Consider the following 72089-nt stretch of genomic DNA (forward strand, 5'->3'; position numbering starts at 1 on the left):
GCTGTGGCACTGGGCCCCCACCTCCATTCTGCATTGCTGCCTTCTGGTTGGCGGAGAGTTTCTCCTTGGTCTTCCACTTGATGTCATTCCATCGCCTCTTGACCTTGTCCATTGCCAATGACACAGTGGAGGTGACGAAGAGTTGCTGATGGTGTTCCATCACCTCTGTGACTATGATAATGTTTGCCTGCGGACTGTACTTCATCTTCCTTGTCTTCTTGTCCTTGCCCTTCCCTGTCCCCGATGTCCCAGGCTGGTCGTCTGGGGTGCTTGTGGGTTTGCGCTCGTCCTCTGTGCCTGCTCTGGCTGCCTCCATGGTGCTTGGGTGTAGATCAGTTTGGGTGTGGGTGTTTTTTCTACTTTCATGGTGATTTTTTTGGCCTGTCAGGTGTGTGTTGCAGTCCTGGTGCTGCTTATCGCTGATTTGCTCTTCTTGCTTTGGCCCATCATGTGTTTTTTGGTGTTGTGGTTTGTGTTTTTATCTCTGTCGTGGTGGTTGTATCGTGGACGTTGTCCGCGGTGTCGACGGATTACCACATGGAACCGCCTTGTTGTGAATTCCACGTTGACACAGGGTTATTTTCCCGCGATGGGCTGCAATATTGGAAGTTGCGTTACGCTATTCTTGCGGTAGTTATCACACGTTCTTGTGAATATCCCTCCTTGTTTTCCAAGGGGCTCATCTGGGTTTTTGCCCCGGGCTCGGTGGTCATCTAGGGGAACCTACCAAATCCATAAATTTATGAAAACTAGACACCCTGGGGAGTCCAGGGAGGTTTGACTTCTGTAGATCCCCAAAGGTTTACCTACCCAGAATCCCCTGCAATCCTCAAATTTATCTGAAAACATTTTTCTCAAATTTCTGTTTGGGAAAGTTGTTGAATCACCACAAATTTCCTACCACCCAGCGTTCCGCCAGGTCTCCTGATAAAAATGGTATTTCACTCGTGTGGTGGTCCATGTACCCACCACAGGCATGGGCCCAAATCTTATTGTGGAGGCATCAAAATTACTGATCACCAAGTGACCTGGATTTGCAAGTGGGGGGCACCTGTTTTTTTTCCCTGGGTTCAGTGGCCATTTAGGGTAATCTACCAAACATACTAATTTCTGAAAACTAGACTCCCTGGGGAGTACAGTGAGGTATGGCATGCATGGATCCTTAAAGTTTCCTACCCAGAAGACCCAGCAAGCCTCAAATTTAGCTGAAAATATCAAATTGGTCTCAAATTTCTGTGTGGAAAAGTTGTGGGACCACCAGCAGACACAAACTTGCTACCACCCAGCATTTCCCCTGGTCTCCCCAAAAAATGGTACCTTACTCCTGTGGCTGGGCAAAGTACCCGTGACAGGCAAGAACCAAAAACTCATTGCGGGGACACAAAATTACCTCTCACAAAATCACCTGGTTTTGCAAGGGGGTCACCAGGGTTTTGCTCAGGGCTTGGCAGCCATATAGGGAAACCTGCCAAACCCTTTTATTTCCCAAAACTAGACAACCTGGGGAGTCCAGGAAAGTATGGATTTCTTGGATCCCCAATGGTTTTCCTACCCAGAATTCCATGCAAACCTCACATTTAGCTGAAAAAATCAAATTTTTCTCAAATTTCTGTGTGGGAAGGTTGTGGGATCACCGAACTGACATAAATTTCCTACCACCCAGCATTCCCCCATGTCTTCTGACAAAAATGATTCCTCACTCTCCGTGTGGCCCAAGTACCCAAGACAGGCAAGGGCCAAAAACATATTGTTGAGACATCAGTATTACCTAGCACAAAATGACCTGGTTTTGCAAAGGGGACATCTTGGTTTTTGGCCCTGGGCTCGGCGGCCCTCTAGGGAAACCTACAAACCCAAATATTTCCTAAAGCTAGACACCGTGGGGTGTCCAGAGAGGTATAGCTTGCATTGATCTGCAAACATTTTTCTACCCAGAATCACCTGCAAACCTCAAGTTTAGCAGAAAGAATCATTTTGTTTTCAAACTTCTGTGTGGAAAAGTTGTGGGATCACCGGGCTCACACAAATTTCCTACCATCCTGCATTACCCCAGGTCTTCGGAAAAATGGTTCCTCACTTGTGTGGGTGGCCCAAGTACCCTCGACAGGCTAGGGCCCAAAACATTTTATGAAGACATCAAAATTACCTATAACAATACAAACTGATTTTGCAAGGGGCGCTCCTGAATTTTTGGCCCCCAGCTTGGTGGCTATATAGGGAAACCTACCAAACCCACACATTCCTGAAAACTAGACACCATGGGGAGTCTGGGGAGTTATGGCTTGCTTGGATCCTCAAAATGTGTCCTACCTAGAATCCACTGCAAACCTCAAATTTAGCTGAACATTTTTTTATCAAATTTCAGTGTGGCAAATTTGTGGCATCACTAGGCTGACACAAACTTCTTATCACTCAGCGATCCACCTGGTCTCCCAATAAGAATGGTACCTCACTCGTGTGGGTGGGCCAAGCACCTGAGACAGGCAAGGGCCCAAAACGTATTGTCGAGACATCAAAATTACCTATCACAAAATGACCTGGTTTTGCAAGTGGGGGCACCTGGGTTTTTGTCCCCTGGCTCAGCAGCAATCTAGGCAAACCTACCAAACCATACATTTTTGGGGTGTCCAGTAAGGAATGCTTGTGTTGGTCCCCAAAGGTTTCCTACCCAGAATCCCTGCAAACCTCAAAGTTAGCTAAAAATATCACTTTTTGTCAAATTTCTGTGAGGTGAAAGTTGTGGGATCACCTGACTGACAAAAATGTCCTACCACCCATCATTTCCCCCAGTCTCCTAATACAAATGGTACCTCCCTTGGGTGGGTGGGCCAAATACCTGCTACAGACAAGGGCCCAAAATATATTTTGGAGACATCAAAATTACCTATCACAAAGCAACCTTGTTTTGCATTGGGGGGCACCTGGGTTTTTGTACGGGGCTCAGCGGCCATCTAGGAAAACATACCAAACCTGCATATTTCTGAAAACTAGCTACCCTGGGGAGTCCATGGTGGTATGACTTGCATGGAGCCCCAAAGGTTTTCCTACCCAGAATACCTTGCAAACCTCAAATGTAGCTGAAAAAATCTAATTTTTCCACATTTATGTGTGTGAAAGTTGTGCAATCACCGGGCTGACACAAATTTCCTATGTCCCAATATTCCCCCAGGCCTCCTGATAAAGATGGTACCTCCCTTGTGTGGTGGGCCAAGTACCCATGACAGGCAAGGGTCCAAAACGTAATGCGGAGACATCAAAATGACCTATCACAAAACGACCTGGGTTTGCAAGGGTCCGCACCTGCGTTTTTTGCCCCGGGATCAGCGTCCATTAAGGGAAAAGTATAAAACCTACACATTTTGGAAAACTAAACACCCTGGGGAGTACAGAGAGGTATGGCATGCGTGAATCCCAAAAATGTTTTCCTACCCAAAATCCCCTGCAAACCTCAAATTTGTCTGAAACTGTAATATTTTTCTCAAATATCTGTGTGGAAAAGTTGTGGGATCACTGTGCTGACAAAAATTTCCTACAACCCAGCATTCCCCCCAGTCTTGTGATAATAATGGTACCTTACTCATGTGGGTGGGCCAAGTACCCGCGACAGGCAAGAACCGAAAACTCATTGTGGACACATCAAAATTACCTTTCACAAAACGACCTCGTTTTGCAAGGTTGTCACCTGGGTTTTTGGCCCCGGGCTCGGCGGCCATCTTGGGAAACTACCAATCCCACACATTTCTGTAAACTTAATACCGTGCAGAGCTCAGGGAAGTATGGCTTTCTTGGATTCCCAAATGTTTTCCTACCCAGAATCCTCCGCAAACCTCAAATTTAGCTCAAAAACTCAAATTTTTATCAAACTTCTGTTTAGGAAAGTTGTAGTATTACCAAGCGGACACAAATTTCTTACCAATCAGTGTTCCCTCAGGTCTCCTGATAAAAATGGAACATCACTTGTATGGGTGAGCCAAGTACCCGTGACAGGTAAGGGTCGAAAAGATCAAAATTACTGATCACAGAATGACCTGGCTTTGCAATGGGGCACCCAAATTTTTGGCCCCGGGCTCAACGGCAATCCAGGGAAAACTACCAAAACCCACACATTTCTAAAAACAACCTGGGGAGTCCAGTGAGGTATGGATTGTGTTGATCCCCTAAGGGGTTTCAACCCAGGATCCCCTGCAAAACTCAAATTTAGCTGAAACGATCACATTTTTCTCAAATTTCTGTGTGGGAAAACTTTTTGGTCACCGGGCTGACACAAATTTCCTACCACCCAGCATTCCCCAGGTCTCCCAATGAAAATGGTACTGCACTTGTGTGGGTGGGCTAAGTACCCATGACAGGCAAGGGCCCAAAACGTATTGTGGAGACATCAAAATTACCAATCACAACAACCTGGTTTTGCAAGGGGGGTACCAGGGTTTTTGATCCCGGGCTCAGTGGCCATCTAGGGTAATCTACCAAACATACACATTTCTGAAATCTAGAAAACATGGGGAGTCTAATGAGGTATGGCTTGTGTGGATCCCCAAAGGTTTTCCTACCCATAATCACCTGCAATCATCAAATTTAGCTGGAAAAAACAAAATTTATCATTTTTGTGAGGGAAAGTTGTTGGATCACCGGGCTGACACAAATTTCCTATGACTCAACATTCCCCCAGGTCTCCCAATAAAAATGGTACCTTCCTCATGTGGTGCGCCAAGTACACTTGACAGGCAAGGGCACAAAACCTATTGTGGTGACTTCAAAATTACCAATCACAAAACAACCTAGTTTTGCAAGTGGGCACCTGAATTGTTGGCCCCGGGCTCTGCGGCAATCTAGGGAAACCTACCAAACCCACACATTTCTGAAAACTAGACACCCTGTGGTGTGCAGGGTAGTATGGCTTGCTTGGATCCACAAAGGCCTTCCTTCCAAAAAATCCCCAGCAAACTTCGAATTTGGCTAAAAATTCGAATTTTTCCAACATTTCTGTGATGGAAAGTTGTGGGATCACCAGGCTGACAGATTTTCTACCTCCCAGTGATCACCAGGTCTTCCAATAAAAATGGTACCTGCCATGTGTGGTTAGGCCAAGTCCCCATGACAGGCAAGGTCCCAAAACGTATTGTGGAGACCTCAAAATATCCATCTAGAGAAGCCTACCAAACATGCACATTTGTGAAAACTAGACATCCTGGGGAGTCTAGTGAGGTATGGCTTGTGTAAATACCCAAAGGTTTCCTACCCAGAATCCCCTGCAAACCTCAAATTTAGCAGACAAAATGTAACTTTTCTCAAGTTTCTTTGTTGGAAAAATGTGGGATCCCAGGCCTGACACACATTTCTTACCACCCAGCATTCCCCCCAGGTCTCCAGATAAAAATGGTACCTCACTTGTGTGGATGGGCCAAGCACCCTTGACAGGCAAGGACCCAAAACTTTTTGTGTAAACATCAAAATTACCTATCACAAAAAAAAACAGGTTTTGCAAGTGGCTCACCTGGGATTTTGCCCCAGGTTCCGGCAGTCATCAAGAAAACCCTACTAAACCCACACATTTCTGAAAACTAGACAAACTGGGGGGTCTAGTGAGGTATGGCTTGTGTGGATTTTCCTATCCAGAATCGCTTGCAAACCTCAAATTTAACTGAAAAAAATCTAATGTTTCTCACATTTCTATGTGGGAAAGTTGTGGGATCACCGGGCTGAAGGAAATTTCCTACCACTCAGCATTTCCCCAGGTCTCCTGAAAAAATGGTACTTTACTTGTGTGGGTGGGCAAAGTACCCAGAACAGGCCAGAGCCTGAGACATCAAAAATTACCTATCACATAACAACCTTGTTTTACAAGGTGGCGCATGGGTTTTTGCCATTGGTTCGGTGGCCATCTAGGGAAATCTGACAAACCCACACATATATAAAAACTAGACTCCCAGGGGAGTCCAAGGAGTTATGGCTTGTGTGGATCCTCAAAGGACTTGCTACCCAGAATCCCCTGCAAACCTCAAATTTAGCTAAAAAATAAAAAGAATCTCAAAATTCTGAGTGGGAAAGTTGTGGGATCACTGGGCTAACACAAAAGTCCAACCACCAAGCATTCCCCCAGGTCTCCTGATGTATTTTGTACATCACTTGTGTGGGAGGGCGAAGTTCCAGTGACATGCGAGGTCACAAAATATATTGGGGAGACATCAAAATAACCAATCACAAAACAACCTAGTTTTCCAAGGGGTGGGCACCTGGGTTTTTGGTCCTAAGCTCAGGGGCTATCTAGGGTAACCTACCGTACCCACACTTTTCTGAAAAATAGATAACCTGGGGAGTCTAGTAAGATATGGCTTGTGTGGATCCTCAAAAGTTTTCCTACACATAACCCCCTGCAATCCTCAAATTTAGCTGAAAAAAAATCTCATTTTTGTGTGGGAACGTTGTGGGATCCCCGGGCTGACACATATTTCCTACCACACAGCGTTACCACAGGGCTCCCAGGAAAAATGGTACCTCCCTTCTGTGGTGGCCAAGAACCCATGACAGGCAAGGGCACAAAATGTATTGTGGAGACATCAAAATTACCAGTCACAAAACAACCTGGTTTTCTAAGGCGGGGCACCAGAATCTTTGGCCCCTGACTCGTTGGCAATCTAGGGAAACCTACCAAACCCACACATTTCTAAAGACTAGACACCCTGCGGTATCCAGGGTAGTGTGACTTACTTAGATCCCCAAAGTTATTCCTACCCAGATTCCCCAGAAACCCTCAAATTTGGCTGAAAAAATTTCTCTGTGGGAAAGTTGTGGGATCACCAGGCTGGCATGGATCTGCAAAAGTTTTCCTACCCGGCATCCCCTGAAAACCCGAAATTTAACTGCAAAAAATCAAATTTTTCTCAAATTTCTGTGGGTAAGTTGCAAGATCACCACGTAGGAACACATTTCTACCACCAGCATTCCCCTTGGTCTCCCAAGAAAATGTATACCTCACTTGTGTGTGTACTCAAAGTATAGTCAGCCTAAATACGTGCAAACAAACTACCCTTGTAGACCAGCTTTTGGCCCTCCTTAATCTCTATATGTTTTTGGCCCTACCATGTCATGGGCACTTGGCCAATTCACACAAGTGAAGTATAATTTTTTTTGGGAGACTGAGGGGAACGCTGGGTGGTAGATAATTTGTGCCTTGCAGTGATCCCACAACTTTCCCACACAGATATTAGAGGAAAATGAGACATTTTAGCTTAATTTTAGGTTTGCAGAGGATTCTTGGAAGGAAAATGGTGGGAGATCAACACAAGCCACACCTCCCTGGACTACCACGGGTGTGTATAGTTTTCAGAAATGGCTAGGTTTTTACATTCCCCTAGATGTCTACAAACTCGGGACCAAAAACTTAGGTGTCCACCTATCCATCAAAAAACGACCTGGTTTTTCAAGAGGGTCACCAGCGTTTTTGGTCCTGGGCTCAGCGAGCATCATGGGAAACCTACAAAAAGTAGACATTTCTGAAAACTAGACACCAAGGGAAGTGCAGGGCGCTGTGGCTTGTGTGGATCTCCAAACAACTTCCTACCCAGAATCCCCTGCAAACCGTAAATTTAGTGAAAAAAAGTTACATTTGCCTCACATTTATGTGTGGGAAAGTTGTTGGATCACCAGGCTGCCATGAATTTTCTACCACTAAGCGTTCCCACAGACCTGGCGATAACAATGGCTACTCACTTGTGTGGGTAGACATAGTACCTGCAACAGGAAATGGCCCGAATCATACTGTGGAGTCTTCAAAATTATCTTTTATAAACTGAACTGGTTATCCAAAGGGGGTCACCTGGGTATTTGGCCCCGGGCTCGGCAGCCATCTAGGGAAACCTACCAAACCCACACATTTCTGAAAACTAGACACCTGAGGGATTCCAGGGAGGTATGGCTTGCATGAACCCCCCAATGTTTTCCTACCCAAAATCCCCTCCGAAGTTCAAATTAAAGTGAAAACAAAAATTCTTAAATTACTGTGTGGGAAAGTAGTGGGATCACCGGGCTGACACAAATTTCCTACCACCCAGCGTTCCCCAAGGTCTCCCGACAACAAATGGTACTTTGTAAGTACATTTATGTTTTGCAGGGGATTCTGTGTAAGAAAACCCTCGGGGATCCATGCAAGTCACACTGCCAGCCAAGAGTCAGTACACGCACACCCCCATACACACACCCCATCAACGAAGCACCATCCACCCACACCACTAACCAAGCACCACCCACATATACCGCCAGCCAAGTGCCATCCATACACACCGCCAGCCAAGTGCCATCCATGTACATTGCCAGCCATATGCTATCAATGCACAAGAGTGAGACAAGCAATATCTATGCACACTGCCAGCCAAGTCCCACCCACACACTCCACCAGCCATGCACCATCCCCGCACACCGCCAGCCAAATTGGGACAGACTGGGAATAGCAACTAGCCCTGGCGGATTGCTGCTCATCTGGCCCTGGGAGGGGGGCGTGCTAATAAAAAACACTGCTCCTGCTTTTGTTAATGGAGCCCGATATTGCAGCACTGCTGCAAAACCAGCCCCAGTGACAAAAAAGCCCCTCACCACCATAAAAGTGACTCCCACTCCTCCAACCCACTGGGGAAATGCCTGGTGCCCATTAAAGCCAGTCCGGCCCTGCACCCAAGCATCAGCCATGCACTCAGCCAGCCAAGCACCAGTCCACGTATACTGCCAGCCAAGCACCACTCTACACATACCACCAGGCAAGTGCTAATCTACACACACCTTAATTAAGCGCGAGTCCTACCACACCATTAGCCAAGTGTAGGTCCACAATACCATCAGCAAAATGCCAGCCAAAGGTCAGTACACGGAGACCATCAGCCAAACTCCAGTTTACCCACACACAAACACTCCCTGGTTTCTAGTGGTTTCCTGCCCCCGCTTGGGTGCAGATGTGAATAAAAATATCACTGAAAAAGCCAAAATGTGTGCCTAAAAAAAAGGAAGCAACCATTGCCTATGAGGCTTCTCACTAGCATGCCCATAAACATAACCCCGGTGCCTAGTAGGCTTTTTGCCCCTGTGCAGATGAAGGGCTATTGCCCGATCTGCCTTCCGGGGGGGGCAGACAGCCTTTTTTGGTGCTGGGGGCATTAGCATGCCCATTCTCGGCAGCCCCTACACATACGTATAAACAAAACAACATAATCCCTGGTGCCTAGTGGGCTATCTGCCCCCCGGGTTGCAGATCAGGCACTATTGTCCCTATATGCTTCCTAGGGAGGCAGAAAGGCTGTGGATTTCCTTTTGGGGGGTGCCTATTTTGGACAGCCCCCACCTATACGAATATAAAAAAAAAATCCATGGTGCCTAGTGTGCTGTCTGGCCCCTCAGAGGGGCAGATCAGAGGCTATTGATCCCACCTGCCTCCCAAGGGAGGCAGAGAGGCAGTGGAATTTTGGGGAGGGTTGGGACATTGGCATGCCCATTCTGGCCATCCCCCACCCCTATGTATAAAAATGAAGCATTACCTGGTGCCTAGTGGGCTTTTTGTCCCCCTAAGGGGGAAGATCAGGGGCTGTTGCCCCATCTGTCTCCGGGGGGGCAAAAAGACTGTGGAATTTTTTTTGGGGGTAGGGAATTGGCATGCCCATTTTGGTAAGCCCCCACCCCTATATACATACAACAAAAACTGGTGCCTAGTGTGCTTTCTTCCCCCTTAGGGGCAGATCAGGGTTTATTGCCCCCATCTGCCTCCCATGGGGGCAGAAAGACTGTTGAATGTTGTGAGGGTCATTGGCATGCCCATCTCAGGCAGCCCCTACCCCTAAATACAATAACAATATAATTCCTGGTGTTAGACCTGTCAGCCCTAGGGTGGTCTTACCCCGGTTTTTTTTTTGCCCTTGTCACCTCATTTTTGCCACCGTCTTTTGTTGGACCTAGGTCTCTGGGCGCCTTACCACTGCCAAACAGTGCTGAGGTGCAGGTGCTTTCTCCCAATTACATGGCTGCCACAGGCCCCTGCTACTGCGGAGTGGCCATTGAATACACGCACTAGTAGTTAGGAGGAGGCTGGGACAGCCTGATACTGTATCTTTGCCGTCCCGCCTTTTTGTCCCATAGACAGACATGTGGAAGCTCCTGGAACCTTCCAGCCCAGGGAGGAGTTATGTTTTACCGCCTTCACAGGAGGGTCACCTGACCTAGGGGTATAAGAGGAAAGGAGGGAAACTAAACTAGTTACTTAGGGCACCACTGGACCTGGGGGAACCTCTGCCATAGTATAGGTGGTTGGGCCTAGGGGAGGAACCTACACTACTGGGACTGACTGAGCTTAGTCCCTGCTGTACCCAAGTTAGATGAGGGACTCTGCCAGCCTGCGGATCTTGCCTAGTGAGGGGGAAACCCAGGGGACCAACTCCAGTGTGCTGTAGGGAACCATCCTGCCTCTGATGCCTGCCAACTCAACCCCCTTCTTCCCCTCAAAAACCTGCAACTAAGACCTGCCAACCAACTCCCCCCCCCAGATAAGCGCTTTACTGATGACGTAGACTGCCTGCTGTGAGCACTACTGGGGGATCAACAGGTAAAGCGCTTTGCCCACTTAGCGCTATATTACCTGAACTGTGCCCACTTAGCGCTCTACTGCCAGAACGGTGCCCACCTAGCGCTATTTTGCTGGAACTGTGCATCCCCCACGCTATGGAGGAATAATCCGCCTATGCTGCCCAGCGCTGAGCCCTTTGAGCGCTAATCGCCCCAGATCGCCGCCGCAGCCCAGGTACCTGGAATCTAGCGCGGTGTCAGGACGCGCGCTATCTGCCGAAATCACCGCTGTGGCCCAGGCGCCGTGAAGTCCAGAGTGCGGCCCGCGCCTCAAGCCTGGGTGTGCCGTCCCCTGAGGCGCTGTCTCCGAACGCGTCTTGGGCCCAGGAATCACCGCCGCGGTGCCGGAGTAGGCCGCGCTGGGCCGGAGGAGGGCGAAGAGAGCATCATCACATGATGGGGCGCCGGCCACATCATCGGCCGCGCCCCCTTCATGTCGAGCACCCATTGGCCGGTGCGGCCGTGCCCCCAGGAAGCAGCAAACCAATTGGTTCTCGGGCTCCGAGACGTGGAGGGAGCCCGGAGCCCGCACCGACATCAGGGAGGAAGGCCTGGGAGTCCCCCAGGCCCCTGAACATAAGTGGAGTGAGCCCCCCCCAGCCAAGCCCTGAGGAAGAGAGTAGCAGCGGGCTGATTGCAAAGACCGGCACGGAGGCAGCCTTGGAGACTTCCCGCCTCCTGGACTCTGCAGTGATTGGAGAGGTCTGGGGCCTACGCTTGGGGAGGAGGCCCCTGTTACCGCCAGCCGGGACACCCCCAAAGTGAATCAGGGGCCTGGACCGGGCAGTGCAGTACTCTGAGGCGCCGGCCGACCCATTCTGAGGCTGGTTCTTTTCCACCTGCTGCCGGGCCCCCCGGGACCTGCTGGGAGCTGGGGCCTAAATTGGGTAGGGAACTGCCCTTAACAAGGCTGAGTACTGGTATGCACAATAAGCCACAAGAGATAGGTTGTTGACGTTATATGCATGCCCCGGAAGTGTTACCTCGAGGACCATGCTTACAGAAAATCCTACCTTTATGAGATGAGAACCACATAAATGTTGTGCATGTTCCCCTATCTAGGAAATGTTTTGATGTTATATTCACGCCCTGATGCCCCTAAATTAATTTGCTCCTGTTTTGGACTTGAATGAATTCATTGTTGCCCTGAGATTATCTGCTCTATTTACTTGAATGAATTTACTGTTGCCCTGAGATTATCTGCTCTATTACTGAAATGAATTTATCTGCCATGACCTAAATGAGATAAAGGGTCTTATTTTACAAATCAGCCTGGTGTGGTGTCTCTTCATTGTGTGCGCGTTATTGAGTATGGGTAAGTGAGTGCTGCACAACTATTTCACACATTGCCTTCGGGTGCGTTCCTGCCTCGCGCCAAGCTACCGTGTCGGAATTGGTGACCTCAGTTCTAACACCTGGCATCTATTGGGCTTTCTTCCCCCCAAACGGTTGATCGGGGGCTTCTGCCTCCATCTGACTCCCGGGGGGGCAGAAAGACTGTGGAATTTATGGGGGGCATTGTCATAACCATCACAGTCAGCCCCCACCCTTAAATAAAATAAGAAAAATAATCTCTGGCATCTAGTGGGCTCTCTGGCCCTGGGGTAGCAGATCAGAGCTGTTGTGCCCATTGGCCTCCCGGGGGGGGAAAGACTGTGGAATATTGTGGGGGGTAGGGGCATTGACATGCCCATCTTGGGCAACCCTCATCCCTAAATACAATATAAAAAATAATCCCTGGCATCTAGTGGGCTTTCTGCCTACCTGGGGGGGCAGATTAGGGGGAAAGGGCCCCCATCTGCCCCCAGGGGAGGGCAGAAAGACTGATTTCCCCAAAATATTTTGGGGAGCAAAGGCCTTTGCTCAAGGGGCCGCTCCCCCCTCCCTGGTGTCCAGTGGGTGGATCCCTGCTTAGTGATCGCCATCCTAGAGCAAGCCCAAATCAGGGATCCTCTAGGGAGGGGTATCGTTTTTTTACAGAGTTTTATATAGTGTGAACTTGACGTGAATCGGGTATCAGAGCACTTTACATAGCACCAGTTGCATTACATGAGGAGACATTAATTTTTGTTAGGCACGGGGAGATTAAGTGATTTCCCCAAAATCACAGGATGTTCAGTATCATTGACGAGTCACAAATCCAGTTCCCAGATTCGAGGTCAACTGCCCTAGCCATTATGCCAACTCTTCACCCCCCATTACAGTGATACCTCTCCTGTCTTTCTATGTGCTCGGGGGGCTGAGATAGCCCCCTGAGCAGATAGAAAGTGAAACTGAAATGAGCCAATATCTGCACTGATTGTCATTGCAGAGAAACCAAAGATACAGCCTTGGCAGCTAGGGAAGCTCTTGCTGAGCTCCTGGGGCTGTTGGGGGGGGGGAAAGAAATCCCTCTGGTCCCTGCACCAGAGGGATTTCCAGTGCCATGTGCGCGGACGACCAAGAGCCACCTGACGCACATGAGCACTGGTGCGTCAGACGGCTCCCGGCCGTCCCACGCACTGAAGGGGTCAAAGAACACTAAATCACATATCGATAACAACCCTCAAACCTGCCACCTCTTCTATCACTCATTGACTTTATGCTTGTCTATAGCCTTATAGTACAGTGTTCCACTGTCTTTTGGCTAGGTTTGCACCAAAGAAATGCCACATACATACAAACATACATGAATGCATATAGACATACATACATACATACATGCATACATGAGTGTCTGTCAAAAGGAGTATGTTAGATAAAAAAGGATCTGTATGACTGTTTTTGAGAAGCAGAACTAAAATCGCTAGTACAGGGCTCCCCCATAGTGTACCATTGTTGAAATTCAATCCACGTGCTTTTATGGTGAAAGGAAAGTAATAGTTGCTGACAAGATTTACAGATCACTAACTCCCTAGTAAGATTCACAAGTAGGAAAAATAATAAGTTGACTGGTATGTTTTATTTTAATCACAGGTTGGTGTGAAACTTTGACATCTTCAACTTCACCTTACGTCCTTCTCTTTCAATTGTTTGCTCTTTAAGCCACACTTCTTGATTTTGGCCTCACACTGGGGAGTCACATTCTGAATTGGGTAGCCATCGGACATCTGTGGTGACCATCCTTTAATCTGTTTCCCCTCATTTCTGGGCTAGTATGCAAAGTTGCTCTAGAGTAGGGGAGGGTGGAATTTGCGAAATTCACTTTCGCAAATTATCGCGAAAATGTTAAAAATCTCAGCAAACACGCGGAAATATCGCGAAGACGCGGACGTTTTTTCCCCGCCCGTTCGCGGTATTTTCTGCGTGGTCGCGGCTCGCCAAGTTACCCATGTGGTTGCTCACGGGGCGGCCATCTTGTTTTCACTTGTCTCGAGGAGCATGATCGCGAGAAGAAAGACGTGATCGCGCGATGAATGACATTACTGCGGGCGCGAACTGTCGCAAGACAGCGCAAATAGCTACCAACAATCCAACATCTCGTGGAGAACGCGACCGGATCGGGAAAACTTGTCGGCGAACGCGGGAATTCAGGTAAGGCGATCGCGCGCACACGAGAATGTATTTTTTTACAGTGCGAGCAAGCAAAAAATTTCCGGAAAGATGCGGATTGCGGAAATTTTGACATTTTCGCGCTCTCCGCGGAACGCGAAAATGTCAAATTATCGCAATTTTCGCAAGCGGAACGGAATTTTAGCCCAGGCCTACTCTAGAGACTATGTTGATCTCACAGCGAAATAATTTTCCCAGCCAGAACATTTACAACTTTGGAAGCCATTGGGTCTACATGGACATATTGTGAGCAGGGGCTGATGGAATAGAAGTCATGGGAAGCACTTCTATTACTTTGGCACACTGCCCATGCAGGACTGTATGGTCCCTTCATGGCTCTGGATAGAAGTCAACTCCTTTGAGTATTATCACTCAACTCTATTCTGAATGCAAAACTGAGTTGGTTTTATTCAACTCATGGGCTCATTTGTAGACAAGTTGAGTGTAACAAATCAAGTGAGCATGTGAGTCAGTTAATGGAAAGTGAATGTGTGAGCAAATGATTGAGCGTATGAGAGGGTGAGTGAGTCATGAGGTAGGCTGGAGTGAAGTAATTGAGATGTCAGGTAAGTGATTTAGCAAGTTGATAAGTATATGTGTGACGAGGGGGTTCATTTAGAGTTTGGCGTGGCAAATGAACAGCCATATATTGGTGATTCACCCATCGCCAAACTCGCCATTTCAATTTAATGAAGTTCTTAGATCCTCCCGGCTGATCTTCCTGAAATGGAATGAGTCACCTTTCTCATCCCAGTATATCCTGTCAACAAAGCCAAAGCTTTTGTTCGCACCCTGGGAGCTGTCACAGACGTCATTAAGGGGAGGCACTGGAAGGCCATCTGTCAGTAGGATAATGCTAATTTGCCTACTAAAGACTTAGGCAGGCTAAGGTATTTTTTATTTTCCGGGACTTTTATCTAGCACAAACTAGACGCGATAAATTGGGTATCAGAGCGCTTTACATAGCACCAGTTTCATTACATAAGGAAACATTCATTTTTCTCAGGCACAGGGAGATTAAGTGATTTGGCTAGAATCACAGGATGTTGACTGTCGTAGCCGAGACTCATACCCGGTTCCCGAGCTTCGACATCGACCGCTCTAGCCGTAAGGCTACATCCTCTCCCCAAGGTACCTTTTCAAAAGTCACTTTTATTAAATATGTACTCTAAATTCATCTTCACCGATGAATTCTATTTTAATTCAATATTAAAAATAGTGGTTAATCAGCTCTGTAGCTTCTCCTAATTCAAACTTAGCAGCACTATACATTTATCGTAGCTTTGGTATTTTCTTATAGGACAGCTACAGCCTTAATAGTAAAAATAGGTTTTGGGGGCTAATCACTGTAGGAAAATGCAAATATTAAACCTTTAAATGCTCCACTTTTGAATACCAGGCTCTTTGCCTTGTGGGCTCAATGGCCTAATTAGGGGCGACATTTATTTTTTTAAAGCAGTGTTTCCACTAGTCAACAAGGGTTATTTTGACACGTTTACCAGCAGGTTTAAATGGTGCAACCTAGTGTATGGAGCAAACTGTGCTGCAGCCCACTTGCAACATTTTACCTTTCCCATGCCATTGTTGTATTTTCTTACACCATGTACTATGACCTTACTGGGAAGCTAAATATGAAAGAAATCTACCAGCCAGAACTTTGATAACTTTGGGTACACATGGGCTTATCGTGAGCAGGTTCCAATGACAGTAAAAACACTGGAAGCCCTGCACCGTATTGCATAATCCCTTCTTAGCCCTAGTTAGAAGTCAACTCCTAAAAGCCTCATCACAGGACTCTGCCTTTCCTAAAAACTGAGTTATTTTGATCCCAACGAGGGGTTACTTTTTAGGTATATTTTGGGTCGACCTGGGTGGAAAACTCTGCTCCGCTTGTGGAGTTTGCGGAATTGGGGCAATCCGTGTTCTGCGAAGGAACCTGGAGTTGCTGAATTCAGCCTTCCAAGGCGCAAAGCGGAGGCTTTTTTTCAGTTTGTGTGCTCAATATTTGTTTTGGTGCTCGCGAGCACTAACAGAATATTGGGCCGCTAGCGGCTTATGTGATACTTCGCATTTGCTTTGATAGATTTCGGCCGTGATGGTGCTATTATAGCGCAGATTGGGAACATGGACCATCTGTGTTTTATGGGTGTTGAACTGAAACAATATTCTGGCCATGGATGGCATTGAATTGAATTACATAATGTGTTTTTTGGGGTATTTCACAATTTTTTGTGCAAATAGTATATAGGTGGTGCCTTTGAGGGGTGTGTGTTGTTAATTTGTTTTAGCCCTGTTAATTTTCAGTTTGGGCATTGCTGACCTAATGCTATCTTCTCTTCTGTTACCAATGCCTCCTTTGTCTGGCCAGTGTGTGTGTGTGTTTGCCATAGGCCATCATGTATCTTTGTTACCCATTTCATGTGGGCAGGGGACATTTTGCATATTCAGTGCACATAGGCCTGCCTGTCTTCTTTGTTTTCCATGCCTCTGCTTGTTGCAACCATTTGAATGGCTGCCATTTTGTGTAGGCAGCCAGTGTGCTTTTTGCCATAGGCCTGCATGTATTCTTTGTGGTGGCCATTCCTCCTACTTGTTGTGACCTTTTGGCTGTGGGCCATTTTGAGTAGCCAGACAGGGTGTTTTTTCCATAGGTCTGTATGAGTTCTTTTTGGCGGCCATGCCTCCTTCTTGTTGTTGTGACTATGTGGCTGGTGGCAATGTTGTCTAGTCAGCCAGTGTGCTTTTGCCGTAGAACTGCATGTGTTCTTAATAGTGGCCATGCCTACTCCTTATTGTTGTGACCATGTTGCTGGTGAATATTTTGTGTAGCCAGACAGTGTGCTTTTGCCATAGGCCTGTATGTGTTCTTTGGAGTCAACGTGCCTCCTTCTTGTTGTTTTGACAATGTAGCTGGTGGACTCTTTGTGTAGCCAGACAGTGTGCTTTTGCCATAGGCATGCATGTATTCTGTGTAGTGGCCATGTCTCCTTGCTGCTTGTTGTTGTACACAATGTGGCTGGTGGCCATTTTGTGTAGCCAGCCATTCTGCGTTTGCCATATAATTGTGTGGATGGATATTAGTTTAATAATGTGCTTGAGGATCATTGTAGTGTGTTTAAGAATATTTAATGTTTATATTTTAATTTCAAATTTTTTCAATTTAATTTGTGTAACTTATTTTTTAATTGTCATTCTTTTTTTTTTTTGTCCTCATTTTGCAATACTTGTGTCAGGTTTTGATATAGGAGACCAGTGCAGCCATTACGATTTTCCTAGGCCAACAACTCAGGGTTTTTCCGACAGAGAGTTTTTCCTTGCAACTGGAAACCTGTTTATCGCCTAGGCACAATGGGGGAAACCGATAGCCCTTAGTCGTTTGGTGTATTGCCAGGAGTAAAATCATTGGACTTAATTTTGGTCACGAGAATTATGAAAATGTTCCCATATTTCCTAAAAGTTATATTTTTTTCTAGGTCTTCCACTTCTATCTAATTTATTCACTCTACCAATTGATTTCCACCAGTCTAAATGGTTGGGTGGTGTGGCGCAAACCCAATTTATACATATTTCTCTACGTGCCAAAAGGATTAATAAAAAAAGTAAATTCTCTTGTTTTAAGCCTAAGATGCTTGAAATTTACCTCTGTTTTATGAATACCAAAAAACACCAGTTCCATACTTACAAGAAATTGTTGGCCGAGGAGATCCGTCAGTGTCTTACCAACTTTTATCCAGAAGTCTTCGAGCTGGGGGCACTGCCAGAACATATGGATGTCGTCCGCCTTGTCTTCACCGCATTTTGGACATTTTTTCACTTGTTGTTGGCTTTTGAACTTTGAGAGTTTCTTTGGAGTCCAATAGGCTCTCTGAATGGTGAAAATGTGATTTCTCCTTAATGCGGCGGACTGGATAATACCCCAACATTTCCCCATTGATACTTGCCATATGTTCAGAAGATCTGTAGATGGCAGTGAGGTTCCCCAGGTCGAATCTGGAGTCATGAAGTTTTCTTTTCCCGCTGCTATTAGAGACCAGTACCACAATGAAACTTCTTTTTTCTGGGGACCAACTCCGAGCATTTTGAGCTCCAGTTGCTGGTTACCCTTAAGTGGTTCTGTTATTGAGTTTATCCAGCTTGATAGTTGATAATATTTGAACTTTGATAGGTGAGCTTCTGTAATTTCCGTCAACAAGTCCCAGCCGATTAGTGTGCCATTTAGGATTAGTTCCCCCCAGTTCAGGATCCCTGCTCTCCTTAACGGTAAGGCCAGTTGATCTTTGAGGCAATCCGGAGTCCCGGGGGAGTCCCAAAGTGGGGCATATTGACTATAATAGGGGATTTTTATGGTTTTCCTGATTTGCAGCCATAGCTTAGCTGCCGACAGGAGGATTTTCAGTTTGATCTTTTTGAAGAATTTTTGGTGTCCAAATTTATATAGAAAATGTCCCCCTGTATCTACCATTGCTTGTAGATGTGGAGGATATACCTCATAATTTTGTAAAAGTATCCTAGTATGCTTAAATTGGAAGGCCTTACAATATTCTAGTTTGTCTGGACTTGCTATGCCACCTTGGATTTTTGTTCTTCTAAGTTTTTTCCAAGCTATTCTCGGGCATTTGGAGTTCCATATAAAGCCGTTTAATTCTCCCTGTAGTTTAAGTATGGAACATTTGTTAAATTCTAGGGGAATTGCACTAAATATAAAGGTGAGTTTTGGCAGGATAGCCATCTTGATTATGTTAGATCTACCTAGAAATGTTAAGGGAAGTCCACTCCATGTTCTCAAGAGTTTCCTTACTTCTGTTGCAACTCGATTAAAATTTGTTTGTGGAAGTACATCTAAATCCTTGACTATATCCAGCCCAAGATATCTGATCTTTAATTTCACCAACTGTGAGTTACTCCTAGTATTCCACTCCATGATTTCTGATTTAGTTTGGTTTATTTGATAGCCTGAAATATTTCCGAAGTCTTTTATCAATTGTTCGATTTCAGGGCTTGCTTTAGCGAAGTTGTCGGTAAAAATCATTAGATCGTCGGCGTACAGTGCAACTTTTTTTGTCCAGTTTTTGTAGCAAAATGGTTTTATCATTGGGTTATTTCTAATGGATAAAGCGAGGGGTTCTATGTATAAGTTGAAGAGGAGGGGAGAGAGCGGACAACCTTCAAGTGCCTCTTTTAATAGAAATTTTTTCCGACAGGCTATCATTTACTAAGATTTTGGTTGAAGGGGAGCTATAGATGTTTCTTATAGCCTCCAGGAAGTTGACCCCTAATTTAAATTTCTCTAGGACAGCATGTAGAAAAACCCAGTTGACTCTGTCAAAGGCTTTAGCCGCATCTAGTGTTATAATGGACTGAGATATCTATTGCTCCAATGAGATGGTGAGTGAGATCTTGTAGCTGTCTACCTTTTATGAAACCTTTTTGGTCTTCGTGAATGATACTCTCTGCGCATTTACTCAACCTCTTCGTGAGAATCTGAGTATAGATTTTATAATCACAGTTTAAAAGTGATATGGGTCTGTAAGATTCGCATTTACTAGAGATTTTATCTGGTTTTAAGATTAATGTTATTGTTGCTTCATTCCAAGAGGCTGGTTGTTTTTTTTTGTCCACAAAGATATCATTAAAGAGGGATGCTAGGTGGGGTAATAGAGATTCCTGGAGAGCTATGTAAAATTCATTTGGGATGGAATCTGGGCCTGCAGCTTTTGCTTTTTTAAGATCTTTTAATACTTGAGTGACTTCCTCTTCAGAGATTTCTTCGTTTAGCTCTATATTCTGGGCTAAAGTAATACTCGGGAGGCTCAGATTATCTAGGTAACTGTCAATCTGTGCTTTTGTAGGAAAGCAGTCTTCTGAATAGAGGGCCCCAAACAATTGCCCAAATTCCTCCTTAATGATTGTTTCATCTAAGGTTTTTTTTGGGGGGTTCCCTACTAATAGTTCTTTAATTTTATTTCTGGATTGATCCGATTTTATTTTCCACGCGAGAAGCTTGCCACATCCTTCACCATATTCATAGTGGGCGAGTTTACTCGTCTCCCATTTTTCTTTTTCCCTCGCCTCCAAAGAATCTCTTAACGATGTTTCTTTCTCCTTCCTCTCCTGGTTAAGGGACCTAGCTATTGGATCAGGGTTGGTCCTATGGAGCTGTATGTCAATCGCTCTTATTTCTCCTTCTAATTTATTTAGCGAATGTCTCGCAGTTTTGTTTTTATAAGCAGCAAAACTCTTAATGATACCCCTCATCACAGCCTTGTATGTATCCCATACTACCTGACTGCTCACTCCTTCGCTATTCTGATCAAAGAAATGGGTAGTTTCTAGCTTTAGATGGTTTATAAAGGCTTGAACTAAAAAAAGGGATCTATCAATCGTCCATCTCTTGTGGGTGGGTAATTGTTCTAACTTCAAATCCATTTTAACTGCTGAATGATCCGAGAGATGTGCCGGTAAATGTTCCACTTTTTCTACCTTTGCGGCTAGAGTGCTATCAAGGAGGAAAAACTCAATTCTAGAGGAGTGGCCCAATCTTTTATTTTGAAAAGTGAACCTTATTGATTGATCCCCTTTAAGGCTCCAAATATCCCTGAGCCCTAGGTCTTTCATTGATATTCTCAACCAATCTCTCATTTTCGGGAGGGAAATGCCTTTTCTAACTGGGGTTCTGTCCATTTTCGGATCAATAATGATGTTGAAATCTCCCCCCCCAGATTATGGGTGATGTAAAATCAAGTAACTGTGTGTATAGACTCTGGAGAGGTTCAGGGTCATCTAAGTTGGGGCCATAGTATCCCACTATAGTGAATGGTTTTTGGTGTAGGATTACTTCTACTATTGCCCATCTTCCCTTGTGATCTACCTTCGAGGAAATTATTCTAGTGTTCAAGGATTTTTTTTAAATAATTGCCACGCCTTTAATGTTGCATGCCTGATTTGTGCAAATTGAGGTATGTATCCATCTTAAATTTTTAGTGAAAGCTTCCCATTCTTGCTTTAACAGGTGAGTTTCTTGCAAAATTAAAATTTCGCATGCCGAGTTTTTAAGATACTCGAATATAGTTTTTCTCCGCTTTTGTGTTCTTAAGCCATTGACGTTCCAAGATAGAATACTAGTCTTTACATAATTGGGCATTTTTTTTTTTTCTCGACCTTGGTTATTGTCACAAACTGAATGCAGCACTGGTTTTCTCCGATCTTTCTAAACCCTGCAACTTGGGGACCAATTTTATTTGATTTTTTCCCTACTTTGCACCCCACTGTAGTGTAATTATTTTTTATATTTTGTTTTTTGTGTTTCTTCACTTGTGCCCACCCATGTCATTCTTTATAGAGAAATGTATTAAGGGTACATTGCATGGATACTCAAAATCCTTCAAACAGGTACAGCAACTTCATACAATGATAATAAGGATAAGAATGTACATCATGTTTATCAGTCGGAATTGAGGAGGGGGTGTGGTTATACGGATGAGAAAGAGGCAGGAAGGGGAATATGAGCTAGGGTGCTCCAAGGGGAGCTCACATACAGTTCTAGATAACACCAATAAACGTGAAGTCTGGGTGGCTGTCTGCGGGTGGTGAGGTGTCAGGTATCCAGTCTCCATATCGCTGATATCTGTGATGCCCATACTGTCACAGGTTTTAGGGTTGGGGATGGAAGAGAAGTATCCCGGAGAAGAAAGACTTGCTTGGCAGGTAGCGAAGGAATTGGAGCATCGGTAGTGCGACTGGAGCCATGCACCTTAGGATATGTGTGGAGTATGAGAATGGGGTAGGTAATAGAGCGTGAAGGAGATATGGAAAGGAAATTAGTGGGGGTTAGCAGCAGTTTCCTCCAGTCCTGCTTTCATTGGTGTGGACATAGGTCGCTGCTGAGAAGTGTATGGGCTATTACAGGGAATGTGTGACTCTATCTGGTCTGGTGGTGTCGGTGGTCTTATCCACTGTCCTTAGGGCAGAGAGGGAAGGGGTTTATTTGCTAAGGGTCTGTGCATCTGCATGTCGGGGGAGAGCGGGAGGAGTTGTGGGAATGAGGGTGATGTCCACTAGAAACAGGGGTACCCCAATTAGGATAATAAGGTAGAGCGAAGGGGAAAATAAGCTCATCAACAACTCAAGAAAAATATGCTCTACCTAAACATATATCAATGGATCAGGAAGATCTCTCTGATTAAATAAACAAATTTGCCACCATAAAGAGAGGAACACACACTCATAGAAGGCATCAGGCAGTTGATAAAGAAGATTTATGATATTTTTATTATTGTTTTTTTTATATAAATCATATAAGATAACGAATTCAATCAGTGAGTTAACACATAGCTCCTAAACAGAAAATGAATGCACATATGATAATTGATAATACACAATACACATAGTAATCAAAAAGTGGGCCCCCTTCGGGGGTAGAAAAGAGTGAATGTATAATTAAATAACAATCAAATGATCAGGCATACAATACATTCATACACAATCAACCTTAAATGGTAAAAACATACATTGACTCTTAATTAAAAGTAGAGGGACAAAAACAGTGAGCAGAGGGGAAATCTCCTCGTGGTGAAAGGGTGTCTAGGATCAGGCACCGCTAGCTCATAGGGGGGGGGATGCGTCAGGACAAATGCAGTGGGACACGCCGACGCGCGTTTCGGTGCAATCACCCATAAAAATGGGGTGCCACCTTCTTCAGGGCGTTTTCTTTGATGTCAGGGGGCCTGCAGATATATAACATATAAAAGATTTAAGAAAAAAGAAATAGAAGAGAGATAATGAATAACAACACATAATAGGAGCTTTACACATACTAATAGATAGTGCAGTAAATCTAAAGTAAATCAAAAATAATGATGCAACAACTTAATTCTCATGTCACAGATAGACCAGACTTTAGGTGGCAAATAAATATTCATATTCGGTACAAAAAAAGTGAATTAAAAATTAAAAATTTTGACCAATGTTCAAAGAGCAATCCAAATCTGGAGAAACAATATTGCTGCACCTCGTTGGTCATCTAGCATGGGATGGACCACCCATGGATGAACCAAAAACAGATCAGAAAAACTACGCATCAACAGGATAAGAAAATCAAACAATGAAACTATGTTCACTTCTGAGAGAGAGAAATTAATAAGTAAAAAATGATTATAGATATAAATAATATAATGGGGCCTCACCCAACTCAGGTAAATGGGAAGCTTCAAGGATGGTAGTGGTAGATGGCAATAAGGGAAAAGGATAGTACCACTTGCGTTGGGGTTCTAGAAAGTAGAAACAATTAGAAAATAGAATCAGATAAGTCAACAATAGAGCTTACTAGTAACCCAATCTAGAAATAAGGATAGAGAAGCAAAGGGGGGGATGGGGCTTGCCTTTAGATATGAGCGACTGAGGCGGTCATAGGATAAGTCTTCTAAGTTCATGTAGGTTCCATATGATATAAAGAAAACGGTAGTTGACTGGAACGTTCCTATAGGGTTAAGAGAACAGGCTGAATGATACTGACGAAAATAGAACACGGGTGAAGCATCAGTTTCAGTAAATAAATGGACGGCATCAGCTCGGTAAACAAGCATAAACCAATAAAAAAAGGATAGACTAAACAACACATGAAGTGCGTTTAGAGGATGATAGTAATGAAAGTGCAAATATTACCTGTGGGCAAGTATAATATAGAGCTTTAAAATGGAGGCTCTTAAATTCTTAAAGGAAATCCCCTCGGGTCGGGAAGTCAGTTCCGTGATGTCCGTGGGTTAACTGAGAAGAATATATAAACCGGAATAAGTTTTGGAGTCAAACAACTAAGTAAACATGAATAATGACCAGGGAGTGTAAACATTAACAACGAAAAAGGATAGCCCAAACAATCAAAACGTTGAAAATGAGGTTTCATAATACCTTGGGAGGGTCTGAATACCAAGCCTGAACGTTTATAAATCCAATTCACAGAGGAAATGGTAACGTGGAATCTCCGAAGGTTCGTCGCTTAATGGCAGGTAAAGTAAGAAATGAAGAGCGTTGACGTAGTTGCTAAAAGTAATGAAAACATTATTTATGAGCAAAGAATAAAGGAGTACGTCCTCGCTGACATGCAAAGCTGTGGCCGCAGGGGCGCGGGGGAGATACTGAAAGCTGCATGCGATGGAGGCAAACAGCTGAATGTAATTAAAGAAACAGTCTGCGCCGGAGACAACATATGCGCGAAGCAAAGAGGAATGCGTCCTCGCTGACATACAGGACTATAGCCGCAGAGGCGCGGGGGAGAAGATAAACTGCATGCGATAAAGGCTAAAAGGCTGAACTTAATTAAAGGAGCGATCAGCGTCGCCGAGAAAGTACCTTAGTGAACGCTTCATCAAGTTCAGAGCCGACACGGGGCTCATCGGTCAGAGTAGAGGAACAGGTTGCTGTGGCCAGGAACCGCGGGAAACGAAGGGTGAAACGTCAGAATTTTAAATATGATCGCCAGCCAATAGCAGGATAGCATGGTCTCACCGGGCAGGGGCCAATCAAGGAAGAGCAAAGTCGGAATAAAAAAAGATTGAAAATCAATTCTCGGAAATAGGAATAAACCAAGGGCTAGATGGAAAATGCAAATGACAAGCTGAGATGGGAGAAGGTATCTCGCTCGTTAGACAGAAAAGCAAAATTACGAGAAAAAGATGTGACAAGTAATTTAAACAGCATCAGATAAAGGAACCATGTAACACACGGTCAAAGTGGGTGTGTGATGGGGTGAACCGGGGGGGACAGCAGAAAGTAATAGATTAACAACGCAGGGTGGCCACGTTGGTGGAAATACCAAACACGGAGATTCATAAAATTGCGTTTTCCCATGGAAGGGATTCGTTGAGGCCGTTTTTCTGGGAGTCTAGAAGAAAAATCCAAAAAACCTCCCGTTTTTTGCGGATATTGGTGATATTGGCGCCCTTATGGCACTGAATTTTTTCCAAGATAGAATAGCGTAAATCGCTTTCAATGTGTCCGGCCTCTTGCCAATGGGAGACGAGTGGGGCTGAGAGGTTGTTCCTTCTGATATTTGATTTATGCTCCCCGATGCGTATCCTGCATTCCCTGCCTGTTTCCCCGACATAGGGTAGTTCACAGGGGCACAGGATAACGTAGATGACGTTGGCGGTCCGGCAATTGGTCATAGCACCCAGTTCAACTGAGCGATGGCGGAAGTTGATCTTCTCGCCAACCATGGTGTTGGCGCATGCATGACATGTACCACATTTGTGGTGGCCTCGGATCGGTTGGTTGCCCGTGATGGATCGTTGTGCCAGTGATGGCTTGGAGCTGTCATATTTGGCCTTGACTAATAAATTCCTGAAGTTTTTATTGCGTCTAAAGGCAAATAGTGGTTTGCGGATCCTGGGAGTGTTGGCATCAAGATTGAGAAGATGCCATTGAGAGTTTACAATGTGTCGGATTTTGTTGTTAAGTGCCGAATGTTTGGTAATGCATATCAGTTGCTCCGTTTGTTTTTTCTCCTTGGGGGTAAACAGAACGTCACGGTTGTAGTAGCGTGCTCGTTTGAAGGCATCGCGCACTACTTTCTTCGGGTATCCTCTTTGGATAAATTTAAGCTTCATGTTTTCTGAATGATGGAGATAATCTTGAACAGTGGTACAATTTCTGCGCAGCCGGAGAAACTGACCAAATGGAATGCTGTTCTTTTGACTGGGTGGGTGGAAACTGTCGAAGTGGAGGAGGGTATTCCTAGATGTAGGTTTGGTGAAAAGTGAAACTTTCAGTAGGGCATTTTCATGCTTGACTACCACGTCCAGGAATTCCAACATGAGGGTGATTGTCAGTAGAATTATAGGGGAGTATAAGAGATGGCTGGTATGGGAAGGGATGGAGTGGCAGGGGGAGTGAAGGGGGTAGAAGAGAGTTTTAGTGTGTGGGCTACAGGGGGAGTCTGTAGGAAGGAGGGAGAGAAGGGGGAGGTAGGAGGTGTGCTAGCAGTCTGCATTGCCAGGGTAGGCAGTTGTAAGAAGTGATGTTACTCATTTTAGTCCATATGACTATTGCTGTGACTTTGGAGAAGTTATGGGGCAGATGGGGCCTGAAATACCTGATGTAGGGCTTCCGCCATCACCCTTTTCACGCAGGATAGGTGCCCACGTTTGTAGAAGCAGATCAGACTGGTCTTGTAGATTGCAAATGACATTTTCATGAGAAGTGGTATGGATCACGGCCACTAGCCAGGCCTCTTGCGACGGGGGTGTTGGTGACCTCCACTGTCAGAGAATGTAAATATTAGCTGTGGCCAAGGCTGTGTGGAAGAGGCAGCACTGCAGCCTTGATAGCACCGGTGAGTTCCGTAAATCATGGAGGAGAATAGCTGAGCGGCAAGTCGAGGGGCATGTAGATACTCAAATCCTGTCCTATATAGGATCAGAAGGGTTGTATCAAGGGGCATCCACATATGATGTGGGTTGTATCGCAGCGGGTGCTCACGCGTCTCCAGCAGGTTGGGTGTAGAAGTAAACCTGCTGTGTTCAGTTTCATTGGAGTCCAGTGCCAATTATTTAGTGTCTTAAAAAGGCAGAACTTCAGTTGGGCCTCTGTGGTACCCCTGTCCAGGGCTTCTCGAGTGTCCGCCCACTCATTTTCTTCTTACGTAACAAGCAGACGGGCTTGCCATCTGGCAAAGAGAGCTTGCGATAGGGGCTACGAAAAGAGGAGGGATGAGAGTGTACCATATAATCCAGACCTCACCCCTTTGTGTTTTCTCCTTCTATAGAGATAGAACATCACTGCTGAGGTTTGCAGCAACCACAGGTGGGGCACAGGCACCCCCTCAGCATGTTTTGCTGTTGCATATAACACCAGGATTGCACTGCAGAAATGCCAAACTCCTCCTTCAGCCGGTCAAATGATTTTAGGTCTCCGTTCATGATGAGCTGGTCGAGAGTGTGTATACCTGCTTCCTTCCATTGGGTCTAGGACAGTGCCTATCCATTGATGGGTATGCTGACATTCCCCCACAAGGGGGCTTGCTCATAGAGCTGTAGGTTTGTCCCTAGTAAGCGATGTGCGCGCTGCCAGGCCTTATGTATAGAGTGTAGTACTGAGTGGTTGGGGTTGCATTGACAGGTCCCAGCCCTGTATAAGACAGAGGCCTATGTCCACTGACAGTAGGTTCCATTCAAAGTTCACACATTGTGGCGGGTCTGGGACCCCGTCAGCATATACACCAATTGGAAGAGCTGCAGGTCAAGGGTGCAGTGTTCAATTGAAGGGAGGCCCATTCCTCCCCTAGAATCGTGAGCCTACAGTTTTGATGCAGCTAGTCAGGGTTTCAAGGAGCCCCATACAAATTATCGTATCCAGGAGTCATTGAGCCGAAGAGGAGCAAGAGGTACCTGGACGGGTAGCATTCCAAGTGTGCATAAGAAGCATAGAAGGGTTACCAGCCATACAGCTTGTACTCTGCCCCACTGAGAAAACCCTAACACTGCCTACATCTCGAGCAAACAATGGCTTCATATTGTCCTGGACCATCCCCACTATACCTCTGTTCACTAGAATCGCCAGGTATTTCAGACAGGAGGGTTGCCTGCAGAAAGTGTATCCGTGTATGGTCCCTTTGGTGGTGCCAGTCGAGATTGGGCTTGGGCAGTGAACTTGGCTCCATTCGTGGAGTTTGCAAAGTTTTCTGCACTCTGCAGCAGAGTTTTTTCCCTGCTCACGATCGCGAACGGTAAGTTTGCGATCGCGAACGGTACATTTGCGAGCAAGAGCTGCCGCTCGGGTTGAAATTCTGCCCAAGCTACAGGAATACAAGCACAAACTGCAGTTCGCACTGCACTTCGTCACTCGCGGAACTTCATGGAGTTTTTTTGTAACTTGTCAAAGTTCCGCGTAGCAAAACTCCACGAACTACGCCCAGGCCTAGTCAAGATGGGAAGGGCTTCGGTCTTGTCACAGTTTATTTTATAGCCAGAGAATGACAGCAAATCGATGATGTCCATCAGGGACGGCAGGGAGCATTGCAAATCGGTGAGAGTGTGCAGAACTCTGTTTGTGTAAAGATAACTTGGACTTGCCGGTAGGGAGAGAAATGCCTGTGATGCTAGCAGAGTTAGGGATGGTAGAAGCAAGGGGCTCCATGCCCAGAAGAAAGAGGAGTGGGGAGAGGGGACAGCCCTGACGAGTCCCCCAGGGGATCAAGAAAGGTTCGGATAGTAAGCTCCCACAAATGACATGGGCAGTGGGGCATTCATAGATCAGTCGGACCTTAGAAATGAATTGGTCACCCAGGCCGAAGTGCTCCATCACCTTGAAGAGGTAGTTCCATTTGATGTGGTCAAATTCCTTTTATGCATTGAGGGAGAGGGCCAATGTGTCAGTCCAGAGATCCTTGGCTGACCAGAGAGTGTGCGAATATGGCTTCTGGAGGAGGGGCCGGTCACAAAACCTACTTGTGTGCAATATATCAGAGAGGGGAGGACTTTGCATAGATGGGAGACTAAAATACTGGCTAAAATATGGAAGTCACAGTTTAGCAGGGCAATGGGCCGGTAGATACTGCATAATGGGGGTCTTTCCCATGTTTGGGCAAGATGGCAATCACTGCCCTGTTGGAGAGGGGGCCCAGGGAAGACCTCTGTTCTGCCTCTTGGAAGGCAGTTGGTAAAGTGTCAACTATCTGTGCCCCTGACCACCAATAGAATTCTGCCAGGAAGCCATCTTTTCCAGGGGCTTTATGGTAGGGTAGTTTGGATATACCAAGCACTATCTCTTCTTTGCTGAAATCCCCATCCAGGAGCTCTCTGCCTTTGTCTGAGAGGGGGGAGGTCTGCCTCTCTCGAGAAAGTGGTTAATTTGTCCTCCCCAGCCGATTCTCCCAGAATGTAAAAGGATTTGTAGAATGAAGCAAATTTGATTACAATGTCTTGGGGACGGGTGAGGGTCACGCCTCCTGCTGATTGTATGTCAGGGATGGCTGTGGTTGTTTACAGTTGATGGTGCCATGTCACCATCAGTCATCCTGCTTTTTCCCCTTTCTCATAGTCTAGCCCTTTCATCCGTAGCAGGCATACTCTTGCATTAGGGATAAATAGGCTATTTATGGCCATCCATGATTGTTCTAGGGAGCAGCGGTGCTGCAGGGTAGATAGGAAGGAGTAGAGGCGGGTGTAGGATGAAATGTCCCTCTCCAAGTGCTTCTAACAGGTAGTGACCTGTTTGTTGGCCTGTGCAGCATCTCTCATAAGTTGTCCTCTAATGGTGGCCTTCACTGTGGCCCAGAGGGTCCTATGAAAGGCTACTGACCCATGATTGTCTAAAAGGTTTTCTGTGAGATGTGCCTTCAGTCAGAGTGTGTCGCCTCCAGTATTTGAGTCTCAAATGGGTGCGACTGTTCAGTGGGAGACGAGGAAGTAGTCCAGCCTGGAAAGCGTGCCATGAACCAGGGAAGTAAAAATAAACTCTATATCTGTTGTGTGACCGAGGTGCCAATGGTCCACCAGTCAATTGTCCAACAGCCAGTCCTCTATCAAAGTCGTATATGCAGTGTTGCCTTTATCAAAAGGTCCTGTTCTATCCAAGACTGGGTTCCAATCTCCACCAATGATGTATTTCAAGGCACCTAATTCTACTAAGAGACTGTTTTGACCCTGTCAGGGCTTAGACCAATCCCACACATATAGAGGTGTTTCCAGATGCAATTTGGCGAAAGAGTAGCTGCAACCTGGGTCAGACCACGACTTTATTACTGTAACCGGCAGGGATTTGTGAAGAAGGATTGCTAAGCCACAATTGTGGTGGGGTCCTTTATCTGGGGTTGCTCCAGTGTGCACACTACTGTTGATCACCTTGCCAACCCAGTCTCACCATAGCGTGTCAGACTCTAGGGTGTTTCCTTGAGCAGTGCCATGTCCATATATTTGTCTCTGATATTAGATAATATTTTATTCTTTTAATGTGGTGTGTGAGGCCATTCAATTTCCATGACATAATGCACACATGTTGGGGTAGAATATAGGCAGAGGGAGGTGAACCTTCACTTGGTTTTGTTGAGTGTCTCTAGTGCAGAGCCATAGCATAAATCTCTTCCCAATCAGTCTGCTTCAGAGGTGGGTTTTAAAGGAGAGCGAGATGTATCCCTTTTTGTTCATGAATGAAAGCAGTTACTGATTGGAGAATCAGCTCCTTGTCTTTTTGGCTATGCACTAACCTCTCCTGGTCTCCACCATTGCTCTGTGATCCACTGGTGATCGCCGCCTGCTGCCAGGGGCAGGGAGGAGTTATGTTGTTGTGGGCTTGCTGGTCATGGTGCAAGATAAGTCCATGTCATGCGGTCCGATGTTATTCACAAACAGGCCCAGGTCCTCCGGGTTGTAGATGTCTTTGGATATGCCATCTTTGGTAATCCGGAAGCGTGCAGGCTTGAAAAGGCCATACCTTGTGGCAGTCTTTGGTCTCCATATAAAAGTCTGCTACCACATGGATTTCATGTCCTTCATACTTGAATGGGCCTTGTGAGCGTGCTACATAGAGCAGTTGCCACACCTGTTTGTGGTGCAGGTAAAAAGCAATGAGGGGTCGAGGGCATGTTGCGGCATCCCAACATGGAAGCATGATGCTTTCACTTTGATAGCTTTATTTCGGTCGATGACCATAAAAGCACAGATAAAATATTTACATAGACATAAAAAGCATAAATAATTCAACATTTAAGATAAAAAGTTATTAAACACAGTTATCAAAGTAGCACAATGAACAATTCTAGTTCCATTCTAAAATATACAATGCACATATCCAATCACAGATACAAAGGTTAAAAGGGACCCAACGCCTTTAGAATACGATTACGCGTATGCCAAACATTGGTAAGAAATTTTGATAGGGCAAAGACAGTTGGGCCAGAGACATCAGATTTTAAAATCCTATACATTGGTGCATATTCCCTGCAGCCCATATTCCTTATCAGCGGGAGGAGCCAATATTTTCGTGCTGCCTTGTAGGCTGGGCAGAAGAAAACCACATGCAAATCAGTTTCCTCCGTAGTATCACAAGCCGGACACTGCTTTGTGGTGGAGGCCGATGGCCAGGTACTTGTAAAAAACCGGAAGGGGAGTGTGCCGTATCTCCATTGGAGAAACAGCTTCCGGGCCAATAGCGGGGAGATAGGGTCCAATACCTTCTCAAACCTGTAAACATCCTTACTTTGAAAAAACACGGAAGTTAAGGACCCTTCTTCCTGGGTGGCTTGCGCCCTGGCTAATTTGTAGTCATGATAAACTTTTGCCAGGGACTTTTTGGAAATATTTAGTGCAGCTATCGCTGGCTCAGTCCATAAGTCGGGTAGCCCTATTTCCATGCAAGTGGCTTGGATGTATTTGACCCAGGGGATATTTAGCACTTTTGGGTGATTCAGAAGTTCGAGTAGTTCCGCCCTATATTCTACAAGATCGTTACTACTCCACAGCCTGCGCCAGAATGCTAGAGGTCTCAGATTTATTTCGTCGCCTAACGGGCGTAGGCCCAAATCAAGCCTCAGAGGGAGGAGCGGGGTACTGGGCGGAAGTGCGGCTATCTGTCTTATAAATTTGTTTTCCGTTAGAGACAGACTCCGACAAGGCATATAGCCCCACAATTCCGCCCCATACATTATCATTCCCCTAGCCTGGGCCTTATATATCTGAATTAATGCCCCCAATGGTCGATATGATGAACCAGTCATCATCCGGGCGATACCCCCAGTGGTTTGAGTAAGTTTGAGGTTAGCCCTATTCTGGTGGGGTCCCCAAGTCATGGTTTCATTGAGTGTCACACCCAGGTATTCAAAGGTGGCCACTCTCTCGAGCCGTGCAGCTCCCAATTGCGGATTTGGCCGCAATTTTTGCCTCGGGTTCAAAGCCATGAATTTGGTTTTTGCCGCATTAATTTCCAGCCCCCTATCAATACAGAAGGTCACGAAGGAGTCAAGAATCCTCTGTATACCCATAGGGGTTTTGGATAGCAGCAGGGTGTCGTCCGCAAACATGATTGCGGGCACCCTGCTGCCATTCAACTTTGGGGCATCAGTATATTCGGTGGCATTCAGATGGGCGATTACCTTGTTGACGAAGAGGCAGAACAGGGTCGGTGCCAGCACACAGCCCTGTCTCACCCCCCGGCCAACGGGGAATCTATCGGTCAGTTCCCCTGACCTCCCACACCTCACTCGGGCATAATTATTGTGATGCAGCCTCTGCAAGATCAATAGGATGTCCTGGGGAACACCCATCTCTGCCAGGACGCTCCAAAGTTTCCCTTGCCTTGCCAACCCAGTCTCACCATAGCGTGTCAGACTCTAGGGTGTTTCCTTGAGCAGTGCCATGTCCATATATTTGTCTCTGATATTAGATAATATTTTATTCTTTTAATGAGGTGTGTGAGGCCATTCAATTTCCATGACATAATGCACACATGTTGGGGTAGAATATAGGCAGAGGGAGGTGAACCTTCACTTGGTTTTGTTGAGTGTCTCTAGTGCGGAGCCATAGCATAAATCTCTTCCCAATCAGTCTGCTTCAGAGGTGGGTTTTAAAGGAGAGCGAGATGTATCCCTTTTTGTTCATGAATGAAAGCAGTTACTGATTGGAGAATCAGCTCCTTGTCTTTTTGGCTATGCACTAACCTCTCCTGGTCTCCACCATTGCTCTGTGATCCACTGGTGATCGCCGCCTGCTGCCAGGGGCAGGGAGGAGTTATGTTGTTGTGGGCTTGCTGGTCATGGTGCAAGATAAGTCCATGTCATGCGGTCCGATGTTATTCACAAACAGGCCCAGGTCCTCCGGGTTGTAGATGTCTTTGGATATGCCATCTTTGGTAATCCGGAAGCGTGCAGGCTTGAAAAGGCAATACCTTGCGGCAGTCTTTGGTCTCCATATAAAAGTCTGCTACCACATGGATTTCATGTCCTTCATACTTGAATGGGCCTTGTGAGCGTGCTACATAGAGCAGTTGCCACACCTGTTTGTGGTGCAGGTAAAAAGCAATGAGGGGTCGAGGGCATGTTGCAGCATCCCAACATGGAAGCATGATGCAGTGGGCATGTTGCAACCCCAGTGTGGGCTCAAAGGTGATGCCTGTGATTCTTGGAAGGGTGTCCCTGAACATTTTTTGGGCATTTGGTCCTCCTACTGATTCTGGGAAACCAAAAATGGACATTGTTTCTCCTAGTGCGGTCCTCCAAGTCAATCAGCTTGCTGCAGAGGAAGAGGAGCTCTCGGACTCGGTCCCTGTCCAGCACCTTATCAAGTCAGCTCTACACCTCGGTCATCTTTTGGTCCAGTCTCTCCACTCGTGTGGGGAACCCTGTGATGTCCAATCTTATCAACTTGTCTTTCTCCGTTAGTGTGTCCTATTACTGACGAGATATCCTGTAGGATGCGGTCAATGGTTTCGCCCTACATAGAGTCTGCTGAGGTCTGAGGTGGGTTGTCCGTTGGGGGAGTGGGACCCTTTGTGGCAATGATGCGTGGCTGATTGATCTCTTCCCTAAACAGGAGTTCCACTGAGGACTTGCTTGTATGCTTTCCATCTGACATTCGCACGTGGATGTAGAGTAACACTCTACTCCTCTGTGCTGTTGGACATGTTTCTTGCAGAAGAAGGCAGATGAGGCAGTGGTTAGAAGTTGAATTCCTCCTGATCTGGGGCGGTTGAACAGATGCAATCCCTAGGAGTCAGGGGGAGGTGCATGCAGGCTGTTGTGGGGTGCCCCACAGCTCTACGGGAAGAAGGACCGACGAGGTGAAACAAGGACACAGATTACCACAGGTTTAGGGTTGCGGGAGAGGAGAAGGCCGTGATTGCTTTGGGACACCTGGAGGTCGTGGGAATGGGGTCTCCTTGTCTGACATTTCTCTCTAGGTATGCTGTTGTGCAAACCCAGTCATCTAGCAGGGCTGTAAGGTATGGAGCATGGATACCAGGATAGCAGGCAATCTGAAGATAGTCAGACTGAGACTTGGACCCTTTGCCCCTCTCCAAATCAGCTTGCAGGCAGGCCATTTTGTGGGGATTTGTGGACTGTGGTGGGCCACGGAATAAATGGTAGAGCTGCAAAAGTCCGGTAGAAAGGAAAATGTTTCAATGGCAGTGTCTGTTTAAGCGGGGTTACTTATGCTGTTCTAGGGTGAATGTTGCAGGTGTGCCACAAATCATCCAAGCGTTGCATGGAAGGGCCTGTGGGAACGTGTTAGGCCAGGGGCAGGCCTGATCCCCCTTGGTGCAACTGCTTTGGCCCGATTCCTTGATGCTGGAGATGCAGGTCAGGGATGGTGGAGACTGGTGACCGCAAGTTGAGGGGGAATAAGGAAATATCACCAAGCCATCATGCCCCCCTGGTCCCTCTAGTCACCTGTCTGGCTACGTAGAGGCTGTGGCTGATGCAGGCCTCCAATGGGGGAAAAAAAGTCCCCTCCAAGCTGTTCGAGGTTGCATCGGTGGTAGGCACTCCCTCCTGGGGCCTCCTGGTCCCTGCCCGTCCTGAGATGTGGTCCAGTGTCATGAAGTGCCTTGTGTGCATGTGTGAGGAGCTTGAAGGTTATACTCTTGTTGATGGGGAGCCATTGCAGGTCTTTCAGGTGGGGTGTGATGTGGCTGTGGCGGGGGATGTTAAGAATCAGGCATGCTGAGGCGTTCTGGATGTGTTGGAGTCGTTTCAGGAGTTTGGCCAGGTCTCCTGCATAGAGTGCATTGCCGTAGTCCAGTCTACTGCTGACGAGGGCCTCGGTGACCGTCCTTCTAGTTTCGATGGGGATCTACTTGAAGATCCTGCGAAGCATGCGGAGGGTGTTGAAGCAGGAGGAGGAGACGACGTTGACCTGCTTTGTCATGGAGAGTGTGGAGTTGAGGATGATCCCTAGGTTTCGTGCGTGGTTGGTGGGTGTAGGGGGTGCTCCTAGTGCCGTCGGCCACCAGGAGTCGTCCCAGGCTGAGGGGGTGGAGCAGAGGATGAGGATCTCCGTCTTGTCCAAGTTCAGCTTCAGTCGGCTGTCCCATTGCATCAACGTGGTGGTACAAGACTTCCTCAAAAAGGAAGATATAGTCAGCAACATACTGACCACCTGCAGAAGAATCTGCACACATTTCAGCCATTCTTTTAACCCCCGGAAGCAGCTGGGGCTTACTCTGCATGCTAATAGAGCACAAAGTAAAGCCCTGATACAGGAGGTGCCATCATGTTGGAACTCGACATATTACATGATACAACGTCAGTTTGAGCATTACAAACTGATCAAACATTCAAAGAGGAGGGGATGCAGTTGGGAAAGCTTTGACCATGGGTGCGGAAAAACGTGTCATAGTCAAATCGATGAAAAATATGTTACTCCATTTTGAGGCTTTCAAGTCGGACGTTAGCACAGAGGAGAGCACGATGGACCAAGCTAACCCTTTGTTGCATCTGCTACAAGACCAGGTAAACAAAGGTTCACCCCACAGGTGTGGATAAAAACACAGAAGCACATGCCTTGGTTGAGACCTTAATTCTTCGCTAGGCTTGTAATGCAAGGCTGCAATATGACATCATCTCATCCAAACAGTGCATCTGTGCAATGTTTTGGGTCAGAGTGGTTGGAGATCATTTTTTCCCTGGAGGTGATTGACCTTTACAAACTTACCGAAAATTAACCTGTATAATCCATTCCTATGATCCTTTTTTTCATCATCTAAGATGGTTGCCCCGGTCAAATGATTGATTTACAAGACTGACAAATTCTAATCTGTTGCTTGCATCAGAGTGTGCATCGTGTACTAACCTCCGTGCTTATATTGGAAGAGGTAACCATTGCACCAATGAGTGATTGGATTATCAAGTGATTGTGACTAGTGATGATTGAGGATTCATGTGGTGGCAGACGATGAGTAGGTGTGTTAAACTGTAATGTATGAACTTGCCTGAGGTAATTGATTTGCAATCTTTGGGGCCTGAGTGATGGGCGGTCCTTTTTTTCCTCGGAGGTGATTGGCCCTCTCACACTTAGCCATGTTTAATTGAAGTGTCCTCTCTTTTTTCTGGTTCTTCAGAAACAAGAGCAGTCACTTTAGTTAACAAACAAAAACCCATGCAAAATGTTGCAATTCTGTTTGTCTTCTTGTTCTTCAACACTACAGCAGTGCACTACATGTCTTTCTTGCTCGTATCATAATGACTGGTCTGGGATGGAGTTACTCAGATTCATGAGGAGGAATGAAGAACTCAGGGCAGAAGCCGCGTGATTACCTCATCACTGTTGATTTGTGAAATGCTGATGTGTGTGTGTGTGTGTGTGTGTGTGTGGATATGTGTGTGTGTGCGTGTGCGTGTGTGTGTGTGTGTGTGTGTGTGCTGGACGTGTGGAAAAAGTGAAACTCTGAATCCCCCTCTTGTTTTCTTACTTTGCCTCTGGGTCTTCTTGATTCACTCTTGATGAAGCTTACCTTCCTTCTGTCCTTCTCCTTTATTCTAAAATACAGTTTATGTTTACAATCCTCAGGTCAATCAATCAATCAACAAAGTGTATTTGGTTTTTTTCAGCTTAAACCGTAAAAGTCATACAAACATCACTAAAACTCCATGTATATATTGAATATCCCAAGAAAGTGACCCTGATACAGTGATTACAATAAGATGATAATAAGAGGAAGGATCACCTACTGACAAAATTAATCACAGATTGACCTGAGCCTAATAGCAGCCCGTAAGAAGCTGAGGGTATGTAAAACAGTATCATTTGATCAAAGTTGCAAGAAAATAAAAGCAGGTCTCACCCTCCAAAAACCATCCTTTTAAAGAATAGGAATGATAAAAGACTTTAGAGAGACCTTGTAACAACTACAAAACATTAAAAAGTGTATCATGTCCTGTGAAGACCGATTGTCGCAGCCACAAGGCATGAGGCACTGGCCTCTATGGGCGCCTCGAGGTTGGGCCAAAAGATAATGAAAAAGGTTGAGCCTAAATCTGGTGAGTAAAAAACAATAATGATTACTTTTGATCCCCAAAAGTTATGGTTCAGTAGTTTGTACAGTTTTTAATCCAATGTACATACACACACTTGGCTTCCTCAGCTCTGTTGCTTCTCTATCACTGCGACATCTGCTAAAAAACATTCTTTTGACCAGGTAAGATCCTTCCTACATATACCCTCTGGGTTCTCAAATAAATCCATCCTTCCCAGTTTATAAAGGCCATCTCTTACATACTTTAGCCAGTGGATGTGGTTAACATGGTCAAGGGACAGGCAATCCTCAATAAAGTGTTTGCTATGACTTGCAGGGCCTCCAGCCCAGTGTAGCCCAAAATCTTTCTCCCATAGCTGAACTGGCTCTATTGACCTTCAGAAGAGCCCCTATAGGTTTCCCTCCTACTCTGGGACCAAAGTTAAAAATGGCTGTGGTCGCTCTGACCAGGTCCCCCTTCTTCCGGATAGTCAAAGGGGACCAGCTCAGTGCGTTATCAAACACTACTCCCAGATAGGAGAAAAGTTTTGTCTGTGGAATTGTGAAGTCTCCTATCTTAAAAGTAAAATCCTGTGGTATACAAGACCCCACCTGCATGACAAATGATTTACTGTGATTGTTCGATCCAAGTCTCCCATAAAGTAGACAAAGGAGTTTAACAAAATCTCTTACCCACTAGCAGTCCTCACCGTGAGGACAGCATCATCTGCATATAAGAGAACCAACAAGCTTTGCTTGCCCAACCTGTGGGTAATTGGCTTATGTCTCCAGGAGGACCTTCTCCAGGGAGTTAATATTTCAATTAAAGAGAAATGGGGCCAAGGTGCACCCTTGGCGCACCCCTCTCCTGATCTCAAGCTTACGGGGTTACCTCAAGATCTTTTGAATAGCGGACGGACGCTTTGGTATCTCAATGAAGGACCCTTATAAACAAGATGATATCATTGTCGATACCTATAGAGGACATCAAGTGCCATAGCTTCGATCTGTCAACCAAATCGAACGCAGAGGTTAGATCCATGAACGCTAGGTGAATCGAACCGGTGCGTACCACATTGTACTTGTTCAATACCATATTTAAATTTAAACATTGTTCCACAGTGGAGCACCCAGAACGGAAGCCGTATTGTACCTCGATTAAGATATGATACTCATCTGCCCAGGTTACCAGTCGGTCTAAAACCAATCAACCCACCACTTTCACCACAGAGTCCAAGAGAGAAATGGGTCAATAACAAGGGGTGCAGTCCCGATCACCTTTTTTAAAAACAGGAGCAATAGTTGATAAAGCCCAGGAATCAGGGCATAAAGCCTGGACCGAGGCAATAATAACTGCTGTCAGTAATGGCACCCAAGTTTCCACTTCCATTATATAAAATACTCTTTCTGCTTACTATCCACAGGGTTCTAGTCTCCTGCATGACCAAAAAAGGCAAAAGATGAGCTCACCTAATTTTACAATTCAGTATTATTTTTCTTTTAGCAATCATATTTGGGGAACTGGATGTGTCGGTTTATTTTACGCCCAACATAGAGGACACACAATTTCGATATCTGATAACTTGGGTTTCGGACGCAGAAGGACTGTTTGGTTGCATTTGAACTGTAAACTGTCATACTCATTCCATCATTTTGTTCCACAACAGAATTATGAAGAATGATGTGCTGCTAATTGCTCAGATGAATCTTGTCCTTTTGTAGTGTTTGTCTTTGTAAAAACTTTCCCAAATCTGCCTTCTCATTCCTTCATCAAATTTGTAACCCTCTTCCCCCAGGCTGTGTGATTTATTGAGGTGTGGTTTAATTTATATCATCAATGTATTACACACTTGGTGGGTTGCACGTGGTGAAAGGAACATCAAATTACTGTAGGATATTCCAAGCAATAGCACACACTGTCATAATTTACCCACCTGCACATGAAAATCAATCCATGTTTTAAATATCGAATGAAGAACATCAGTTGTCAGCATCATTCAGGCCTTGTGGTGCTTAACCGTAAATGCCTAACTTAAGCTTGTCCACTCTAGATTTTGAGTACATTTTTTATGACTCAAGGATTTCGTAACTAAGTTACTAATAGCTCCCCTTTAGCCAAATTACTACAATTTTTTGTCTTTTTATCACTAACAGGATTTCTTGTTGTGTCATAACATAGTAATCTGGTGTCAATTCTTTGTAAAGCTTTGACATAACCCACTAAGTCAGTCTTTTTATTTCCATTTAGTCTCCTACAATGCATAATCATTCTGATTAATCCAACAGTTGGAGTCTCATCTGGGTAGAACTCGAAGTGGGACCTTGCTTGTGAAGCTTTGATGCCTTCCCTGTTATTGCTTCATCTATTTCCAGGTAAGACAACTTTGGAGTGAAGTAAGCTTGTTAACTTAGTAAGTAAGTAACTAACTGCATCTATTGTTTATCCAGGTTATTGTAGATGATATAGGTCATGGTAGCATCCCCCTTGTGATCAAGATAGTTAGAGAGATATAACTTTATAACTAAGTTGGACACTCTCTCTTACATGCACATAAACAGTCTGTATAATGACTGAAGGCAGAAGTGCAAAGTAAACAAACTACTTCAGGCGTGAATTTAGAAAACTATATTTTCCCTTTTTTAACAAAGATACATATTCTTTCCACCCACCCACACAACCTACCCACCCCTCTCACCAAACAAACTGATCCAAGCCCCAATGTCCCAAATTTCCAATGAAAGTGCAACCTGGTCCCAACTACCTTTCCACCCATTCCACCGAGCCACAACAAGTCCATCCTACCAAAACATTTGTTTTAATGGGCAAGAAAAGGGCATTATGGATGTTGGTCCGGAGCTGATCCAGGTTCTGCTCCATCATGGGGAGCCAGTCTCGATGGTGTCAGCCACTTTAGTATGTGGTGTAGCAATGGGCAGTTGTCAATGTGGGAGGGGGTGGCAGCAGTTGGCTCATACTGGCAATGGGATGACCAGGAGGGTGGAGGCTGAGGGGGACCTGATGCACTGGAGCCCAACAGAGAGGCATTTATTTCTTCCTCCTCCTCCTCCAGAACCACCAGGCACCGGTACTCCTGCTGGATATGCTCCAGCCTCTGCCACCGCAGCCTGGCTTCTATCTCCCACCTGGTGGAACCTACGGGTGGGCCAGCAGGAGTAGCTATATTTAAAACAACAAAAAAGGCAAATTGTAAATAATGCTCTGTCCAAACAATTGTTTTAAATTAGTGAGCTGCACAGTAGGAATACATTGTCGGCACCCTAGGGATATTGGAATTTGATGTGATTATGATTTGGAGAGTCAAAAGGCCAATTTGTTTTACCTACCCATACCTGTGTGGCAGAAAATTATTAAGGCAGAATTGTGGTAAATATTTTAATTACCTGTACTATTTTTGATGCGGTAAATCTAGTAAGAATAACTCAGTAAAATAAGAGGCAGAATCCGTGGTATTAGAGGTTCTGAAAGGGCTTTATTCCTCTATAAAGGAATTACAGTTCGAACTGCAGGCATCATATTCCATCACCACGGGGGTTCAGGAAGGGAAGGCAATACATTATTGACAGGTAATCACTTTTATAAGAAATGCATTACAGTGAAACAGATGCAGGAGGCGTAACAGTTGATAAGATAGATAAAAATATGCATACGTAACTAAAGAAGGCGGACATATAGGCGTAGCTTAGAAAACGTCATTATACATGATGTCACAAGTGGGTGGATCCATAAGAGAATCCTACAATGTCAGCAGAAATACTTGGCAAAGATGCGCGCGCAGCCGCATGACGTGTGATTGACGTGCAACTAGAGAGTGAAGGGGACTTGACATTTAGCTCTACATGTGGAGACAAAAGTCTGGGGGGTCAAGTCAACCTAACTCCTAAATCATATCTAATATCTTATGTTTAAAGAACTGTGTTATCCAAAAGGAAAGGTCTCTCGGACGAAATCTATTCTATACTGACTGTTAGTGCGTGTACAAGCGTCTATGTGTCTACATGAGATGCGAGGGGGCAGAAATCTTCCATGGTAACAGGACTATGAATTATTTGCATGAAGACAGAGAAGCCGGGCCCCTTGCTCGGTAGCTAGAAGAATGTTTACCTAAACTACTAGACAGGAATGCATTGGATGAGGAGCGGAGCAGATAATATTGAAGGTGAAATACAGTTTTTGGCAGGCAAACAGGCCGAGTCAGGCACCGTTAGCCGCGCAGGGAGTAGGACAAAGTTCATGGATATAGATGCGAGTTCAGACTGGAGCTGTCGAAGGTAGAAGGCAGGAAAAGGCTTGATGGCAGAATTCAGGGCCTACTCGCCTGAACTGCAAAATTGATGAACGTGAACCACATAAAGTTGGTGGCCTTTCATACTTAGGAACGGAATATCTGACCCATTCATGGCGGATCTGAAAGAGGACATGTTGACGGTGGACGCACATGTGTTTGCGTCTTCATAACTGGAACTGGAGGGAACATACATGTATTTGTAGCATATACATGGAGCCGTTGGGGTCTAAGATAGGGGACATAACTGATCACAAAAATTCATATTTCCTCATTCCCTCCTTGTTCCCTACGGACCCTCAGGAGATATCAATCTTCATCAATCCATTGATCTGTTCATATAGCATCATTTGTTCTTCTTTCTTCTTCCGGGATCTTGAGCGAAAACTTGGATGTGGAATACACGATGTGGCACACAGACCACAAATCGCTGGCCCACATTGTAGACATAAGCAGCAACTGAATAGAATGAGAAAGCCAATACCTAGGAAGGATAGGATCCTCCATCCCCAGGCTGACAACACGCTCCAGGTGCCTGGATTCTGGTGTATCTGGCTTACAATCTTATGAAGGCCAGTTATGGCTTTATATACTGACGGCGAGTTTTCTGGTATGAAAACACAGCAACTTGATCCGATGACCCTACAAGCTCCGCCCCTATCGGCCAGGATGACGTCAAGGACAAGACGATTTTGAAGAACAACAATCCGCATCGCAGACTGCTCCTCTGTTAAGTTGCCTAAGGCGGAAGTAGTTTCATTTACTACTGCTTCAAGGGTTCTAGTTAATCTACGTATCAGCTTACTATTGGTGACTGTACCTATATAGGGAAAGAAACCTTTATTGAAATCTGTATATTTTTCCCATGCCGTTTCAGTGTAATCGACAATTGGAAGATCTCTCCGTTCTCTATTGTGTACTAAATGGGTATTTCTGTGATAATCAGGAGGGGCTAGGAAAACAGGTGGCAGAAGGAATGCGATGTAACAGGTACCATCCCAATCTAGAGGCAAACGTATATATGCAGTCTGACCACATACGAAGAAGGAATGACGGGAAGCTCTAAATGTAGACTTGCCTTGATCACTGAATTCTATTACAGTGGTGCATTTACTATGGCCCATGTGTATTGAACCATTCTTTCTTACACATAATTCACCTTTAACTGGGAATACTGACATAGCGGGCAAAATTGGTGTGGCTTCGGATTCAACATTCAGGATCATGAGGTTAAGTGTAAAATTACCTAATCCATATACTTCATTTTCTAGATCAGTTCCTGTTCTTTTGGGAAGTCCCTCCTTGTTAGGGTAGCAGACTTTAAGTAAAACTAGGTTCAAGTTTCCCCATACCCAATTGTCTTGATAAACTACTGAATTTGAATCTAGGGAATTAATCAAACTAAACCATGCTCCACAGGAGCCATTGTGCGTGAACGGATATGGAAAGAGAGGCAGAACTCCCTTATAATTCTGATAGGGAGGGAGTCGGCCACATATCCAACAATTGGTAGCATTGCTGGTCTGATGGGAATGATGTAACATACTAATGAAAGTGTTATTGCGCAGCGCAAATCTATAGGACAACTCATGCGGGGGTAATTCGCTAAAAGAATGTTCAGCAGTAACATTGTAAGTACGTTTAGAAATAGGGTAATACATATGAAGCAATACACTAGTTATGATGATCAGAAAACTTAGTAAAAACAAAATTAATAATGTTACTGTGCAGTGACTACGAAGTGATTTACAATACGCATGCTTTTTAAGCTGCATCTGTCGATTTCTTTCTCTATTCCGGTCTAGAGGATACATGTCAGAGACAAATTCAACCAATTCACCTTGGAGAGGACTTAAACAATCAAATTGTCTGACTTGCTAGACCTTAATTTCAGTTTGTAAAGTTCAGTTTCCGATGGTTCAACCAAGGGGAGCTTTGAATCAGTCTGTGAAGGAATGCAAGGCTGAATGTTCACATCAGACGGTAGTCCATAAAATTTCTTGATATGGCTCGAGTGTAACCACCCTTTACGTCCCTCGATCTTCACGGCTGTCCTTGTTGTTAGCAGAACGAGTTTAGGCGATTTCCACCTAGGCTCCAGTTGGGTCTTCCGGTCGAAATTCCGCACCAGAACCAGGTCACCTGGAACCACGTCATGGGGCTTTACCTCTGTGTTATCGGGAAAGGCTGCAGCTACCTGTGAACGACAAGATTGTAGTGCAGACATCAAGGAAGCCAGGTAATCTGTCAGCATATTACAGTCAACATCAGTTATTTTACGGGGTATAGGCGTCCCCCACATATTTGGTGGTCTACCGAAGATCACTTCATACGGGGATAGCCCTGTTCGAGAATGTGCTACCATTCTCATGTAAAAGAGTGCAACTTGAAGGCTACTACCCAATCAACACCTTTTTCTCTACATATTTTGGACAATCTTATTTTCAGAGTTTGATTATGGCGTTCCACAAGACCTGCTGCCTCGGGATGTCGGACACAGTGGAATTTCCATTGGTAACCTAACAAAAGTGAAACGTGTTTCATCAGTTCGGATGAGAACGGCTGGCCGTTATCTGAGTAGACAACACGTGGTAAACCGTACCGTGGGAAGAATTCTCGAACTAACTGTTTGGCAGTAGTCGGGGCAGTGTAATCTGAAACCGGGTAGGCTTCTGTCCAACGGGAAAGAGCACAAACAACTACGAGAACATATTTGAATCCTCGACATCGTTCCATCTGGATATAATCCATCTGGAGGACTTCAAAAGGGTGATCAGGAGGTTGAAATCCACCCTGTTCTACGGGGATGCTTTTACCTGGGTTAAACTGACAACATATCATACAGGTACGAACTTTTTGTTTAGCTGCTGCTCGTAAATGCTTGTTGAACCAGATGTGTTGAATGCTGTCTAGCATAGCTTTTTCTCCTAGGTGCGCTGGACTATGTATTGTGTTAATGATAACTTGAACCATGGAGTCAGGAAGAAACCATATAGATTTTTCCTTCGTCATCCATCCTTGATCCGTTTGGATCCCTCCTAATTCAGTCCATTTCTTTATTTCTTCTGGTGTAGCATGTGTCTGTATGTCAATTATATCAAGTGCGGGATCCTTAACTGTCATGCAATGTGTCGGTGTCGGGACTATTGTCTTTGTCGTGTCAGTCGTGTGAGCTTGAGCAGTCTGTTTAGCTGTTCTGTCAGCTAGGTCATTACCCTGAGAAATGATATTGGTGACTTTCGTATGGGCTTTGCATTTCATAATCGATATTGCAGTGGGTAGATGAATTGCATCTAATAAAGCTTGAATGATGGGTCCGTGCTGGATGTGGGCACTGTGAGAAGTTAAATAACCTCTCTCTCGCCACAGCACGCCGAAGTCATGAACGACTCCGAATGCATAACGTGAATCTGTGTATATGTTTACTTTCTTATTTGTGGCTTGAATACAGGCTTGTGTCAGAGCGATGAGCTCTGCTGCTTGAGCTGACAAAGTGTTAATACAATTTGTTTCAATGACTTCAGTGTCCGTTGTGACTGCATACGCGGCCACTAACTCTCCTGTACTTGTTCTCATGCATGAACCATCTACATACAACGTCAGGTCTGGATCTGACAATGGGATATCTGTCAAGTCTTGTCTGGGTTTTGTCGTGATAGTAATGACTTCAATACAATCATGTGCTAGTGGGTCTGTTCCATTTACTGGTAAAAGTGTGGCAGGATTTAATGTATTACAACGTCTGATCTCAATGTGTGGCTGAAACAATGTCAATTCGTAACCAGTAAGTCTTGCTATAGTCAAATGGTGTGTTTGCGTTCGGTTCAAGAGAACCTCTACTGCGTGTGGTACTTGTACTGTCAATGGATGTCCTAACACTATGGCATCGCTTTGTCTGATTGCTAAAGCTGTTGCTGCCACTGATTTCAGGCACGCAGGAAGAGCCTGAGCTACGGGATCTAATGTACTAGAGAAATAAGCACATGGTTTGTGTGATCCTGCTTGTTCCTGAGTGAGTACTGACAAAGCAGTACCTTCGCGTTCTGTAACAAAGAGTGTAAAATGTTTACTGTAACATGGTGTTGCTAAAACAGGTGCTTGACATAAAGCTTTCTTTAAGCTTTCAAAGGCTTGTGTATGTTCTTGAGTCCAAGGGAGGACAGTCGATGTGGCTGCCTCCTGTGTTGTCAACTGAATGAGTGGTTTTGCTAGGAATGCATATTGAGGGATCCACTGCCTACAGTATGAAGTGAGGCCTATAAAAGCCCGCACCTCCTTTTGTGTCTTGGGTGGTGGCATGTTAGCTATTAACTGGATGGGATCGGGTGTAAGCTGTCTTCCCTCCTTGGACAGCGAGTGCCCAAGATAAACAACTTGCTGGACACAAAATTGCAGCTTAGAAGGGGACACCTTGTGCCCCTTTCCGGCCAGAAACTGTAAAACCGTTAGTGATGCTTTTTCACATTCTGGTTCGCTTCGAGCGGTGATCAGCAGATCATCGACATATTGAAGCAAGGCAGTGTTTACTGGCATGTGGATACTGTCAAGTTCTCGTTTCAGTGCTTGGCTATAGATGCTGGGGCTTTCTGTGAATCCTTGAGGTGCGCGTGTGAATTTAAAACTTCGTCCATTTAAACTGAATCCAAACAGATATTGGCTTTCCGGATCGATTGGGACGCTAAAGAAAGCATTCTTCAGGTCAATTACAGTAAAGAACGTTGCTCTTGAATCAATAGCTGTTAATAATGAAGAGATATCTGGGACCACAGGGTATTGTGGTACAATGCATTTATTTAGTTCGCGCAGATCAATAACTAATCGATATACTGGCGGAGCTTTTGGATCCGTTCTTTTAAGAATCGGAATTATCGGGGAATTACATACATTGGAGTCGGTTTCCACAACCACTCCTTGTGCAATGAGCTCGTCAATGATTTGCAGTAAAGCCGCTACAGCATCTGGTGGTAATTTGTATTGTCGCATTCGTGGTAGTACCACTCCTGCCTTTAGTGTGACTCGATATGGTGTAATGTTCATGCAACCAACATCAGTGGGGCCTTGTGCCCATAAATGTGTAGGTAAATTCTGCAGCCGGTGATCCATGTCTCTGGACACGTAGTGACCTTTAAAGTCACGTAAAAATAATCTTACTCCTTCCGGAGAACAACATATTATAGCTCCTAGAGCTTTCAATGTTTTTATACCTAACAGATTTTCTGGACATGATTTAGTAAGCAATAAATCTGTAGTTCGTGTCAATGGACCAACCGTGAGTGGAAGCGGTTGTGATACTTCATTAATGATAGGCTTTCCTGAGAATCCAAGGGAAATATTCTGTGAGCCTGAGAGGGGTGCCCCTGGAACTTCACTGCGTCGTATAGTTGTTCTGCTTGCCCCTGTATCAAGTAAAAACTTTCTGTCTTGGCCTAATAGTTCACTATGTACATAAGGTCCCTCTTGATCTACAGGAACCTCGATAAGGGGTAAGCCAACTTCCCTCTCTAGGCTATTTCATGTGTATCGCTGATAATCGGGATAATCCGCTTGTGCATACTGATACATCTGTTGCGTTGTTGCTTGTGTGGCAGCAATAGGCTGCTGTTGTGATGTAACTACGATCTGTTGTGGAGCTGCCTGTTGCGGAGCTGGCCTAGATTGTGCATGCTGAAGAATTTGTTGTTGATTCTGATCCTGTCTAGGTGGACGTGGTCTTTCCTGTGTTTTACCTGTGGCGATATTATGTTTTAGAACTGCACAATCGTGTATATAATGACCTGACTGTTTACAATAGTTGCATGTCCCTTTTACAGGACCTGCGGAATCACCCTTTTTATGACCGTCAGCTGGAACTGACTGGGCAACAAGCATTTTCATTTTCGTGTCTTTCATACGTCTTTGTTCATGTTCTTGTTCCTCTCTAATCCTATTGTGGTGGTATTGTAACATTTGTAACATCTGTGACGGGGTGTTACCTTGCCAGGTACTCTCGAATTTTAATACTCTATTCTTAACTTGGGGCAGGGAATTTTCAACTAATTTTGTCACAAACAGATGTGGATATGACTCGCTACTTACTTTTATGCCACTATTAATACCAAAACATTTTTCAAATCGGGAATAGAAATCACTAGTGTCTTCATCTTGTTTCTGTTTACAGGCTGAGATCGCACCCCAGTCTTCCTTTTTCGTACTTAATAAACGTGGCAATACCTGCACTAGTAATCCTGGTAATGCTGTAGTCTTGTCCCCAAGCCCTGATCCTGCAGCTCGGGCCTTTTCTTCGGTTTCTAATGCTGTCCAATCTATCTTTTGGTCTCCCACCTCCCAATCTTTTTCTTTGAGTTTTTCGTAAATGCCAGCAGGCATTAATACTTTCAATATTTTCATAATGTCAGGGTAGGTATATTCTCCCATGAGTAACATGTCTTTGATCTCACGGTGGAAACCCGCTGGGTCTTTGTCATGGCTAGGTACTACTTTCTTCATTTCTAATAATTCAATTTTAGTTATAGGTGTGTATACAAACACACGTTTAAACTCATTGTCATCACCTCTAATTGGGTGTACTTCGCGTAAGGGATTCTGTCTATCCATGTAATACGTCGTTCTTTCCTTGATGGGAAGTGAGACATGTTCTGGGCATACGAAAACAATATACTGGTTTCTGAATTCTAGAATTTCTTTAATTAAATCAGTACCTGAACCTCTCCATCTATTCGTGAGTAATTCAGTCAATATGTCAGGTAAGGGACCAGGATCGGAGTGTTGGCTTTTGTATAATATAAGGAGTTGTTGAATCATGTATATACCAGCTAAACGCTGTTCGTCTGGGGTAAGGTTTGAAAACGTGTGTGCTAGTGCATCATCACTGTATTTTCCGGGACTGTCAGCCCATAGGACTGCCGACCTGGCTAATTCTTGTTCGTCCATAGAATCGAGCATATGATACCCCCTTCGTTCTCGGAGTAATTTATCAGCGGCTTGGAATAAGTGTTCGGGAGACCTTATATTTATTATAGGGGTCTGGAAATTTCTGTTACATTCTGGGCGTATCGGACGTATCGGATCATTAAAGCCTCTAGTATAATTATGAGGTCTTCCTCTACCTACATAAGCCATCGTTTCTAATTGTCCTGCGGCTATTTCTGATTCTTGCTCCTCCTCTCCCTCTGATTCAATTCTGTCTGCTTCTCGTCTTTCTTTATGTATTCGTTCTACTTCCTTGCGGATCTTTCGATACATGGCGATTATACACGCCTGTCTATCATGTTTCTCGTCTGATATGTTCTGACCCCATTTGGCAAGTTTTTGCATGGTATCATGATCTGCCCCGGGCCTGTCTTGGTTCCTGATCACGCAGTTTATGAAAAAACGTAGTAGTTGTCTTTGTACATCCACTTTCTGGTATTCCATAGCTTCGTTAATACTTTCTGGGCCTCGCCCTGTTTGGACAAAGTGATATATATTGTCTAGGTGTTCAACCATTCCTGGTATCGTCATTAAATACAATGTAGCTCGTCGTATACGTAGTGATGACAGTAGCAGTCTGTCCTGCTTACCTGGCACTGGATCATATCTACAATCCACAAGATGCTCTTTAAACATGTCGGAAGTTGCTAGCTGGGGTGTACGTTGGAGTGCTAAATCTCTAAGGGTCTGTTTATTTCGCGGCGGTGTGGCAAACATGTCTGTCGTACCTCCTGTAGCACCACCTGAGGTGCTGGGCAAGAAAGGATTTGTTGGATGTAAAATAGAAATTGTAGATGCGGGAAAAGCGGTAGAAACGGACGGACCTGTGGGAATGGACGTAGGAGTTTGTTGTTGCGAGGATACAGACGGATGCTCTTGGCGTTGAACACCATCGGCAAGCGGTGTGTGTGGTGTGGCATTAGCAGACTCGGGAGCTACGTCATCTAAATAGGAGGAAAGGAAAACGTCTTTTGCTGTTTTGGGATGAGCTTTGGGATGTGCTTTTATCGGGAGCAATCGAGGTGGCAAATCTTTCGGTATTTCCGGGGTAGCCTTAGGTAACCCTTCGGCCAGAAGAGGATACATACCATTCATAAGGGTGTTTCTTTGTCTATCTACTTGTTCTGACTTTACTCGGGTACCTTCCTCAATTAATAGGTTTTCTCGAGCTTTATTTGAATTCTCCTTACTTTTCTCTTCCTGTCTGAGTGCTTTTTCTGTACGTCTATATGATTCTTTACGCCATAATTCAATGGCATCTTTCTGTGACTGTCTGGCTTTCTTTTTCCATAATTCTTCTTCTACTCTCATGATGCAATCTGCATCCCAGGTCCCAGCTGCGGGCCACCTCTGACTTTCTGGTAAATCCTTGGTGTAGTCCACCCATAAATCAAGAAATAATACGGCGTCTAGGCCATGCTTATGATACATGAAGTACCCTGGAGTGTCCCTAGGTGGGATGGGAACAGCTTCTTCGAGTACCCCTTTTCTGGTTTTGATCTGTCTTAATTTTGAAAAGAGCGGCATCTTTAAACCTTGTTACTTGATTTCGAACACAATTAATACAATAAACACAATAATGAACAGTCATTCACACCACAATATGTAGGACGTATTTAAAAACATTTAACATTTAACATTTAACGAACAATGATAACTAATAGGAAACTAGTTACTGGCATAATACTTGACACTAGATGATACTGAATTATGTACAAGACATACTAGATATACTGCTAAACAGTACAGATACACTGCTGAAACAGTGCAGACCGGATTTGTGTACCCAAACCCGTCTTGACCGGCACAGACTATGTGCACGTTTAAATGCCTCCCCGGCAATGGTACTCACCGGGTAGCTCGGAACGGAAGGCCTCGGAACTGAACTGAACTGGACCGGACTGGACTCGACTCGACTCGACGCGGAACTTCGGAACCTGGTGGGCCTCTGTATACCTCGGATCTTGCTCTCTCAGCTAGGCTCTGGTCGGGATACTTCGCACTTCTCACAGCCTCGTCTGGGTGTTGATCGCAGCCTCAGTCACCCCCGCTTGGCAGGAGGGAGATACAGGAAATCCTGCGGGTACGCGTTGTTGTCCGTCCAGCTGTGGCAGGAGACCGGGCCTGCAACGCACCTCCGGCGCGTGAGATGAGAAAGTGTCCCTATTCGGGCGCCAATTTATGTGGTAAATATTTTAATTACCTGTACTATTTTTGATGCGGTAAATCTAGTAAGAAGAACTCAGTAAAATAAGAGGCAGAATCCGTGGTATTAGAGGTTCTGAAAGGGCTTTATTCCTCTATAAAGGAATTACAGTTCGAACTGCAGGCATCATATTCCATCACCACGGGGGTTCAGGAAGGGAAGGCAATACATTATTGACAGGTAATCACTTTTATAAGAAATGCATTACAGTGAAACAGATGCAGGAGGCGTAACAGTTGATAAGATAGATAAAAATATGCATACGTAACTAAAGAAGGCGGACATATAGGCGTAGCTTAGAAAACGTCATTATACATGATGTCACAAGTGGGTGGATCCATAAGAGAATCCTACAATGTCAGCAGAAATACTTGGCAAGGATGCGCGCGCAGCCGCTTGACGTGTGATTGACGTGCAACTAGAGAGTGAAGGGGACTTGACATTTAGCTCTACATGTGGAGACAAAAGTCTGGGGGGTCAAGTCAACCTAACTCCTAAATCATATCTAATATCTTATGTTTAAAGAACTGTGTTATCCAAAAGGAAAGGTCTCTCGGACGAAATCTATTCTATACTGACTGTTAGTGCGTGTACAAGCGTCTATGTGTCTACATGAGATGCGAGGGGGCAGAAATCTTCCATGGTAACAGGACTATGAATTATTTGCATGAAGACAGAGAAGCCAGGCCCCTTGCTCGGTAGCTAGAAGAATGTTTACCTAAACTACTAGACAGGAATGCATTGGATGAGGAGCGGAGCAGATAATCTTGAAGGTGAAATACAGTTTTTGGCAGGCAAACAGGCCGAGTCAGGCACCGTTAGCCGCGCAGGGAGTAGGACAAAGTTCATGGATATAGATGCGAGTTCAGACTGGAGCTGTCGAAGGTAGAAGGCAGGAAAAGGCTTGATGGCAGAATTCAGGGCCTACTCGCCTGAACTGCAAAATTGATGAACGTGAACCACATAAAGTCGGTGGCCTTTCATACTTAGGAACGGAATATCTGACCCATTCATGGCGGATCTGAAAGAGGACATGTTGACGGTGGACGCACATGTGTTTGCGTCTTCATAACTGGAACTGGAGGGAACATACATGTATTTGTAGCATATACATGGAGCCGTTGGGGTCTAAGATAGGGGACATAACTGATCACAAAAATTCATATTTCCTCAGAATAACACCAGATTTATAAAAAACTGTGATTTGATTTGTATTTCTTATAAAGGCTATTTCAGGTAAGTATATATAGAAACTTGGAGTGGAAAAATAAATTGCCTCGCATTAATGATTGCGGAATTATGCACTATGGAGTACAAGTTGTGTGTTGTGATAAAATACTGGAGCCATGTTCATTGCTAGCCAGCGCGTTGAGTATTTTGCTAGTGTCTTCAGCTGGGGCAGTTGTAGTTGACAATTATCTATTTTTAATTCCAATGGCCCTGCTCTTCTCCAAATGTGTTTCTCTTTCTACCCTGACTCCAAATAGGCAGATGAATAATAAGATAAGATAATACGTCACACACCTTGGGTATGAAATATGGATAATATCCTTTCTGCCGTAAGTAGACGTTGGGGAAAATGATGGTGGGGAACAACAACATCAAACCTCTCCCTTTCAAATAACATATTATTTTCATGTTTTATTTATCAAAAATACTTTTTTTTATAATTTCATATATAAATTCATGTTATTTTGAAATTATTTATGAATTACATGATTTGTAACTTTGGTTGTATATAGGTTGCTGTGTGCATTTTTGTCTCTTGTTCATTTGATTTATGTATGGTATGTTTGGTATGTATGTGTTGTGTGGTGTCTTATTGTTCTCCCATATTGTGTGTCTTGTTATTGTTGGGCTGTGCTACTTGTAGTATGTACAGTAAAGAATTTTATACAAATTAATTTATATATGAAATTATAAAAAAAGTCTTTTTGATCAATAAAACATGAAAATAATATCGGCTTGTGGGACAATGATGTTGTTTCTTATCTAGGATGTACCACTAATGTTTAATTAATTGAAAGGGAGAGGTTTGATGCTGTTGTTCCTTGTATTTTCCCTGCCCTCCTCTCCCTATATGCAGATATCCAGGGACCCTCTTTTGTGTTTCTAAAAATTGATGGACTATACTACAGTGAAAGAAACAGGCTATATAATTGTATTTATCACGTCCATCACAGTGTCTCCCATACACCAAAATTCAAATCAAATTATGCACGTACTCCCACTTTATTTAGTGGCCTCACCCCCCCCCCATATTTCTAACAAATTAATTCATGGTGCAGTAAGTAAGGAAAGAAAAAAAGACTTACTCTACTGCAGGGTAGCGTAGTGGGATTAGGTGTATAGGGTAGAGCTTTTGATATAGAATAGAAGGGTCACTACACTAATCATAAATTCATCATCTTTGGCTTATTCAGTCACTGTTCTAGTCGATGGAAGTTGAAAGGGAAAAATCTGGACAAGTGTAAAATGAATCTCTTATGTTGTATAAGAAACCATGAAATACATTCTGGGATCACTTCATTTTGCATTGTTATAAAATTAAATGTGGCATATGCCAATCATTTGTTTTTCAATTTTTGGGTGAGTTGGGATGGAAGAACTTAGGAAAAATGAAGGAGTGAAGTACTAAGAGGTGACTAAGTGGCCGAAGGGAAACAGAACGTGTGTGTTTGGTTTGCAATGCATTGAAAACTTTGAAACTGCCACATTAACTGAAGCAGACACACATTGCACAGCCAACACTGCAGTCACGTGACATCACAAATTGAACCATACTGCATTTCAGTCATAGGTAACAAAATCTCATGGGCAGGGATGGGGTGATGAATGATGGGTGGGATACATCTGGCTCACGTAACAAATAAAATAAGTCAAGGGAGTAGAACAAAAAAAAAAATCAATTTCACATTGAACCATATCTTTGATAACCCTTCATAACCAAAGTACACAAAGTAGGTGAGCAGCATGCCCCTCTCCATGAAGAGCTGCCTGCTTATTCATTAAAACAATACATACATATTAGGACTTACTGGGGTTAGCAGAGCCCTTTGCAGCGGTGCTGGTGGTTGGTACCGTCTTACTAAGCCTGGGCGGAGTTTGCAAAGTGCGAAGGAAACTGCCAAGCTACCTGTTGGAAGGCGGACCCCGAGGAGTCGGCGAGACCACCAAGGGGGGGCCCTCACACTGTACGAAGTAGCCGAGCGCTGCCGAGAAGTCTCCTGAGAGATCCTTCTCCTATCACGTACTAGCACAGTAACACCACCACACAGGACTCAAGGAGGTTGTCTTTACGACAAGCAATTCTTTATCAGCAATAAAAAGGTTACGAGGTCAATATTTACACGAAGGGATCGAGGGATCCACCAAAAGTCTCAATGTCTCTTTGGAAGGGTAGGGGTAGCGGGACAGTCTTTGGCAGGAATGCGGTACGAGGGTACCTGGGGCCCAGTTCTTATCCTCAAGCTGGAGGACCTCCGGATCTCGGAGGGGTCGAGCCGCGACGGCGTCAGCAGGGCTCTGGCGTACAGTTCGTGGAGAGCCGCGATTCAATCAGCAGGGCTCTCAAGATGGTTTCTGCTCAGCTCGAGCCGCGACGTCGTCAGCAGGGCTCCGAGGAAGGTTTCAGCGAGGTTGGGCCGCGACAGCGTCAGCAGGGCTCCGATGTTCCAGGTGGTTCAAAGTGTTCACAAGAAGGAGCCGCGACGCAGTCAGCAGGGCTCGTGATGGTTCCGACAAGAGTTCTTCTCCGTAGGGTCAGCTGCGATTCAATCAGCAGGGCTCTCGACTCCGGTATACAACTGCCGATCTGTGGTGGGGTCGCCCCAGATATAGGTCTGGAGCCCTTTGATGTCCGGACCTATGCGCCCGGGGGGGCGGAGTGGCCGGGTGGAGGTGGCCAGACGCCCAGCAGGAGAGGCGCCAGGCCCAAGGGAGTTGCAGGGCGATCACACCTCGAGATGGGAGGACAGTTGGGGGTCCCATCGATACTGTCCTCCGCCGGGGCGATGAATGGTTCCTGCGGCACCCCCTGGCCAGTCCGTGGTGCCTCGATGTCGGGGCTTCGCTGGGGTGGAGGCCGGGTTGAGCGGGGTCGTGCTGGCTGGTGCACAGAGTGACGTGCATGCCAACAAGATGGCGGAGCCACGAGGAGTATGCGACCGCGTGCAGCTCAGGGTGAAGGGCCTTGGTGCAGTTCAGACGGGTGGCCCGTGAAGGCCGGGGTGGGGAACGGGCACAATCCATGGGATTAAGGACCACGCCACGAGGCCGGGTCCAACAGGCGTCCCCCCCAGCCGAAGGCATAGAGAGTCACCCATCTCCTTGGGGATTCTCCTCGTCAAGGCGGAAAAGCGGGACAGGCCGTCGGCGTTGGCATGGTCATTGCCGGGCCGGTGTTCGACGTCAAAGTCCATTCCTTGTAGCGAGATGGACCATCGCAGCAGCTTGGGGTTCTCGCCCCGCATTTGCATTAACCACCGCAAGGGCCGGTGGTCGGTCTGGACCCGGAAGTGGGTACCGAAGAGGTAGGGCCGGAGCTTCTTGAGGGCCCACACTACAGCGAAGGCCTCACGCTCAATGGTGCTCCATCGTTGCTCTCGGGACAGTAGTCGTCGGCTGATGAAGGCCACTGGTCGGTCGAGCCCCTTGGCGTCGGCTTGGGATAGGACGGCCCCAATCCCATACTCAGAGGCGTCCATCTGTACCACAAACTCCTTATTGTAGTCCGGGGCTTGCAGCACCGGAGCAGTACACCTGGCTGTCTTTAGGGTGTCGAAGGCTGTTTGGCAGCGGGGTGTCCAGTGCACCTTCTTGGGCTGCTTCTTGGACGTTAACTCTGTGAGGGGGCCAACAATGCTCCCATAGTCCCGGATAAACTGCCGGTAGTATCCGGTGAGGCCCAGGAAGGCCCGGACAGCGGTCTGGGTAGCGGGGGGTTCCCAGGTCTGGATGGCATCTATCTTCGCTTGGAGGGGGGCCACCTGCCCGCTCCCCACTTGATGGCCCAGGTAGGTCACGGATCCGTGGCCGACTTGGCATTTGCTGGCCTTGATTGTGAGCCCGGCCCGCTGGAGGGCGGCCATAACGGCTTTCAGGTGAAGGAGGTGCTCTGCCCAGTGGTTGCTGTACACGGCAATGTCATCTAGATAGGCCGCGCTGAAGGCCTCAAGCCCGGCCAAAACCTTGTTCACCAGTCTTTGGAAGGTGGCCGGGGCGTTCTTCATTCCGAAGGGCATCACCCGAAAGTGGTAATGCCCATCCGGGGTCGAAAAGGCGGATCTTTCTTGGGCGCCGGGGGTGAGCTGGATTTGCCAGTACCCGGCGGTGAGGTCCAGCGTGCTCAAGTAGCGAGCGGCCCCTACGGCGGTCAATGAGTTCGTCGGCCCGGGGTATCGGGTGGGCGTCTGTCTTGGTTACTGCATTCAGGGCTCGGTAGTCCACGCAGAATCGCAACTCTGGGGGGTGGCCGGGAGCTGCGGCCTTGGGCACCAGGACGACAGGGCTGGCCCACGGGCTGTCGGAGGGTTCGATGACCCCCAGGGCCAGCATCTTCGTTACTTCGGCCTGGATGCAGGCCCGCACTCGGTCAGGCACCCGGTAGGCTCTGTGTCGCACGAGGGGGCTCTCCCCGGTGTCGACGTCGTGGACGCACCAGTGGGTCACCCCCGGGGTGAGGGAGAAGAGGGCTGCGTAGTCCCGCAGCAATTGCTGGCAGTCGTTGCGCTGTTCCGGAGTCAGGGAAGAGGCGAGTTGGACACCTTCGATCGATCCATCATGAATGTTGGACTGCAAGAGGTCGGGCAGGGGTTCGGAGTCGTCCTCGCCCCCCTCGTCGGTCGCCAGCAGCAGGCTCAGTTCGGTCCGGGCAAAGTGGGGTTTTAGCCTGTTCGCATGCAAGACCCGGAGGGGGTTCCGGGGGGACTCCAGGTCGACCAGGTAGGTGACGGGACCTTTCTTCTCCACTACTTTGAAGGGCCCGGTCCACTTGTCCTGGAGGGCGCCGGGTTCGACCGGGGCCATGACCCATACTTTCTGACCGGGCTCGAATTCTATGGTAGAGGAGTTCCGATCGTACCACCGCTTCATGTCCTCCTGGCTGGCCTCGAGGTTGGCTTCGGCCATGGCTCGGAACTTGCGGGTCTGGTTCCGGAGAGTCAGGAGGTATCGGTAGACATCAGGAGGGGCGCCTTGGGGCTTCGTCTCCCAGCCCTCCTTGACCAGGCTGAGCGGTCCGCGGACCGGGTGTCCATACAATAGCTCGAACGGGCTGAACCCCAGGGACTTCTGCGGGACCTCCCGATAGGCAAACAGGAGGCACGGCAGCAGAACATCCCATCTCCGCCTGAGGGGCTCTTCCAGGCCCTGGATCATCCCTTTTAATGTTCGGTTGAACCGCTCAACCAGTCCGTTCCCCTGAGGGTGATAGGGGGTCGTGAACTTGTATGTGACCCCGCACTGCTGCCACAGGGACCGCATGTACCTGGAGATAAAGTTTGTGCCGCGGTCGCTCACCACTTCGCGGGGAAATCCCACTCGGGAGAAGATCCCCATCAAGGCCCGGCCTACCACAGGGGCCGTTATAGTTCTTAGCGGGACCGCCTCCGGGTACCTGGTGGCGTGGTCCACGAGGACCAGGATGAAGCGGTGGCCCAGGGCGGTTTGGGGGTCCAGGGGCCCCACAATATCGATTCCGACCCGTTCGAACGGGGTGCTGACGGCTGGAAAGGGCTGGAGGGGGGCCTTGACCTGACCCCCCGTCTTCCCGCTGGCTTGGCAGGTCTGGCAGGACCGGCAGTGGTTGTCCACGTCTCTCCGCATCCGGGGCCAGTAGAAGTGGGTCACCAGACGACTGTACGTTTTGTCTTGCCCCAAGTGTCCGGCGAGGGGCACATCATGTGCCAGATTGAGAAGGAACTCCCGGAAGCGGAGGGGGACCACCAACACGCGGCTGGCCCTGAGTTCTGCCACTTTCTGTTCACTGTACAACAGGCCCTCGGCCCAGTAGACCCAGTGGGTGCCGGTCTGGTCACCGTTGGCTTGCGCGGTCGCCTGTTGTCGGACCCCTTCGAGAGAGGGACAGGACTGCTGCTCTTGCTGGAACTGCTCTCGGGTGGGGCCCCCTTCATGTCGCCATTGTGTCAGTTCTGGTAGGGCGCTCGGGGACGCCATTTCTTCGGGGGAGGATTCGCTGGGTCCAGGGTCGGTGTCCGCCTCCTCCTCGCTGCTGGTGGGAGGGGGTGTGAGCCCCTCGGCTTGGGCGGCCCCGGAGGTTGAGGATGAGCGGGGGGCCCGGGCGGTCATGGACCGGGTGATGGCGCAGGCCCAGTCAGCCAGTCCCAACATTCGGAGGTGCTCTCGTCGCTCCACTTGAGCCCAGGGGGAACTCTCCAAGTCGTTCCCCAGGAGACAGTCGACAGGGGCGTCGTCACGCACCGTCACCTTTAGCAGGCCCGTCACCCCTCCCCACTCGAAGGGGACCAGGGCCATCTGGCACAGGCTTTCACTGTTGTCGGCCGTCCGTACGGGGCACAGGACATTCAGTAGAATCTGTTCAGGGGTCACCAGTTGGCAGCGGACAGCGGTGATACTGGCGCCTGTGTCACGAAGGGCTTCGGCCCGTTGTCTATTGACCGTGACCTGCTGCCGGTACTTCTGGGTGTTGCTTGGGATGGGGGTGCAGGGTACCATTTCTCGGTTACCCAGGCAGACCAGGGACATGGCTGCCGGCTCCCACTCAGTGTTTCCTCGGTCGAGGGCGTCCTCTTCCTCTTCTCCTTCTCCCAGGGCGGCGGCCGCCAGCTGTCGGGGCGGAGGCCCGCCGGCCCCGTTTCTTCGGTTCAGGGGGCAGACCGGATCGCTGGCATAGTGTCCGGTTTGTTGGCAGCCGTAGCAGGTCACTGGTGGCCGTGGTCCGGGTCTGGCCGGGGGCGCCCCCCTTCGGGCCAGGCTCGGGGAGAGTTGTTGCTGCGGTGGCCCTCGCGGGTGGCTCCTGGGGGCCCCGGCGGGAGGGTCTCGGTTCCTGTTCGGCCCTCCCCCTCCACCGCGCTGGCGGGGGGTCCGGTGGGGTTCCTCTGGTACTCCCCCATTGAGTTCCGGGGGACCCGGGAGTTGACCCATCGATCGGCCTCGACGGCGAGTTTTCGTGGGTCGGTCATTTTGCTGTCGAGGAGGTGCTGTCTCAGTTCCACAAAGCAATTGTTGGAGAGGTGCTCCCACACGATGAGGTCGACCAAGTCTCTTGCAGTCTCTGAACCGCTGGCGGTACATTTCCGCGGTTAGCCCGTAGCGGGTGAGCAAGGCCTCCTTCATGTGATCGTAGGAGGCCATCACCTCCTCCGGCAGCTGGAGCAGCGTGTCTCGACCCTCACTCAGGAACCGCCCCCACAGGCCCGCACCCCAGTCTTTTCGGGGCACCCGATGAGAGGTCATGGCCACCTCATAGGCCTTGAACCATTGTTGGATGTCGTTATTCTTGTAGTACTCCTTGACGACCTCTTTCGGGATATGTACCTTGGTCTCGGAAGGCGGTAGAGTGTCTCTAGTACTGGGGGTGTTGGTCCCTCCGTTCTTGGCCTTGATCTCGAGCTCCTTGAGACTGCGCTCGTGCTCAAGAGTCAGTTTCTTCTCCTCCAACTCCCGGTGTCGTCTCTTCTCCTCGATCTCCTCTTGAAGCCGTAGCTGCTCTAGGGCCAGTTTCTTTTCTGCCAGCTGGAGTTCGCCGTCCAGCCGCAGTCGTGCGAGCTCTAGCTCGTGGCTCCGGACCTTCTCCCGCTCTCGTATTTCATCTTCGGAGAGGCCGGTTTCTAGGCTCTTTCTTCCTCCGGTTGCCGGAGTCAGTGCGGTTGATGTGGTCTCAGTCAGGGGCAAGGGACCTTCTTCCTGGGAGGGGCCTGCCCCGGCCTCCCACCATGCCCTTAGAGCTTTCTGCATCTCCTCTTTGGTACCTAGGCCGGTGGTTGCAATGCCTTTGTCCTTGCAGAACTGTTTTAACTCTTTGTGCGTATATTCCTCCAGCCGTTCGGGCTGGAACTCCATTGTCGCGTTGTTTTCCTGGCTGCTCATGATGCTGTTCATTTGGATGGGTAGCTAGTGGGTACTGGCTGGTACGTATTGCGTTCGGCTCGGATCCCGTCGCTGGCCACCAAATGTTGGAAGGCGGACCCCGAGGAGTCGGCGAGACCACCAAGGGGGGGCCCTCACACTGTACGAAGTAGCCGAGCGCTGCCGAGAAGTCTCCTGAGAGATCCTTCTCCTATCACGTACTAGCACAGTAACACCACCACACAGGACTCAAGGAGGTTGTCTTTATGACAAGCAATTCTTTATCAGCAATAAAAAGGTTACGAGGTCAATATTTACACGAAGGGATCGAGGGATCCACCAAAAGTCTCAATGTCTCTTTGGAAGGGTAGGGGTAGCGGGACAGTCTTTGGCAGGAATGCGGTACGAGGGTACCTGGGGCCCAGTTCTTATCCTCAAGCTGGAGGACCTCCGGATCTCGGAGGGGTCGAGCCGCGACGGCGTCAGCAGGGCTCTGGCGTACAGTTCGTGGAGAGCTGCGATTCAATCAGCAGGGCTCTCAAGATGGTTTCTGCTCAGCTCGAGCCGCGACGTCATCAGCAGGGCTCCGAGGAAGGTTTCAGCGAGGTTGGGCCGCGACAGCGTCAGCAGGGCTCCGATGTTCCAGGTGGTTCAAAGTGTTCACAAGAAGGAGCCGCGGCGCAGTCAGCAGGGCTCGTGATGGTTCCGACAAGAGTTCTTCTCCGTAGGGTCAGCCGCGATTCAATCAGCAGGGCTCTCGACTCCGGTATACAACTGCCGATCTGTGGTGGGGTCGCCCCAGATATAGGTCTGGAGCCCTTTGATGTCCGGACCTATGCGCCCGGGGGGGCGGAGTGGCCGGGTGGAGGTGGCCAGACGCCCAGCAGGAGAGGCGCCAGGCCCAAGGGAGTTGCAGGGCGATCACACCTTGAGATGGGAGGACAGTTGGGGGTCCCATCGATACTGTCCTCCGCCGGGGCGATGAATGGTTCCTGCGGCACCCCCTGGCCAGTCCGTGGTGCCTCGATGTCGGGGCTTCGCTGGGGTCGAGGCCGGGTTGAGCGGGGTCGTGCTGGCTGGTGCACAGAGTGACGTGCATGCCAACAAGATGGCGGAGCCATGAGGAGTATGCGACCGCGTGCAGCTCAGGGTGAAGGGCCTTGGTGCAGTTCAGACGGGTGGCCCGTGAAGGCCGGGGTGGGGAACGGGCACAATCCATGGGGTTAAGGACCACGCCACGAGGCCGGGTCCAACACTACCCAAATATTCATGCATCCTTTCATTATAATTCACCTGTAGCCACCACGATTAAGCTTTACTTTCTCTCATCCAGTCTTTCATCAAATTTTCCAATCCATTAATTATCCATTCAATATTCACCCTGTTATTCCAGCCATCCTTTCCCCCCATCCACCCTAAGTGGGGAGGGTATGCCCAGACATGGGTCCCGTGCTCACTACGCCACTGGAGTCAAGCTATCCTGGTTGATGAGGGCTGAAAGCCCGAAACCGGTCCTAGGATGCTTGATTTCTGTCCAGGGAAGACATGGCCTGGCAGTTCAGTCTAGACTGTTCCCATGACGCACAGGGTCAAGATTGATTTGCATATGGCTGTGTCTGAACTGGGGTGGCGTGGTGACAGATTAACGATGGATTAAACCCAGCTCTGGGGGTGAATGTTTGACAATGTTCAACATTCCGTCCATCATCTTTTTGTGTTGTATAGGATACATCTTGCTCACATAACAAATACAGTGAGTCAAGAAAGTAGAACAAAAAAAAATCCATCCCACTTTGAAACATACCTTTGATATCCCTTCATAACAAAAGTACACTAAGTAGGTGAGCAGCATGCCCCTCTCCATGAGAAGAGCTGCCTTGCTTATTCATTAAAACAACCCACATTTTCACACATGCTTTCATTCTAATTCACCTGTAGCCACCATGATTAAGCTCTACTTTCTCTCATCCAGTCTTTCACCAAATTTTCCAGTCCAATAATCATCCATTGAATATTCACCCTTTCTCCCAGCATCCTTTCAGCCATCCATCCCTTTACCCCACACACCCTTTCACCCACCCACCCTTTCACTCATATACCATTTTCCTTTCTTTTAACTTTCTGTTATTTCATGTTTCCCTCAAGCATCAATGCTAATTATGGGAGCTTTTGGTGAGTTGCAAATAGAAGAGGCCATATTAAGTCAAAGACCATTGCAGCTGGTAAAGCTGGAGGTTGGGGTTCAAGCTCACAAGTTGACCATGCCCTGCTACTAGCTTGTGAGTTTAATTGTCAATAAGCAAGCAATTTTGTGACTTACCAGTACCTGACCCTGCCGCCCCTTCTCGCCCGCCAACTGACTCTCCTCCTGCAGCGGCACTGGAGCTGGCATCACCAGTGGTCTGTGTGGCTACAATAAAACATTATATATATTTTAGATGACAGATATGACACCCATACATTTTTTCAATCCAAAAATACAACTGGATTATATCACTAGAGCTCGGTTACCACTGCAGTATCTTCTAACACAAATATCACTGTGGGCATTTGGTTGGTTCACAATGTTAAGCAAGCCAGGCAGGTAATAATGGTCAATGGAAGATATATGGTGTTGTTTGGCAAATACAAAGGGAGTGTGACCTCACACTTTTGTTTCCAGCCATGCTACACTGGCATGGGAAACTGCAGGTATACTGTCTAAATGAAAATGAATGAGACAGCACACAACATTGGGGAGGGCGCTCCAAGCGGCTATGGCCACTCGCTCATGAACTCAACTGTTAGAGCACGAGCAGGAAAAAAAAGCCTTCTCAACCAACATTCATGGTGAATATTATTTATAGTACTAGCTTACTTGTGCCTGCAATCTTCACTGTAGACACTAGAGTACTAAAAGAAATGTGCTATTATTAGTCTTACTCTTACAGTAACACAAGATATATAGGAGAGAGGGAAAGATTTCCAAACAATGCAGAAGATAACTTAGTGAACTTGACACCAGAAAAAGATAATGCAGGGATAACATAAATGAAACGAAAATATAATCCATTGTGCTTTGCACAAGTGGGTTTCTTTCCGTCCTCATTGCCACGTGGAAGGAAGACGGCGGGTAAGGGTGTCAATGAAATTTTATTTCTCACCAGCAACACCATCCTCCAGTCAGCATCTCCCATCTTGGCACCTGGCACCAATATTGCAACATACCCAAGATTCTTCCCTAAGCTCACAACAATCATAACAAAACCAAACATTAGGGAAATGATAAAATAAATATTAGGACTTACTGGGATTAGCAGAGCCCTTGGCAGTTGCACTGGTGGTTGGTGCCTTCTTACTAAGCCTGGGCAGAGTTTGCAAAGTACAAAAGAAACTGGCAAGCTACGCGGAGCTCTGCAACCAGAGAATTGTAGTAGATAAATGCCGTTTGCGGTGATTTTCAGCACCAGGTGTTTATCTGCACTGTGCAACCATTGCGAACAGCACCATGCACGGCGCAAGCGGGCACTGCTTCCTTTTTTCTGCTCAAGTAGATTTTTTACTTGAGCAGCAGCTTTTTCAACGCGAACAGACTGTTTCTCAACACAAGCGATTGCAAGCATATGCAACCACCTGCAATGAAAAATCTGACCACCCGCGTTGAGGAATCTAGACAGAAGGTTGATTTTCCTCGCTCACAGTCGCCAACTTGAAGTTGACAAGTGCAAGCGAGGGAAAAAACTCTGTGTTAGGCAGAGTGCAGAAAACTACAAACTCTGTGAGCAGTTCGGAGTTTACCGCCCAGGCTTACTTCTGACCAGCTTCCCTCAGACCCTCAACTTCCTTCTTCTTGCCCTTGGGTGCTGATGTAAGAAATGAAGAAGATAACAAAAAACAGATTAATGATTATTATATTATTATATTATATTATTATACTTCTCTAAAACATGTCACCTATACTACTAGTTTTGAGTCTATCAACTATCGTTGAGTTGCCCATACTAATCCCAAAATCCATATTCCATATTTCCTTAACAAACACAGCATTTGGAACTAATGCATTGCAGTGAATGATCTTTGATTCTATTCTAATTTCTCAATCTCGACCTCCTTGATGGACCAACTCAGTCTCTTTATTTTCGCAATGCATAGATGCATACTGCACATCACTGTTAGCTCGGGACTGCACAAGCTACACAATCAAACGGTAACTTGCTGCAATCACTGATTCACTGTGGTGACAGGATGACAGTCTTCAATTGCTTCTAAATTAATCAGCCAAAGTGAGCGACAAAGATGAATGCGAATAGGTAGCACTGCTGAGCACCTGTCTAGCAGAGACTCGATCAAAATAATAATACTCAAACATAAACTAAACGTTACTTACCAGTGAGTGTGAGCAGCATGCTATTTGGAATACAAACAAAACAAATAATTAATACTCACTGAGACCCTAAATTTGAATACCTATCAGGTCGATCACGTCCTGTTCACGGTCCAAAATATCCACCTGGGAGTGCGTCAGCTGCTGCACGATGCCCGGAGCCGGCTGGTGTGCCACGGGAACCAGTGCACCTTCCCCCAGCACAGCCAATGCTCCAGCAGGGGGTATCCACTGCTGGGCCAGCTGCCTGCTACCATCCTGGAGGGGAGGTGGCACGGCACAAAACATAACAGTGCTGGCACCTCCTCCTCCCTAAAGATCGCACAGTCTGCACACCTGGGCAGCAGCACCACCTGCAAGGATGCCGGCCTTCTGCCAAAGTGCTGGGTGGGGTAGAAAATGAGGATAAGGAAGGGAAAGGAAAGAATAAATAAGGAAGTACGGGGAAAAATAATCAAAATACAAAAAGTCAAGAAAAATACCCCAAAATCGTCCAAATAACGTAACACAAACACAAAGGCACACACTATTATAAGAAATCAAAAATTAGGGGTAGACAAATGATAAAGAGGGAGGATTAAAGAGATTAAAGAGGGATTAAGATTTAGGTCCAGCTCTACAACAGAGAGCAGAAAAACAAGATGGCCCAACCCATGCTGACCACGTGGTGCAGTTTGCTGTTGATTTGGAATGCGAGGAGACACTTAAGAACCACGTGGTGCTATTTGTCAATGATTTGGAATGTGACAACACACTTCGCATTCCCTTCGCAAGTCAAACAGGCGTTCCAGCAAACTTGGCCCACAAGTGGAACTTCGCGTAGCAGCAGAGTTTTTTGGGGTGACTTAGCAGAGTTCTGTATAGCACAACTGCTCAAACTCTGTCCAGGCCTAATTTGGGCAACACATCAAGTAAGTCAGTGAGTGGAAAGTGAGTAAGTGATCAGATTATTGAGAATATAGAAGGATGAGTGGGTCAGTGTGGAAGGGTCGAGGGTAGCATTATGAGTTGCCAGGTGAGTGAGGTAACATGTTGATAAGTATAAGTGTGAACTAGGGGAGTCATTTGAAGTTTGGAGAAGCAAACACACAGTCATACATTGGCAGTTCACCCAGCTGCCAAACTCACTGATCCGATATTATGTATAAGAGTGAGCAAACATCTGCTTTTCTATTGGTTAAGCTTCAGATAGTTCCTATAGACGTATCATATTGGTGCTTGATCCCCTTCTTTAGGTTGAGATGATAAGCATTAGATTTCCTTCCTTCTGTCCTCCATGGGAAGCAAGATGGTGCCAGGACAAAAATCCATCAATTGCCCCCAAAGTGCAGGAACAAAATCTCACTCTGTTTCAGGGTTCTTAATTGTTTGTTTTACTCCAACTCCCACTTTTTTGAATTTGTTTATCTAAAGCAGGCAGAAATGCTGGGCAGGATCCCAAACAAGATGGCACCTGTTTAGCATTTCACTGAGCCTACAGAGAAGCTGTCGAAGAGCTACCATTACCGTAGTCCTGGAGATACCAGCCTGGTAGGTGGGCAGGTTCACCAAATCAGGCAGATGGTACTCCGCCAGGAATGTGGAGACAACATCTACGCTAGCCTGGTGAACCAGCGCACCTCAAGCTTTCCTTTAGATGTTACATGCAGTGAATAGATGAGTGAGTTTGGCTATTTCTGTATAATCCATGTCCCACGTTAAAAATGGAAACTCCACCAGCAACATCACAGAAAGATAAGATCCTGGGAATCCCTTCAAAGCAGATCTCTGCTTTGTAGCTGTTGTGTTCCTCATATCATTACTGTGTTCTCAGATGTCAACAAGTAAGGACCAATGCTTTGGAAACACTCTTCATTCCTTTGTCTATTTACAAATCTCATTGACCAACTTAATAAATACATAAATCCAGCTCTTAGAATGTCTTCACCTTCGGGACCAAGATCACACAAGGGAAGCCTTGAAAGCCCATCACTGACTGAACTAAATATCTATTTTACAATACCGTGCATTTTAGTCCAGACGGACTAGAACAAAGACCTGGGATACCTGCTAAGGTCAGCATCTTACTGCCATCTTGCAACACATCCATAACTCGCAACTTCCCATTTCATACAGTAACAGCCTTGCAAATGGCCGAAGCATGCACAAGTATATTGGGAGTCAGGAGCCTGAACGCCCCTTTCCTGTTCCTGAGATGAAACTAGATTAGCAACATTTAAAAACTATATTTAAAACATAAAGATTCCCAAAAATATTCAGGAATAGAATGTCGAGGAGTATATCTAGCAACCGACTGGACTTGATGAGACAGATTTATTATCTTTTTGTTCGTCCAGTCCTGCTACCAAAGTTGCTGCATTGTGTTATGTTAAAGGTAGGGGCAGAACAGCACCATATGTACTATGATGTGGCGCTGTGCCTTGCTCCCACTGTGGTGCTGTATTAGGATTCCTAGGGCCAACGCACCATAGTGCTAGTGCGTTTGCTAGCTCTCAAAAGCGAGCCTCTTCCTGTACAAAATACTGTGCTTTTGCTAAGTTGAACACTTTTTTGAAGTTATTATATGTTTTGTATAGTTCAGCGTGCATGCAAAGCTGATAAAGGTTAGAGAAAATAAATGTTCTTGAGGCATACATTTTTGGTGCATAGTTCTTTTCACCTTTTTCAACGAATTGTGATTTGGGTAAAAAAATAGCTCAAAACACAAGTATTTGTTACTTTAGGACTATTGTCAAACACAAATGCAGGTTTGCACTGGACAGTGATCCCAAATCAAGCCTTTGCACTAGTTTGCATCAACTCTTGATGAATAGCTGCAAACTGTCTTTACATCATGAACGTATCCTTATTAGTTGGGACCGAGGCTCAGAAGTGACTTCATAGTGACAAACAAGACTGTACAAAAGGCCAAATTAATAGTGAAACAATTTTATCTTTTGGGGAAAGGCATCAAATGTGTTCTATGTGAGGCAAATTATACTTGATTGACATTTATATTTGCAAACAGTAAAGCGACTCTCCTACCTGCCATGGTTGGAAGTCCCTCCTCAGACTTTCTCTCCCTGAGGAATGTCCTGAACTGGCTTTGGATGAGATCATGTTGTGTAAAGCGTGAGCAGCTGCGTAGACCGCAGTGTAAACACTGTAAGTAATGTAGAAATTGTAAGCATCATATTCATTGAGAGGAACCTGTCTCATTGTCTGTTCCCTTTTACAATGAGGGAAGATGGATTCATGGGCAAAAGTCCCATCCGGTAAAGCAGGCGCGCACTGTAATGTTAACGCCCAAAGCTGCACAAACATGTAATTGTCTGAGAAATTGAAAGGATTCACACTGTACAGGAAATTTGTCAATCCTGGAATCTCTCCCCTAGGAATGGAAAATTCCAGTGAGCCATTGAACATACTCATTCCAGAGTAATAAATAAAATCTTTCAGATGTGATGCGACTGCAGAAGTGATATATACTTTGCTAGGCAGTTCTTCCAAGAAAGCAATTAAGTTGTGATCCATGTAATCTCTTGAACAATGAACTATCACCACATTCACAGAATAACCGCTGATTGTTTTAACAATCTGTTTCATCTCTTTCCACCCGGTGTGAAGGGGCTTGCGGAGTCTTTCCAAGAAAGCCACACAGCCCCCACTCTTGGTGGTCTCTCTCTCCAGCTCCTCGCCGGCCCTTCTGCCACCATCATCATCTGATGTCAGGATTCCAACCCAGGTCCATCCAAACTGCTTGAGTAGCCGGGCGATGGCACGCGCCTCGTAGATGTCATTGGGGACAGTGCGGTAAAAGGATGGGAACTGATGCCTGTCATTGAAGATTGGATCCATGGCACCATAGCTGACCTGAGGAAGACATAGACATGAGCTATTAGACATATTACACCACCTTCCACTAAAGCGCCTCATGGCCCGAAGGTCCGTGGCTTGTGGCTCTCATTGGGCACAGTGTGGTTAAAGGATGGGAAATGACACTTGCCATTGAAGATTGGATCCATGGCACCATAGCTGACCTGAGGAAGACATAGACATGAGCTATTAGACATATTGCACCCCCCTCCACTAAAGCACATCACTGGCCAATGGTCCTTGGCTTGTGGTTCTCATTGGGGACAGTGTGGTTAAAGGATGGGAAATGACACTTGCCATTGAAGACTGGGTCCATGGCACCATAGCTGACCTGAGGAAGACATAGACATGAGCTAGTAGACATATTGCACCCCCCTCCACTAAAGAGCATCACTGGCTGATGGTGCGTGGCTTGTGGATCTCATTGGGTACAGTGCAGTAAAATAATGGGAACTGATGCCTGTCATTGAAGACTGGATCCATGGCACCATAGCTGACCTGAGGAAGACATAGACATGAGCTATTAGACATATTACACCACCTTCCTCTAAAGTGCCTCACGGCCCGAAGGTCCGTGGCTTGTGGATCTCATTGGGCACAGTGCAGTAAAAGGATGGGAAATGACACTTGCCATTGAAGATTCGATCCATGGCACCATAGCTGACCTGAGGAAGGTAAAGACATGCGCTATTAGACATATTGCACCACCCTTCACTAAAGAATTTCACTGGCCGATGGTCCATGGCTTGTGGCTCCCATTGGGGACAGTGCTGTAAATGGATGGGAATGAATGTCTGTTGTTAAAGATTGGATCAATGGCACCATAGCTGACCTGAGGAAGACGGAGATATGAGCTATTAGACATATTACACCACCTTCCACTAAAGCGCCTAACGGCCCGAAGGTCCGTGGCTTGTGGATCTCATTAGGCACAGTTTGGTTAAAGGATGGGAAATGACACTTGCCATTGAAGACTGGATCCATGGCACCATAACTGACCTGAGGAAGACATAGACATGAGCTATTAGACATATTGCAACACCCTCCACTTAAGCACATCACTGGCCAATGGTCCTTGGCTTATGGATCTCATTGTGGACAGTGCTGTAAACGGATGGGAATGAATGTCTATCATTAAAGACTGGATCCATGGCACCATAGCTGATGTGATGAAGATATAGACATGAGCTATGAGACACTGTACAAAGCGATGGGTGTTTCAAGGTGTTTTATGTAGAAGTCCTGCAGTTTGTGCGTCTACAACAAATGACTTCAGTTCCAAAGTGCTTTCTCATTCCAGGAAGTCTGGTACCTCTTCACAGTGAAATAGATCAAATATGTTCATACCCTTTGCTTTAATCTATATAGACGCCACCTATGAGTTTTTACTCCTCACCCGAAGCACTCTCACTAGACACCATCTTTGCAGATGTTCTAGTTTATTTTGCACACTGCGCGTTTTATTTAATGGGAGATGGGCCGTGGACGCGCTGCGGAAAGTAAGCCACATTATGTTGACTTTTAAAAATAATATTTGATTCTCTTGTATGCTATTTTTACTTGTGTTAACGATACTGCCTTAAAAATCACTGATATGTGAATTGCTCAAATTGCTGGAAATCTTGCACTGTGCACAAAAACTATGCACTTGGAATTACGAGCTAAAACAAGTCCACATTATTTAAATACTAATTGCTGCTAAGATAAGCTAACTGCTGATAGACTGTTGCACTATTTCTTGATTGCGCCATTGCACATTTAGCTGAAGCAAAGCTTTAGAAAATGGGCAATCATTTTTACCCCCACCAGAACCACTCCCACTAGAAGCCATCCTGGTAAGTGTAGTTTATTTTGCACAGTGCACATCCCTCCCTACTTAATGGCAGACGGGCTGTGGAGATGCCTATTGGGTGCAACAGTGGCATGCTGAAGGTGTGCCAAAGGCAAGTACATACTCACCCTTCCATGCATTGATCACGCACAGAGCCAGCCACTGTGCTAGTTCCCCCCAACAACACAGACCTCTCCATGACCTTAGCACTCAGGTAAAGTAGAGAAGATACACAAGGGAAAAGCTTCTTACCCTGAGACCCACTTTTTCTAAGTCACAAGGCCACATTCCAGTATGGTGAGTCAACAATTAGGTCTTCTCAGCAGAAGCTACAAGATGGATAAGGCCAATATACAAAGGGAAGGGAGTCCTCCATGTTGGGCTTATTAAAGCTAGATCCCTTTGTAAACATGCCATAAAAGTGACATTCCTACTGGAGGACACAGGGACAGGTATTCTACTCATTACAGAAACATGGGCATCACCGGACATAAATCCAGAATGTGGACAGGCTCGCCCTGAGAGATATGGGATACAGGTAGCTAGAAATGAGGATTTGGGGGTGGGATGGTGGTGAGCTTAAGGCCTACTACAAAAGTAACGCCACTCCCAAGTCACTCTTACGCCAAACTGTAAATTAATGGCCCTTAATGTTCAGCTGTCCGTCAAATAAAATATCATTTTAATATCACACTATTGGCCCCCAGATCCTGATTCCAGTGTTGATCACAGCTTAGTGAGCTTTCTCAGCCCCCTACTCATCACAAACTCCAATTTGATTGTGCCTGGAGACTTTCATTTCTGGGCAGATAACAGAGATGACAAAAAGCAGCTGAATTACTATCCTCTATGGAAGCAATAGGCTTAATCAACACGTACAGGGTCCTATGCATAAGCCTGGTTATACTCTGCATTTGGTGTTTCATAATACCAATATCATATCCAAACCACAAATAATGCAATTAGTCTGGACCAATCATTTTATGGTGACATCCTGTTACAATACTCTATTTAACTCTTCAAATTACAGTATAGAAATGGTATGGTCCAGATGTTGGGCTAATCTTAGGACCTGGATTCTACAGGCCCGCCCCTCCACCGAGGAAATTCTAGTAGCGACTAATGTAGAAAAAGCCTATGATACTTTTCATGGTTGGAATACACAATCCCTTGATAATGGGCCCCCGGTAAAGAAAAGACACAGCAGGAGAATTCTATCCCACCCCCGGTATAATGATTGACTCAGGGTAGCTAGCTTTCATGTAAAGGGGCAGAAAGAAAATGGAGGAGAAAATACCTAGACCCGGAGAAAATAAATGTAAAATTGGCATTCAGAGATTATAAATGTCTGCTAAAAAAGGTAAAGGCAGAAAATTTTGCAGAACAGATAATACAAGCGCCATTTTTCAAGATTAAAATAAAGAACATTGTAGATAACTTAAAGACAAATGATACAGTTAACCCTTTACCACCGGAACTCCTTCTGAATCCAGAATTCATCATGCAGGAGAGGAATAACAGGAAAAAATGCCGAGGACCATCCCTCCAGTTATGGAGGAAGACTGGATATGGTTAGAGCCGTCACTGCAGGCTCTCTGCTCAACCCTTTCCCCCAAATACTGGAAGGTACTTCCACCACCGTGAGCTGAGCCTTTCAGATACAGCTATACTCTGTCCCTGGACACTGATTAGTTCCATAAGGCCTGGAAGTAGGCATTTGTTACACCGTTCGTAAAGAAACCAACCGAAGCCCAAAGACTTTGCTAATTTAAGGCCCATTTCACTGGTGCTTTTTCCGATAAAATTATTGAAAAAGTCATATCAATAAAATTATATTATCAACCCATTTTGAGGCCACTAACTGGCTCGGCATGGCACAATGTGGGTTTAGACCTCGTCATGGGACTGAGACAGATCTGGTCTTGGTCACTGCCGATATCCGGTTGGCTGCGGGCAGGGGTCAGAGTGTGCCGATATCCGGTTGGCTGCAGGCAGGGGTCAGAGTGTGCCGATATCCGGTTGGCTGTGGGCAGGGTCAGAGTGTGCCGATATCCGGTTGGCTGCAGGCAGGGGTGAGAGTGTGCCGATATCCGGCCGGCTGCGGGCGGGGGTCAGAGTGTGCCGATATCCGGTTGGCTGCAGGCAGGGGTCAGAGTGTGCCGATATCCGGTCGGCTGCGGGCGGGGGTCAGAGTGTGCCAATATCTGGTTGGCTGTGCGCAGGGGTCAGAGTGTGTCGATATCCGGTTGGCTGCGGGCAGGGGTCAGAGTGTGCCGATATCCGGTTGGCTGCGGGCAGGGTCAGAGTGTGCCGATATCCAGTTGGCTGCGGGCAGGGTCAGAGTGTGCCGATATCTGATTAGCTGCGGGCAGGGTCAGAGTGTGCCGATATCCGGTTGGCTGTGGGCAGGGGTGAGCACGTGGCTGTTGTACTTCTGGACCTGTCCAC

At 46.4% G+C, this 72089-nt stretch overlaps 2 long non-coding RNA genes across 2 annotated transcripts; both read right to left on the reverse strand.

The window, feature by feature from the left end:
* Positions 1–22380: 22380 nt before the first annotated feature.
* Positions 22381–23377, reverse strand: LOC146788736 (uncharacterized). Its single transcript, XR_014969706.1, has 2 exons — positions 23313–23377; positions 22381–22853 (listed from the first exon to the last, which is right to left on the reverse strand). It is a non-coding gene; the product is annotated as an uncharacterized LOC146788736 (long non-coding RNA).
* Positions 23378–23470: 93 nt separating this feature from the next.
* LOC146788737 (uncharacterized) lies at positions 23471–24610 on the reverse strand. Its single transcript, XR_014969705.1, has 4 exons — positions 24475–24610; positions 24034–24165; positions 23791–23892; positions 23471–23605 (listed from the first exon to the last, which is right to left on the reverse strand). It is a non-coding gene; the product is annotated as an uncharacterized LOC146788737 (long non-coding RNA).
* Positions 24611–72089: the final 47479 nt, after the last annotated feature.

The sequence above is a fragment of the Triturus cristatus genome, chromosome 10 (genome assembly GCF_964204655.1).
Source record: "Triturus cristatus chromosome 10, aTriCri1.1, whole genome shotgun sequence".
Classification (NCBI taxonomy): Eukaryota; Metazoa; Chordata; class Amphibia; order Caudata; family Salamandridae; genus Triturus; species Triturus cristatus.